The sequence below is a fragment of the Canis lupus genome, chromosome 18 (assembly GCF_003254725.2).
Source record: "Canis lupus dingo isolate Sandy chromosome 18, ASM325472v2, whole genome shotgun sequence".
Classification (NCBI taxonomy): domain Eukaryota; kingdom Metazoa; phylum Chordata; class Mammalia; order Carnivora; family Canidae; genus Canis; species Canis lupus.
The window spans coordinates 38,524,678-38,593,688 of NC_064260.1; the positions used below are offsets into that span (position 1 = coordinate 38,524,678).

The following is a 69,011-nucleotide window of genomic DNA, read 5'->3' on the forward strand; positions in this document are numbered from 1 at the left end:
TAAGATTTTGTCTATCTTGTTCCCCATCTAGAATGGTTCCTGGCCAATAGCATATGCTCAATAAACACTTGTGGAAAGAATGAATCAAAGGGTATCAGATAATACTCAATAATCCAGTCTAAACTAGGAACACAAATCATTTGCAAGAAATCAAAGAGAATGGGGCTTTCTTTCCCAGCTTCTTACCACCCGAAAATTCAATTTACACCTTGACCTAGGGCCCAGTTCCAATCAGAAGGACAATAGGAAAGACAGCTGCAGCTGAGAGCAAATGAGCTATGTATGGAAAATAATTAGACCAGAAATCTCAATCCAAGTTTATCACCAGCCTCTGTAGCTCCTCAAAGTAAACCTGGCATTAACAGATTTAGCATCTATTTACCTACAAGGAAAGGAAAACCATTATAAAAATTCACCTGCTTGGCTCAAAGGTGGGCCCTTGGCTTTCTTTGAAGCATTTAGCAATAACTCACTTCAATAATGTTTCCATCATGCTTAGGGAGAAAAACAAAATTAAAAAAAAATTATACCAACTTCTGTGGTATGGCAAAAATATTTATTAAAATTTCCCAAGTTTGAACTTTACTAGAAAGAGGCCTTCTGATTCAATCTTTCATCTTGGATAAATGGAATAACAAGTGCTATGTACAGAATATAAAGCAGTGATAATTTTTTAAAAAGTTCCTCCTAAAAATTAGTCCACCAAGTAGCATAGTGGAAAAAATACGATTCTCCAGGGCCTCGGAGAATACAAAGCGGCACCTTTGGTGATCCAAGAAACCAATTATGTTCTCCTGGTTCTTTTTGGTTCAAGATCAGAAGAGTTAAGCTCCCACCACCCATCTTAAGAGGTAGAAATATGCTTTCTACTAGTTCACTATTTACTCGTCTGTTTGGCCTCAACAGAGTCTCATACTTTAGCCCAACTTTTTTGCCTTTCATGATGGCCAGAAGATCTCGATGCCCCAGGCAGCAAGGCTTCATACCAGTCTCTACTTAAGATCCATGAACCGGATATCCATGATGAGAAGGAAGTTCTTAGGCAGTGGGCGGGGGGCTGGAGAGAGAACAGTAAACACCTGATGTTCCAGGTCCACACTGGTCACCACGATGAAGCCAGCCACACTGGTCTCAGAAAGGTTCTCCTCTGTGCCCTCAGCAGTGCTAACACTCAGAAGGTGGTGCACCATATCTCGTCCAGGTGTGACTGGTACTAGCTTGAGCTGATTGTCCTCCTGAGACATACCCAAAGGCAAACAGGAGTCTGGGATGGTGGGTGCCCCAACTTTGTAGATTTTCACATCTGAAAATTTGACATTGAAGGCATGGGGATAGAAACAGCCCCGGAATCCATAGAAATACTCACGGATACGCTCATCCCTACACTCCCGCCGGAAGTCTTTGGAGCGTTCAACCACACCCCCTGATTTAGGGAGCAGCACAGTTCGGACGAAGTGAGGCAGGTCCCGTTTTAGTTCATTGTACAGTCGTTCTTGATCCAGAACCACAACCACGTCTACCTCAAAGGCTGAGGCTGCATGCACCAGGGCCTGATACCCAGAACCCTTGACCCAGCCACAGGTGTTAATGACACAGCCACTCACAGAGGCCCTTCGGTTCACTTCACACCTTTGATTGAACACATCCGCTAAACGAGATGTAATCTGCAGAAGAGAGCATCAAGGTGAGGAAAGGAAACACAAAACGAAAGAACTCAATAGTTATGTAGAATAAGTGGCTATTAGGTACCAGAAAACAATGACATTCTTAATGGCTAAGGTTTTAACCCCATAACACAGATTTCGATTTTATGTTGCTTCTTCTGTTTCGTGTCCTAAGTAGAAATTTAGTACATTACTTAAGAACAGGGCCACAGGAATATTTAAGAACCTGAGATTGACATAATTGAAACTGTCTTCCAAAGTCATGTGACAGAAATCCCAGCTGAAAGGGAGCAAAGAAATGGCCATAGACAGTTTTAATTAGCACACTTTTGCACAGCTTCCTACCCTGACGGCAGTCCTTCCCTCCATCCCACCTTGACTCTGGCTCTGACCTTATTATAAAGCTTGATGTTGGTGCCAGGAGTGGTGGAGCCAAAATGATACACCAGAGGGGCCTGGATAGAGAATCCCTCTTCGACATCTGCTGGCCGCTCAATGTAGAGGGCCCCCATGGTACCAGGGATGGAAACAGACCCCTGGCCCACATCCAGCTCCACATAAGTGGGACGGCGGCCCAAACGCACTGCATAGTTGAGCAGCAGACGGCACACTGTGGACTTGCCCACATCAGTGGGGCCCACGACCATCACCCGGGGACCTCGCTCTTCTTCCTTCTCCGCCTGCCTCCTCATCTGCTCCAAGGCTGTGTGAGTGTTGAGATAAAGCAACATAGGAGTGTCCTTGGAGACATAAGCCACCTCGGTGCGGCCACTCAGCTGTAAAGAACAACCATGCCAAGTGAAAACAGCCACCTTGGCACCAGCATCAAAGGTGAATTTCTTGTTTCGGGTCAGCTCTGTGCCAAATATTTCTGCCATGCCAGCCAGCAGCTCCAACTGAACTGACTGAGATGCCTCCACCTCAAAGCGAAGTTCTGTTTCTCGCTCTAGTTCAAATTTAGTTGTTGGCTTCTTGTCGTCATTGGCTTCCTCTCCCATCTTTTCTGTGTAGTTGCTGTGCCTAGAACACAAATTAATTACCAGACTGAAACAGGAGTTAGGACACTACTCAAAATCCTCCCCTGGATATTTCTCCTTACCCTCATTCTTCCCCTTAGCTGTGATCACCCCGTCTCACTATACATTTGCCTGTCTACCCCCACTGGAATGTAAGGGTTAGGCAGTCTGGTTTGCTGCTGTTACTTCCAGTATCTAAGGCTCGACAACCCATAGGCACCTCATAAAAACACCGACTGAATAAATGACTCATACATTAGAAAAGTATATCTACACATTGACCTAAGACTTGATTATATCACTTCCATCGCTCCTTTCGTCACTCTATTGGGATACTCGACTTGAAAAGGAGACAAATACCCTCCCAGCTCTCTTAGTCCACAAGAAAGGGCGTCTGCAAACTGAATGCAAAGCAGAGAACCCTGGGTTCGGACTTAGGAAATAGCCTGGGGTGAGGCACCTAGCTGGCTGGCTCAGGGGTTGAGCATCTGCCTTCCGCTCAGGTCGTGATCCCGAAGTCCAGGGATCGAGGCCCACATCTGCTCCCTGCAGGGAGCCTGCTTCTCCCTCCGCCTGCGTCTCTGCCTCTCTCTGTGTGCCTCTCATGAATAAATAAATAAAATCTTAAAAAAAGAAAAGAAAATAGCCTAAGAACCCGCTCAGCATCTGCTACTACTGTCGTTAGACAAATCACCTGATCTCCCCAAGTGTTGTGGGGATCGGTGAAGGGGAAGAAGAATTACTTCGTCAACTAGAAAACGCCGAGGAACCGAGGAGTGGTGAACAACGATTTCCGACTGCGAACCGCAAGTGTAAGTCCAGCATCTGTCCCAGCACCCCGAGACGCCGAAACGTGCCCTGGTCCCAAAGCGCCGGCCGTTCTCTCACCTGCACAGCCGCAAACACAAACCGGCAAACCGAGGAGCCCCCGACAGCGCCTAAACCCAACGGCACGCCGCGCCCGCCCGGATCCACGCCGGAAACAAAGGCGGTTCTGCGCAGGCGCGACGCAGGAACAGTGGGAACAGTGGCCGCGCGATGCCTATCGGGATCGGTAGTTTTGCCGGAACTGCCTCCAGCGGCGGAGCTCGCGCAGCCGCGCGGCCTTCTGGGAGTTGTAGTTACAAGATTGTTTTGATCGTGACGCCATAGGTGGGCGGGGCGGCGGCGTCCTTGTTTGCGAAGACGGCGAGCCGCGGGTAGGATGCGGTGACGCCCCGCGCGAGGCGGGGACCCGCGGAGGAGCCAATGGTTGCCGGGGCGCGGCTGGAGGGGACTCTCGCCCCCGAGGTTCCAGCTCACCTGCAGCCCGGGAGAGACGGCGGGGGGAGGGGGAGGCGGGCCGGCTCGCTGTCTGGGTCCCGCGACCGTCGGCTTGCCTGGTCCACAAGCCAGGAGGTCGCGGAATTAGCGGAATCCCTCGGAACCCCTCGTGGGACCCGGGGACGTCTGGGCTAAGGGAGGTGGAGGAGGCCGGCCTGGGTGTCGTCCCCTCCCTGACAGCGCTTGGCACCGAGACGGCGTTGCAATTTATTTTTCTTAATATTTTATTTATTTATTCATGAGAGACACAGGGAGAGAGAGAGAGAGGCAGAGACGCAGGCAGAGGGAGAAGCAGGCTCCTGCACTGGGAGCCCGACGCGGGACTCGACCCCCGGTCCCCAGGATCACGCCCCGGGCTGAAGGCGGGCGCTCAACCGCGGAGCCACCCAGGCGTCCCTACAATTTGTTTTAATAAAACACTTAAACGTCCAAGAATTCCTTCCAGTCATTACCCAACAACGTCTCTCCTCCGGATCGGGGATTTCTTTGGGGGGCTCGGTTTCCCTCCCTGAATTCCCAACAGTTGTACAAGGCCGCCCACCTACCCCGCAGGCAGCAGTTGGGGCCGCATCCATCAGCCTCGCGAGCTTGGGCTTTGGAATCTGTGCTCTGCTCGGCCACTTTCTCGCTGTGTGGCTTTGGGCAAATCAGGCTAACTCTCTGAGACCCAGTTTCTTGTCTGTAAAACAGGGATAATAACAGTACCCAACCTCTTAAAGTCGTTTTAAAGATTGCATGGATGACTCATGTAAAGTCCTAAGCACAGTGTAACACAGTGTAACACAGCATCTGACGTTAGCTTTTGAGTTTTTATTATAGGTTGAGGAGGGGGAGCTCTTATAAAGCCATCCACATGCACAGCAGTTTCAATTTTTTATTTTTTTTTAATATTTTATTTGTTTATTCATGAGAGACACAGAGAGAAAGGCAGAGACACAGGCAGAGAGAGAAGCAGGCTCCATGCAGGGAGCCCGACGTGGGACTCGATCCCGGGTCTCCTGGATCACGCCCTGGGCTGCAAGCGGCACTAAACCGCTGAGCCATCTGGGCTGCCCAGTCTGAATTTTTTAAAGCCCTTTCCAGTATTTTCTTTCTCAGCCAACGTGTAAAGTCAGTGGTATGATCTCCCAATTTCAAAGGAGGACAGAGACAGGGGAAGGGATTTGCCCATGTTAGGACTCAAACTCAGGATTTGGGAGTCCGAGTCCAGTTATCATGATAGCAAACAGGTAGTGTTAGATGTCAGGTACTGTTCAATGAGCTTTGCAGGTGTAAATTCATGTAATCCTCTCAGGAACCCTATGAAACACATACTATAATTGTCACCCCCTCTTTATAGATGAGTACTTTCTTCAGTCCGGCTCTCATGGTTACTCGGGATCAAGAAGCCTGGGACAATTTTCTGGGTTGGCTCTTTCACACCCACTCTTACCTTCACACTCATTCTGTCAGCAGGCAGTGCCATCCTCACTTTCTACGGCTTAGTCCTTGATGGTTTACTTTAATTCATTCGTTCACCACACATGCGTTAGTTCTCCTGTGAACTCTCAGGTATCCCGTAACCATTCACCATCCTTCAAAAATTCAGTTCCAGGCTTCTGTTTGCAAATTCCCTCCCTGAATGAGCTCAGCCTCTCCTCTTTCCCAGCAGTCTATTTCCCAGATCTCTTTCTTCGCCTCCACACTCTCTCCCTTGAGGCAATTTCTCCCAATTATCTGAAGGTCATCTTTATTTGGCTTATTTGTGCAGCCATCTCAAGCTGAATTTAGGGAAAAGAAACCTCTCCCCGCCTTTAGACTATCTCCCATTTCACTTATTTTTAAATAAAGTAATGTCTACCTTCAATATGGGACTCTGACTCACAGCGCGGAGATCAGGAGTCCCATACTTCACCTAGTGAGCCAGTCAAGGCGTCCCTCCAACTCACTTCTTTATTTTTTTTAATTTTTATTTATTTATGATAGTCACATCACACAGAGAGAGAGAGAGAGGCAGAGACACAGGCAGAGGGAGAAGCAGGCTCCATGCACCGGGAGCCTGACATGGGATTTGATCCCGGGTCTTCAGGATCACGCCCTGGGCCAAAGGCAGGCGCCAAACTGCTGCGCCACCCAGGGATCCCCTCCAACTTACTTCTTAAACAGAGTGAGGGCACAGTATTTACAGCATCTAGGCTTGCCTGCACTCCTTTTCTCCCTTGTCATCTTACACCAAGCATTCCTGCCATCTCCACACCCCCCAAAGAAGACTGTCCTCATGTCTTTTTCATTCTCACCAACTAAACCCTTGATCATTTTCTTCCTGAGTTAAATTAATTGGCATCCCTTTTCTGCTTCCAAACTTTCCATCCTTGCCTTAAGGACTACTCACCTACATTTTTTCCCACTTCCCATTGTTTTCCTCAAGAATAGTTCCTCAAATCCCTCCTCTGCTTACCTTTCCTCTCTCATCCACTGCCCGTACAGAAACACTTCCTTCTTTACCCAAGTCTCCCTCTTAGTTCCAAACCTCTGATGATATCACTCAAGGCACCTGCACTGTGTTTCAGAATTTATCTTCAACCCCAGAATCTTCCTTGGTTAAATCTTCAGAATTCCTTATATTTTTTCATACCCAGCTAGCAATGCTTCCCATTACCCACCATTGACCTACGCTTCCCTTCCTTACATGCGAAAAGAAAAATGACCCACGAGCTGTCCTCCCTGAGTACCTATCTTTGTCACACTTCATTTTCTAGATGGTAGCTAGCCTCCGTTAGAAATTGGGGTTTGGGGGCAGCCCGGGTGACTCAGCTTGTGTCTCATGAATAAATATGAATAAATAAATAATCTTTTTTAAAAAATCCTTTAAAGAAATTGGGGGTTTTATCTTAGAGGATATGTTCTGTCAGGCAGCCCCGGTGGCGCAGTGGTTTGGCGTTGCCTGCAGCCCGGGGTGTGATCCTGGAGACCCGGAATCGAGTCCCACGTGGGGCTCCCTGCATAGAGCCTGCTTCTCCCTCTGCCTGTGTCTCTGCCTCTCTCTCTCTCTCTCTCTGTGTGTCTCTCATGAATAAATAAATAAAATCTTAAAAAAAAAAGGATATGTTCTGTCCACATACTTCAGAGATATACACAGGACAGCACTCCATGAGAAACAGAATCTGAGTCAAATGAAATATAATTGGAAGCTGATAGAAAAATAGCACCGAAACATAGAAGTTCTTCATAAGAAAGAGATTTGGTACACGTCTCTTGAGATATCAGAACTTAATAGTAAATCCTCTCTGGGTTTAAGGGTATTAAGTGGAGAACACCGTTTTGAAGTAGCTACGGTTTACTAAGTACTTATCACGTGCCAGGCACTTTTTAGGTGTTTACATGTTACCTCGCTTCACTCTCACATCTCCATGAGGTCAGTATCATGAGCTTCACTTAGCAGAAGAGGAAACGGAGCAGCACAAAAAGGATCAGTAAGTTCCCAGCGGTTCCTGGTGACTATACTGGCAGAGCTGCTATTCTAAGGTCTCTCTGACACCAGCGCCAGACACTTGGACCACGTCTGAAGATGCAGCTCCACTGCCGGTGTGTGATCATCTTCCGTCGGGAAGCTCTGCGCTAGGCACTGCAGTCCCGGGATGCAGACAGGAGTTGCCCAGAGGACCTTTCTCAAAGTTTACAGCCCGGTGGAGAAGCTTACGTAATGTGGGCGTCTCTGTTCACGAAGCACAAGGAACGTGGAGGTAGCTGAGAAGAGGTGCCTGCTCGAGAGAGGTCAGACTCCATCTAGGAGTCCTTCAGGGGCATCAAGCTGAGGCTCTGAGGCTTGGAAGCGCCCGGTTCAAGCTTGGGGGCACAGTTGGCCCCGTGTGACAATTAATATGTCTTCCTTTTCCCTGCGTCAGGGCTGGCGTCCGAGCTGAGATGGGGAACGTATCATCTTGGATGTGTGTGCACACGCCTGACTCTGCATCCATCTCTCACTGTCACCGCCTGGCCGCCTCCCTTCCTCCAGCCCTGCCGCCCCTACTCCATCCTTGCCCAGCCCCATCCTTTCCCCAGGTTCCTTCCGTCTCCTTGGCCACGCTGCCTTCTCCTCAGCAACCAGCCTCTCCTCTAGCATCCCGCCTCCCCGGCCGGCCGGCCCTCTGCTCCCACCCCCCTGCACCCTTCTCTAGACCCATCCCTGATGCCTGCCCCCTCCCTTCCTGCCGACCCGCCTCCTGTGTCTCCCAGCCCTGCTCTGACGTGGGAGGTGAGGGGGTGGGGGGACGGATGACTCACAGTGTTATGATGCAGTTCCACAACACACAGCTACATTCACCCACAGACCGGGGTACAGACGAGAGACAACCTCTGGCCCCCCAGCAGCTGGCCAGCTTGGCAGCCCCAGGCCCGAGCCCCTAACTCCCCTCCCCCGCCCCCATCCCCTTCCCCATTGAAGGAGCGGAAAGAGAAGAGAGAAGAGTGAGCAGAGAGATTGAGAGATTGAGAGAGAGAGAGAGATAGACGGAGATCTCTGGAGCAGACCTCAAGGTGAGGGGGCAGCCCTTCTCCAAATGAATTTTTTTCCCCTTTGCAAATTTCCTCCTCCTGCTGCGTGTTGCTTTCTCCCCATCGCAAAAGCATTATTCATCCACCCTTTGTCCTCCCTTCCCCCTCCCCGCTGCCTCGGCTCCTCTCTCTCAGCTCCTCCATCCCTCTCCGAGCTCTGACGGTTCCCGCACTTATTTCCCGGCAACTTTGGCTGCTGCATCAGGCCTCACTGGTTATTGTTTTGCTGCTGGTGCAGACCCCCGAAGCCCGCCCACCCGGGGAGCTGGCTGCGCTGCTAATTATTTGGACCATACCATGCCGAGAATGCCAGCCTGGGGAGGGGGGGGAGGTGAAGCCTCGGAGCAGATGAGAAAATCACTGTGAGCAGGTGTCGTGTCCCCCCACCCCCAGCCACAGGATTCGCACCTGGTTCCTGGAGCCTCCTCCTGGGCACCTCTGCTGTCAGCGCTGGTTGCTCAGCACCCCCCCTCCCTACCCGCCAGCGCTCTCTCGCCCCCACCTCCCACGGTCCAGCCCCATCTCACTTGGGGGAACATCCTCTCCCTGGTGCTCAGGTTGCCTTTGTTTTTTTCTTCATTTGCCCAACTTGAATCTGCCTGTGATCTGAGCCCGGGAAGCGATGACCCCCTGCTCCCCCTCCTGTGAGTGATTCTCTGGCCTTCTGGGCAGCCTCTCCTTGGCCTGATGGGGAAGCTGGGGAGAGAGGGAGGGAGGCGAGCTGCGGGCTGGAGAAGGACCTGGCGAGCTGGGACCCAGTGCAAGCCCCCTGGCCGGTGCAGTAGGTGGAGCGCAGCAGAGGGGAACTCACAGGCAAAGTTGAAGGCAGACCTGGGAAGTGGGCACTGAACACTGGATGCTGGTGAGAAAGGCCCATCTCCTGCGGCCGGAGCCCAATGTCACCCTGAACTCAGCTCAAGGTGTCTTTCTAGGGCCCAGCCAGGGGTAGAGGACCTCAAACTGAAGATGGGCTCTTCTGGGGTTCTGCAGAGAGACTACCTGGCGGGCCCAGGAAAGGCTGGAACAGCTGGGGCACAGGCGGCCACCGCAGAGGACAGGACGAGAGCCTGTGTGCCCTGGCCACTCGCAGCCACACCGCCTCTACTCTGCTTAGTGGTCTTGCATTGCCAGAGCACCCAACTGGCACCTCTGAAAAAATCACCCATCACAGGCCCGAAGGCACCATGGAGAAAAAGGCGGGACTTCACCCACTTATCAGAGCCAACAGATGACCCCTCCCTTCTTATCTGCTGCCTCTAGCACCCTCAGCCACTTCGGGGCTGGAGTCTGGGCAGATAATGACATCTTCCTCGGCCTTCCTAATGAGAACCTAGCAATTTTATCTAATGTCACCCACAGAGTCACTGCTGTTGGTCCCTACCCCAGGAGGAAGGTGGAAACATGCTCTGCCTTGTACCCCAAAGCATAGGTTTGGAAAACAGGAGTCCCCCCCCACTTCTGCTGCCCGTTGCTCCCACAGCACACCACTTAGCCCCAGAATGCGGCCTTCCCCGACGTGATCCCCATTTCCCATTGCTTCCAGCTGTTAGAGTTGCCTGAAAGAAAGGTATTTTCTCTCCTAGGGCTGTATGTCCAAGTCTTTAACTGAGGCTAAGGCAACAGTGAGCAAAGAGCAGTATATAGATCAAGGGGCTCAGAGGCTGAGAAAAGAGCCAGTTGCTGTTTCTGAGCTGGAATGAGTGGGCCAAAGTGCAGGGCTGGCGAGGGGCCACGTCTGAGGTCTCTGGTAGCAAAGGAGACATCTATGAAATTCTAGTTCCCAGGGTGCAGGACTTCAGCCCCCAGGAGAGGGCTGACTAGGGTGTGTGTGTACCTGCCTTCTGGGCTGGCCTCCCCCCCTCCCCTCCCAAATCTGTGAAGGACCAATTGCATTGCAAATAGAGGCGCAGAAGAGAAAACCTGCCAGGCTTCCCCAACTTGTAAAAGGCTCTGAACCCGAGCCTGCCAGCACATGTGGGATGCAGACCCTCACAAAAGGGCTGAAGCCCAGGAGAGGACACTCGCCGCCGATGACGTTGCTCCCATGGCAGCGTTGGTAGCAGCAGGCTGCTCTCGGTGGAGACTGGTAAAGGCTCCTCCCGCCCCAGGAGGGACAGACACTGCGTCCCCGCCTGTGGCACCGGAGGCCTGGACCGGCCACCAGCAGAGCCGGGATTCCAGGGGCCTGAGAGACAGTGGGATGGCACGCTGAGGGTCTCCAAAGATGCGGTCTTCTCCATTCCCCCTGAGGAGGGGCTCTTCGGGAGGTCAAGACTCTCCTGATGCACTCTTTCCTCTTTGCAGGTGACTTCCATTTCTATCTGGTTCACGTCTGGGGGGGCCCTGGCCGGGCAGCCCCCCCACATCTCTCCTGCCCTGAAACACGGCTCTAGCCAACCTGCTCCGCTGCTTCACCTGCGACCGTCTGTGTGGGGGCTGCACGGCGCCAGCCCCTCCGGCCCGCCAGGGCATCGTCCTCCAGCCGGTCATGCCCAGCTGCGATCCTGGCCCGGGCCCCGCCTGCCTCCCCGCCAAGACATTCCGCAGCTACCTGCCCCGTTGCCACCGCACCTACAGCTGCGTCCACTGCCGCGCACACCTGGCCAAACATGATGAGCTTATTTCCAAGGTACACCAGGTGGGGGACCACCACTCCTCTCTTCTCTGTCCCAACGGGGATCATCCAGACTCACCGAGGGGAGAGGCCACAAAGCCGTCCGCCCTCCTCCTCACCCCTGGGGCATGCTGGCAGTGGGGCCCTCGGGCCACCCCGCAGTCACCGTCTGTCCTATGTCTCCACAGTCTTTCCAAGGGAGCCATGGCCGAGCCTACCTGTTTAACTCCGTGTGAGTCTCCCTCTCTCTTTGTGTATGTGCGCGTGCGTCAGAGTGTGGACAAAGGGGGTGAGCCATCAGCAGGTGGCCTTGCACCTTCGGCTTTTGCCTCTCCTTTCGCAAAGGGGTTCAGAAACTCAGTCCGCAGCTTGTGTCGTGGAGAGTCTGGGCAGAACTGACTCCCCGGAGAGAGGAGGCCCAGCCACTAGTCCTGGGGGCCGGAGCTGCCGGCAGGGCTTCCAGGGGGCGGGGGAGCACTCCCAGATGGAAGTTCCTTGGGGCTCTTGGGGGGCCCGAACTGGCAGAGCAACTCCACCGGTGCTGGGTCCTTCGTGTTTCCCGAGACAGGGTCAACGTGGGCTGCGGACCGGCTGAGCAGCGTCTCCTGCTCACGGGGCTCCACTCGGTAGCTGACATTTTCTGCGAGAGCTGCAAGACCACCCTGGGCTGGAAGTATGTAAGTACCCGGAGACGGGGCGAGCCTCTACGTGGACAGGTGCTGTGTGGCCCTCCGAGCCCCAGTGACCACTGCAGGGTGTTGCGTGGTCCCGAGAGGCAAGAGGGAGCTGCTGGCTTGGACTGGGCGGCAGCCCCTGGGGGCGGGGGAGGGGGGACACCAGGTAGGAGGAGGTGGGGGGTGTCTGTTTTGTCCTACATTCACTGCTTCCCCTCCACCAGGAGCAGGCTTTTGAGACGAGCCAGAAGTACAAGGAGGGGAAATACATCATTGAAATGTCACACATGGTGAAGGACAACGGCTGGGACTGAGGGGCTCAGGCAGGCTGTGCCCTCCCTCCGCATGCCCACCCTCCCCACACCTGTCCCCTGGCCCTGCCAAGCAGTCCATACCAGCATGAGTACTGCCCCACCCCTGGGGGGAACCCAACTCCCACCACCCCTCCCCACCCCTTCCACCTCGTCACTCCTAGGCCCCTTGGGAACAGGGGCCCGGGGTACCCCAGGGGTGTTCAAGGCTCAGGGAGAGACAGATGGTCGCGGGTCCTTCTAACGCTGAGGTCCTGAGAATGGAGGTAATGGCAGGGTATAAGGCAGGCAGAGGACCGTGGAAGGATCCGTGTTGGCCCTAACCTCTCTTCTGGGTGAATGGAGGACAAGCCTTAGACACGGGGCTGGTAGGTCCCAGGCCACGGGAGTAGCAGATGAGAAGGGGCTGGTGTTGGAGTGAAATTTTGGCCTCAGACACCGTGAGACACCAGTCTCTGACGGTAAAGCTTCCCACCCCCGTTCGCAGGAGAAAGGATTCGGGGGTGGAAGGGAAAAAAAAAATCCCAGATCCCAAGCCCTGGGAAATAAAAGAATCACAGGGGTTTCCATTTCACTCCACTTGTTTGCTCATCTTGGCACTAAAGAGGCACTTTCGGAGTATCTACCCTTCGCCAGTGGGTGGGGTGGGCAAGCTGCTCCTGGGACACCCCCCACCCCGGTCGGCTGCTTCCAGAGCGAGCGGGCTTTCTGGGCATGCTGAGGCCCAGCCGCTGCTCCCGGGGCCACGGTCCCGTGGAGGGGAGGTGGGACAGCAGTACCACGGGGCCAGGCTTCCTTCGTGGCTGCCACCAGCGAAAGAAACTTTTGTATGATACATAAAGTGTTTGGGTCTATTTTTAATAAAAAGGGGAAAAGCAACTGGGAGGCACTCTGTCCTCTTGACTTTCCTTCCCGAGCACCTTCAGTATAGGGTCCTGTCACCACCCCCCTGGGGCCTGTCCCTTCGGGCCACTAGAGGGCAGCAACTGCTCCGTCCGTGCTGAGACCCCACTGGAGCTTTAGCCAGAGGATGGGTCTTCGGATGAGATTAGCTTAGTGAAGAGGGAACTTTTATTGGGCCGTGTCCCAGCGGGAGCATCCAGGTCAGCTCCTCTTCCAGAGCCCTGGACAATGAACCCGGTTGTGCCAGGATCCAGGATGGGGTACCTGGAAAGGGGCTCATCCCTGAACCAGTGTATTCTTGGGTCCCACTGCCTTTCAGCCTGATTTTTTAAATGTTCAGGTCAGCTTGTGGCCACACAGAAGGCTGAACAGAAAATCGATCAACCAAGGTGCTGCCCTGGGCAGCAGGGACCAAGTGGAACTAAGGGCTTAAAATCACAGCATCGGTGCCGTGTGACCCACGCGCAGTTCCTTGGCAGTGATGTGAAATTCCCACTGTTGTTTGCTGGGTCACAGACAACGGCAGGGTGGACTGTGCACATTATAGAAGTATTTTTTTGGAGGGGTGTACACTAGCTTGTTATTCTGATTCATTCACTGATACCGCAGATCTTTGTAGAGCACCTGTGACCGGCCAGGCCTTGTGTTCAGCACTAGGGATGCAATGATGAACAAGGCTGACTTCGGGGCACTTTCAGTCTGGTGGGAGGACAAAACAATAACCAGGCAAATCCAGGGCCAGGGGACAAGGGCTCTGGGCAGTGGTGGTGGTAGGAAGGGTAGGCTCGGGAGCTCCTAGGAAAGGCTTAGCCTAGATTTGAGGCATCAAGGAAGACTTCAGTAGATTTCATAGAAGTGATGACTGATGGGAGGTAGCGGAGGAGCCATCAGGTGGGCACAAGGGGACAAAGGGAGGGGGCCTGATTCAGGCAGAGAAAACTGCGAGCCAGAGTGGAAGTGCCAGTGGGGGGTGGGGAGAGAGAGAGAGAGAGAGAGAGAACACAGGAAAGACAGACCATTTGGGGATCTAGATTTCATCCCAAGGGTATTGGGAAAACACTGAAAAATTCTTGTTTTCTAATAAGAGGGGAGTGACATCATCAAATGGCTGTTTGTGCCCAAAGAGGCTCAAGCAGAAATATTAATACATGGAAGGGACATAAGCTAACTGTCAACATCTGAACGGAGAGGCTGTCTGGGCAGAAAGGCAGAAGGGAAGCTGAAGACCCAGAGATGCAAGAAGGCAAATGCAAGCCACGAAGGAATGATGTCCCACACCTCCGTGCCTCAGAGAAGTTTGTCCCATCGCTCAGGTTCTGCACGCCCACTGATGCCAGAGAGGCTGCTCTCAGGCTCCATCCAGCAAGGGACCTGAAATCCTAGCACCGAAGAGGAGGAAGGCTTCTCTTCTCAGACCCCAATGCTAACCCTGAAAAGCAGGCACAAATAAGCTACCTTCTTAAAGCTCCCCAAATCTGCTCTGCCCTCACAAATTCTGACTAAGCTACATACGTAGATACCGTGGGAAAGAGAAGAGGGGTAGAGAGTTCTTTGTAATCTCTCTGGAAGGAATCATTTAGTGGCCTTGGACCCAGGGATCCGACTTAATTTTTAAGGTCAGGCCATGGACAGTACTTATCCAAACCGTGGATGCTCAGACAGGTGGGCCCTGGAGAAGCATCACTATGAAATCCCCTGTATGTCCCAGCGGGGTCACACTGGGAACTACAGGTGAAGATGGGGTCTCCTTTCTGTGCCCTAAGAGCTGCAGGTGCAGGATGCTAGAGGGACAGATCCTTGCCCCTGGTGAGGGTTAGCTCTTTTCCTTCACCGTGCACCCACTCTTTCTTGTGGAGGTCTTATCAGTGACTCTCTCAACCTTCCCCATCTACCCTCCAACCCCAGGAACTCTTCTGAGACAAGCCACCACTTTTGTCCTTAAAGATTTGAGGCTTTGGAAGATACCCTCATACAACCAGCAGGTGGCATCCAAACCCTCCAACCCCTCTGCTCAGGTACCCTCTCCCTGGACCGAACCCACTCCACCCTCTCTCCAGATAGGTCCACAAAAAAATGGGAGAGCTGTCAGACTTAGGACAGGGTTCTATCTAGGCTCTGCAATTTAAGGGCTGTGTAACTGTGGCCGTGGTGCCTGTCTGGCTCTCAGTTTTTTCATCTGTCAAATGGGGGAGGTTACTTGCCAAGAAGTTATTCGGTCTCACCACCACTCTGAAGTGTCTAGCACGTGGTGGAAGTGCTTCCATACATGTGAGCTGTTAGTATGGCTACTAATAGGCTTCCCAGATGCTCACCAGGAGGACAGCTGATTGGTGCCCAGATGGGAGAGGAAGTCTTGATGCTGAGGAGGCAGCCGGCGCTGGGTAGTGCTACGCGGCCAATGCCCTTTTAACATTGCACTGCTAGTGGTAGGTGCAGACAGTAGCACAATGTGAAAAGAGCTCCGGCCCGCAGCAGAGGCATGCCGGCCCTGCCTCCTCGCCCCTTCTCCCAGGCCCCGGCCCACTCAGCTCTCTTGGCCTCCCTCTGCCCTTTCTCATCCTGAGACCCCTGTCTTCCCATCTCAGGGCTAACCCTCTATTTCTTGTCCCCTTCCTCACACTCTTCCCAACAGACTACCTTTTTCTTAAGGTTTTTTTTTTTTTTTTTTTTGGAGACAGGGTTCATGGAGGTAGCTAAAGGGATACATTGAGCTTGGCACTCAATCAGAAGGGACTGGTGATAACCACACAAGTTTAGGGGACACTCACATGAAACTGTGTTCCCCTGGATGTGATCTGGGTCAGCTTCTCTTTTGGAGGAGCTTGCTGACCTGGACCACAGCACCCTCTATTCTTCCCTACTTGAAAGCTCCCTCCTTAGTTCAGATAAAGAGGAGTGCTAGGCCTCCCGGGGACAACCTCAGATGTACCTCCAGGACCAGAGTGTAGAAGAGTAGTCACAGGTCCCGGGAAACCCAGTGATGCTTCCAGGTCTAGAGGTGGAAGCTGCAGGGGAAGCCTCACCCCTGCATCTCCCCTCTGAGGTCTCCAAATCCACCGTATGGATTCAACATCGAACGAAATTGTGAGGGCGAGTCCCCCCCTCTTGTAGTGAGCGTTAAGGGATGGGTTTTCATTGGCAGTGAAATCAGAATCTTAGCCGTTCCTGGTTTTATCCAGGGACTCTGCATAGGGTTTTCAAGCTCACTCATAAGTTCCCCCATTTTATCCTAGTCAAGGGGGCTTAAACACAGGATGAACAACCCTGAGACTCAAACCCCAAAGGCAGAAGACTGCCATGGAGGGGCACCTGGAGAGCCAAAGGTGCAGAGCTCCAGCATGGCCTGATCCTAGCTAAAGCGCCCCTCTCAGACGCCTAACTCCAGTTCTGGCCTGGTAAACTGTGCGAGCCCCAAAAGGGCAGAGGCTGCGTGTGTGGAGGGTGATTCCTCAGGCCCACCCGTCAATGAAGGCCATCAATGAAGGCCTCCAGAGATGGAGCTGCCTCTGGGAGATGCCCTCCTCCCCATTCCACAGCCGGGAGGCACACAGGGCAGGACTCCAGTTAGGAGCTCTTCCTCAGGGCTTCCCCTCCAGCTTCCTCCCACCCACCCCCACCCTCCCGGAAGCAGGAGAGGTCGCCCCCCACCCCGCCCCGCCCCGTCCCACAGTTTGCACAGTTGTAATGGCGGAAACCAAGGCCCCACTAGGGTCAGTCACCAGGTGTCGGGCGAAGCAGTCCCAGCTGGGAACTGGATCAGGCCAACAGGGAGCAGAGGAGTAAAGGCAGGGCGGCCCAGCCAGCTTCAGGGAGGCCGGTGGCAGACTATTCACCAGGGAGCGCCCAGATCTCTCCCCGGGCAGAGCAGGGAGAGGGGGCTAGGGCCAAGATCCCCTCGGCTCTCCCCCCCAACTCCTTCCAGAGCGGCCCCGCGATGCACCAGCCAGCAGGGCCCCTCCCCCACCTTGGGCCCAGGAGCCATCCCCCAGCTCCTTCCAGAGGCGGGTGCAGAGACCGAGGAGGAAATGGGGGAGGGGAGGCCCCGGCTCAAGTTCTCTCCACTCCCCCTCCTCATTGGCCACCATCTTCCGGCCCCTGCCCCCCGGAGCAGCAGGGGATGGGGCCCAGCCTGCGGAAGGGAGAGAAAGGGCAGGTGGAGGGTTAGCCGGAGCAGCAGGGGCAGGGGCCGGCCCCAACTGTCTCCTCCCACCCCCTCCCCGCAGCCATGGCGACGGGCGCAGGAGACCGGAGGGTCCTGGGCGCCAGGCTCGGGGAGCGGGCGGAGAGGGGCAGGGGGAGTGCAGGGTGGGGGCTCTCTCCCGCGACACCCAGCCGTGCCCCCGCACACACACCCCTCCGGGCTGGACCACACGCGCGCGCACACAAACTCCCAGCCCTACTTGCCACTCGGCTCAGCCCGCACTCCGCACTTCCCCGGGCAGCAAGCTGTGCGGCGCGAGCCCCAGGACCCCCGATCCCCGCCCCGCACCCCCGCGTCCCGCACCCTGCGAGCTCCAGGGCCGGCCTCGCACCCGCACGCAGCCACCCCGGCTCACCCCACAACTTCTCAGGATGCACAACTCCCCGGCCGGCTCGGCCCTCCCCGCACACACCCCCGCCCCCCCGCCCCCCGCACACGCGCCCGGGCGCCGACGGACCGCCCGGCCTCAGCCCTGCCCCGCCGCACCCCCCCCCCCCGCCCCACCACACCCCCCGCTGGAAAATGACAGGGAAGCCGCCCGGCGAGCGTGCCCCGAGCTTCCCCGCTGCGGCCGTGGGCAGGGGAGGGGAGGGCAGGGCAGGGGAAGGGAGGGGAGGGGAGGGCGGCCCCAGAAGGGATGCCCGCGCGTGGGGGACGCAGGGGGCGCGGGAAGGCGAGAGAAAGAGCCCGGACCACCCCTCCCCGCCCGAGGCACAGCACAACCGAAAATCGCCGGCGTTACCCTTCTGGGAGCTCCCGACACCCACACAGGCTCGTCGTTAGGTTCCTCTGCCCGCCACCTCCTTCTTCCCGGGCTCTTTCTCTGCCCTCCCCTCCCCGCGCCCCTCCCGGGCCTCGCCGCGCCCCGCCCGCGCCCCGCGCCCGCCCCGGCCCGGCCCCGCGCCCCGCGCCCGCCCCGCGCCCCGCGCCCGCCCGCCCGGCCCGCCGCCCTCGCCTCCGCCCGGCTCGCTCTCGCCCCCTCGCCCCCTTTCTCCTTCCACACTCCCTGCCGTCCATCTTGAATACTTGGGATTCTTGAATGGAGTGAGCAGGATCCGCTCCCCCGGGCTCCCATTGGCTGCGGGTTAACCCTTTTGAAACGAGATCCTCCCTCCCATTGGCCGCCGGGCTCCCCTCCTCCCCCCCAACCCCCATCCCCTCCGCCTCCCGACAGCCGGCGGGGTCAGGGCGCTCCCGGCGCCCCCTCCCCTGGCCCCTGGCCCCCTGCCCCCGCCGGGGCGCCCCCCTTCCCGGCCCTTTCCGTCCCGCCACCGCCCTCCCCGCAACACCCCCGCCCGGGGCTGCAGGTGGAGGCAGGTCCGCTTCCCGCCAAATGCGGCCCCAAGGCTGGGCTTGCAGAAGCCTTGCTCCCAGACGCCCCTTGTGCTGGACTTGGAGACCTTGTTAGATGTCGGGGTGCGATTTCCTGCCCCCCCGCAGCCCCCTCCTGCAGCAGAAGCGGCTCTCCGGCACGGAGTCCGCGCGGGAGGGAGGGCCGAGGGCTCGGAGCGACCCCGGCCGCCCCCCGGGCCGGGCAGGAAGAGGGCAGCTCCGGAAAGATCTGAGGCTCTTCAGAGAAGCTCATTCCCCGAGCGCCGCGGGGCAGGTCTGACCCTACCAGGAATGTGCAGCATCTGGAGCTCTGCGCGGTCACAAACAGCCCCTGGGACCAGCCCGGCCTGGCCCGCGTGCTGGGCCCACTGGGGGCTCTGAGTTGGGGGAGCCCAGAGAGGCGTGGGGGAGGGAGGCCGCGGGGGGCAGGGTAGGAGTCAGACCTGGCCGTCGGGAACCTTTGCTGTGTGTCCACATCTGCCCCTACCTAACACGCTTGCCGCTGTCTGCGCGCCAGGTCTCAGTTTCCCCATTTGCAACAGATCGCTCTAGCAGAGCATGGTCCTATACAAGTTTCTGTGTGAAGAGGAAAATGTTCTAAATCTGTGTCACCTGGTAGGGTATCCACTAGCCACGTGTGGCTATCGAGCCCTCGAAATGTGTGGCCAGTGTGACCGAGAAACTGGCTTTTTTACTTTATTGAATTGTAATTACTTTTACGTTTTTTTAAAAAGCCCCACACAACATGGGGCTGGAACTTACAACCAACCCCGAGACCAAGAGTGGCATGCTCTAGTGACTGATCAAGCCAGGCACCTCTGTAATTACTTTTATTTTATTTTTTAAATTTTTTTAAAGATTTATTTATTTATTCATGGAGACACACGCACACACAGAGAGAGAGGCAGAGACACAGGCATAGGGAGAAGCAGGCTCCATGCTGGGAACCTGACGTGGGACTCGATCCCAGGTCTCCAGGATCATGCCCTGGACCGAAGGCAACACTAAACCGCTGAGCCCCACTGCACCCCGGGCTGCCCTGTAATTACTTTTAAATAGCCACAGGTAGCCAGTTGGCTATCCTACTGGACCGCATGGGTCTAGAACCCTTGTGGTCCTGCTGGTGAATAACATCCTATGATTCATGTTGGGGGAAAAAATCCTTTCTCTTCACCTGCAGGTACAAAATCCACTAGATCCAAATCGCAAATCACCAAGGGCATGGATGCCCAGGAAATGAGGTTCAAATCCCTGACAGCTCTGTCGGGGATCCTTTTTTTTGAGTTAATCTCTGTTCTGACAGGGGAGCTGAGATACACACATGCACACACAATACCATGGGAGATGTGGGCTAGCTAGGGAATTGCAGGTTGGCCCAAACTTCTTGTTCTTTCAAGGATGTAAATGAGGATGGTGGGGGTGGGGGTGAGGGTGGGAGATGTCCCCTGCCCGAGGGCAAACTGCAGGTTAGCTTACTTTCAAGTTAACACACATCCGTGTATTTAGTACACATCTTTGGGCCTCTGCACACCACCCCCCTCCCCAACACACGCACACATACATCATTAAGTTCATTCAATAAAGGCCCCTTATCTGTGTTCCACAAGCATTCTTCCCAGGACAAAGTGGATACCAGTATCCCATCAGGGGGTGGACTCTCCTCGGTCCCTCTCGGCTCATTCTCCAGTCTCTGGATGCCCCTGCCCAGAAATGGACTGCATGGAGAAAGCTTCCTTTTTCGCTCACCACCTTCCAAACCCCTGCTTGGCTCATTGGTTCTCAGGAAAGAGTTGAAAAGGAGGGCAGCCAGGGTGGCTCAGTGGTTTGGCGCCACCTTTGGCCCGGGGCGTGATCCTGGAGACCTGGGATCCAGTCCCACGTCGGGCTTCCTGCATGGAGCTTGCTTTTCCCTCTGCCTGTGTCTCTGCCTCTCTTTCCGTGTCTCTCATGAATAAACACATCTTAAAAAAAAAGAGTTGAAAAGGAGACCAGGAACAGCGAGAAATGGTCCAACCTGTTATAAGAGCGGATTTTGTTTTCTTTTTCTTTTTTTTTTTTGAGAGAAAGAGCAAGAGCGAGAGCGAGAGAGAGAGAGAGAGAGAGAGAGAGCACAAGCAGGGGGGAAGGGCAGAGGGAGAAGCAGACTCCCCGCTGAGCAGGGAGCCTGAGGTAGGGGCTTGATCTCAGGATCCTCGGATCATGAGCCCATGACCTGAGCCTGAGGCAGATGCTTGACCGACCAAGCCACCCGGGGGCCCTAAGGGTGTTAAAAAAAGGATCCAGGGGCTCTTTGGCTCCTAGCCACCCCATCACGTCCCTCCCTCCACCTCTGGGAGGCCCAGGATGTGCCTGGGCTTTGTAGTGGCCTCCATTTTCCCACTATCTCCACAGCAAGTCGGGATCATTCTGGGAGTGCCCCCTTTGCTTTCCTCCTTGGAGCCCTACCCAGGGTGCACCACATGGAACTCCGTGATTGTGAGGCAGGGAGACCATCTGCCCCAATCCTCCACCTCTTGGAAGGCCTGAATCTGAAATGCTAGGAAAGAGTGGCGTCCCTGCTTCAACATCACTGGGGAGAACTTGGTTGCCACTTAGTGGCTCCTAATTCATGGAGATGACACAGGCCTTTCCATCTGAGCCTGTTCAGTTTTCCCTCCTTCTCTGCCTTCTTACATCCTGCTTCTTACATCCTGCTTCTTACATCCTTACATCCACTACTTATGTGTCTGAGCACTTCCTGTGTGGAAGGCTCTTGGAATCCTTGCTAGGAAGCATTCCTGGCCCCGAGATGCTCCCAGTTGAGGAGTACAGGGCAGATACACCAAGAGGAAGTCAGACAGATGCCCAAATAAATGTAAGTACTTTCTTCCTGAGGTGAGCCCATTTCCCTGAGGTCTTAATCCTATTCTTGCTTCATCAGTTGTCCCGTTTTTGCACCTCCAGTCCCTTTACATGACCCAGAGAGAGCTGGGGTCAGCAAACCCCGGCCCACGGGCCCAATCCTGCCCCCTGCCTGTTTGAGAATCAAGTTCATCGGATCACAGAGGTGCCCGCTTGGTTATGGACTGTCACCGGTGGCTTTCCCCCTACGGTGGCAGAGCTGAGTAGTTGTGACAGAGACCACATGGCCAGCAAAGCCTAGAATAACCAGCTCTGTATAACAGAAGTTTGCCAACACTGAGTTTGCAGGAAGTTTTGGTTCTTTGGTTTCTCAGCGGGCTGTCATGGAACCCAAGAGAGGCCACTGAGAGGGGCGTGGAGGGACATAGCCCAGACTTTCCTCCTCGGCCTACACAGGTCTGCCCATGATGGGCCAGGAAACTTCTCCCAGTTGGCTTTCTGCATCTCTGCTTCCTGTCCCACCTACTCACTCTTAAGCCCAAGCTGTCAGGCTTTGGTCCCTCTTTTCACTGACAGGGCTCCCACTAGGACCACCCATGATGTCCTCATTACCAGTCCCATTCTTTTCTCAATCTCCATCACACAACCTCTCTCAAGTATTTGCCTTTGTAGACTAGTCAGAAATGGGTCTCTCTCAGGTCGCCTCCTACTTCTCCAACTATCCCATCTCTAGTCCCTTCCCACGCTTCGTCCTCTTCCTTCCCCTGCTGCCTACATATATGCAGTCTGCAAAGATTTGTCCGGCCCTCTCCTCCCTCCACACTCTACTATCACTGGGCAAAATCATATACATGCCTGATTTCAAGAGTCAGAGAGCAAGTGAGCAAGGGGTGGGATTGGGGAGCCAAGGGAGAGGGAAAGAGACAATCATAAGCTGGTTCCACACCCAGCCCAGAGCCTGATGCTGGGCTGGATCTCAGGACCCTGAGATCATGACCTGAGCAAAATCAAGAGATGGATGCTTAATATTGGGGGTGCCCAAGCAGCAGGTTACTTCTATGTTGATGGCTTCCCAAAATATAACCTCTAAACTAAATGCCCAGATTTCTAACAGAACTCAGATGCATGTCCCACTGACCGGACAAATTGAATTTGTCCAGCATCAAACACATCTTCCCCGGGGATCCCTGGGTGGCTAGGCGGTTTGGCGCCTGCCTTTGGCCCAGGGTGCAATCCTGGAGTCCCGGGATCGAGTCCCGCGTTGGGCTCCCGGCATGGAGCCTGCTTCTCCCTCTGCCTGTGTCTCTGCCTCTCTCTCTCTCTCTATCATAAATAAATCTTAAAAAAAAAAAAAAAAACACGTCTTCCCCCACCTCTCCCCTCACTTAATCATTTTTGCTCTTCTTGCATCTGCCCCTTCATTGTTGCTATTCTCAAGAGATCTGCTCTTGACCCTTCTCTCTTTGGGGGCAATTGTATCCATTCTTATAGTTTCAACAATCGCTGATGCATGAATCACTGTCAAATCTCTATGCCCAGTTATGTTTCTAGCTGCCTCCCTATATTCCTAAACATTTGGGTGAGGCAAACATCTGATGCTTTTGCCTGCCCAGATTTCATCCTCCTTCTGGTAACTACACCTTAGCTTTCCTTTGTGGAGACACATATTCTTTACTTTCGGTCCCCATGATTCACCTGTGAGTTGACCTCATCTACCCCTCCGGGTGCAATCACAGAACCCAGGTGTCACTAGTTGTCTGTTGTGTAACCAATTAGCTCCAAACCTAATAGCCTAGGACAACACTCATTTATTTTCTTGCAGTTTCTGTGGATCAGGAATCTGGGCAGGGCTTAGTTGGGTCCTCTGATCATGGTGTCTCGTGAAGTCGCAGTCAAAGTGTCTCCCAGACTGGGTAATATGCTCTATGTTGGCAAATTCAACTCCAATTAAAAAAAAAAAAAAAAGTGTCTCCCAGAGCTGGGTTTTGTCTAAAGGCCCAGTGGGTGAAGGAATTGCTTCCAAGCTCACTTGCATAGTGGTTGGCAGGATTCTGTTCCTTAAGGGTCTCATTTCTTTGGTAGCTGTTGGCTGGAGCCTATCCTCAAGTTCCTAGCAATGTGGCTGTGTCCAATGTGGCAGCTTGCATCATCAAAGCCAGCAAGAGAGAATCTGTTAGCAAAAGAGAAATCATGATCTTTTGTCACCTAATCACAGAAGTAACAACTCCTCAGGGCAACTGGCTCAAAGAGCCTGCAACTCTCCATCTCGAGGTGATGAGTCAAGACTCACTTCGGATTGAGTGTAGTGATTACTTAAAATAAATAAATAAATTTATTTTTAAAAAACTTGAAAAATAAGTAGCAGCTCCTCAACATTGCCATATACTATTAGTTAGAAGTTATTCCAGGGATCCCTGGGTGGCGCAGCGGTTTGGCGCCTGCCTTTGGCCCAGGGCACGATCCTGGAGACCCGGGATCGAATCCCACATCAGGCTCCCGGTGCATGGAGCCTGCTTCTCCCTCTGCCTGTGTCTCTGCGCCTCTCTCTCTCTCTCTGTGACTATCATAAATAAATAAAAAAAATTAAAAAAAATAGAAGTTATTACAGTGGAGGGGACTATACAAAAGTACAAATATTAGGAAGTTCCATCACTAAAGGGCCAACTTAGACACTGTCAACCACCGCCGATTTAGCCAGTTAAATCACAATAATTGATTCAAGGATGGGTATCCAGTCAGAGTCCATCAGAATCAGGCCTGAGATGCGGGCTGGAGCCTTTGGGATAGTGGCATTGCTGGGGTTGTTATGCTAGTAGAAGGTAAGCTCGAAGCTGCCGGTGCTCATAGCTGCTGTAATGTTGAGAATCTACCTACAATTAAAACATAATAGAGAAAAAGAAGACAAGGGATGGGAAGAGACAGATGCTTCACAACATCATTTGAGAACCTGATACGGCCATGCTTGCAGCGAGATGTCTTAAGCTTTTAGTCATGTAAGCGAATATGTTCCCTCTTCTTTTTTTTTTTTTTTTAAGATTTTATTTATTGGGCAGCCTGGATGGCTCAGCGGTTTAGTGCCTGCATTCAGTCCAGGGCGTGATCCTGGAGACCCGAGATCGAGTCCCACGTTGGGCTCCCAGCATGGAGCCTGCTTCTCCCTCTACCTGTGTCTCTGCCTCTCTCTCTCTCTCTGTGTCTCTCATGAATAAATAAATAAAATCTTAAAAATATATTTTATTTATTTATTTATTTATTTATTTGAGAGAGAGAGAGAGAGAGAGAGAGAGCATGAAGAGGGAGAGAGGGAGAAAGGAGCCCAGTGCGGGACTTCAGGACTCCAGGATCATGACCTGAGCGGAAGGTAGACTCTTTTTTTTTTTTTTTTTAACTTTTATTTATTTATGATAGTCACAACAGAGAGAGAGAGAGAGAGGCAGAGACATAGGCAGGGGGAGAAGCAGGCTCCATGCACCGGGAGCCTGACATGGGATTCGATCCCGAGTCTCCAGGATCCTGCCCTGGGCCAAAGGCAGGCGCTAAACCGCTGCACCACCCAGGGATCCCACGGAAGGTAGACTCTTAACTGACTGATCCCTCCAGGCGCCCCAGCACATTCCCTCTTCTATTCATATAGGTTTTAATATTTTGTCAACTGCAACCCAAAGGTCCGCAGCTGATAAAATGTCTCAGAGATACCTGGGGGTGCCTGGGTGGATTAGCAAGTTGGGCTCCCTACTCTTAATTTCAGCTCAGGTTATAATCTCAGGGTCGTGGGATCAAGCCCCGAGTTGAGCTCCACACTCATTGGGGAGTCTGCTTGAGCTTCTCTCTTTCCCTCTGCTCCTCTGCACCCCACTCCTAAAATAAAAAAAAATACATATTTTTAAAAAGTGTCTCAGAGATACCTTGGATTCAGTTTGGCCAAACCCAGTTTGATTATCATACCCTCACCTTTCCCACACACCTGCCTCTCTCCCTACGTTCTATTTCACTGTTAAAATCACAGCACAGTTGCTCTGGCTGAAAACCTTGGAGTCCTCTTCCTTATCTGCTATGGAGATTGGAATAGTCTGTGCAACACGGCTCCTTTCTATGGAACCCCAGGAAAAACCGTCTGCTATGTTTACAAAGGCAGGGGTCACTCTGAGGTGACCCATGGAAACACCATCTCCACATAGGTAAACAGGTCACTCTAGGATCTTACAGAATTTCTAGATGTGAATCACATGACGTAGAGGATGAGAATAGTGTATCTGACTCTCCTATCAAAACACACCATAGGCTAAAATGAAATTCTGGCAAACTGCCTAGTAGCTTGTGGTTTGGAAGGCACCCTGGGCTGGATTTGTGAAAATATTCCTTCTGTACAAGAAATTGTGCCAGTTGTACATTAAATATACTTCAAAAATACAAATAAAAGCAAATAAATAAATAAATAAAATAAAAATAAAAGAAATTATGACTGACATAATTTCTTTTATATCTTCTTCCTCAGAGTTCCAGTCATAATTCTGATCTTTATCTCTCTTTCCCTCTACCACTTTCATCCAATTGCCCTAAATCCTGTGCATGCTGCCTCTCAGTTGGTCCTGTTTTCTTCATTCCCCTGCCACCGGCTGAATATCCCCCTTGGGCGTTTGTATCAGCCTCTGAAAACTTTCCTCTAAACCCCTCCACTCTATCAGAGTATGAATCCTCAATACAACCTCACATTGTTCATCTGCCCCATATTATGGTGGCTCCCTAGTGCTCCCTAATCTTTACTGGGTCATGGACCCATTTTTAAGGTGATGGAAGCTATGAGTAACTCCAGAAAGATCTGTAGTTTGTGTTTTGGTGTACATCTCAAGGGGATAATGAACCCTTCAGACTGCATTTACATATACAGATTTTTAAGATTTTATTTATTTGAGAGCGAGAAAGAGAGCAGAAGCAGGAAGAGAGGGAGAGGGAGAAGCAGTTTCCCTGCTGAGCGGGGAGCCGGAGGCATGGCTTAGTCCCAGGACCCCAGGATCACCACCTGAGCCAAAGGCAGATACTGAACCAGTTGAGCCACCCAGATGCCCCATTTACATATTTTTTAATTTAAAAAAATATTTTATTTATTTGAGAGAGAGAGAGAGAGAGTGTGTGCGCATGCACGTAATCAGGGGGAGGGGCAGAGGGAAAGGGAGAAAGGGAATCTCAAGCAGACTCCACGCTAAGCAGGAAGCCTTGGTAGGGCTTGGGGCCTGGCTGGATTCCAGGACCCAGAGATCACAACCTCAGCTGAAATTGGGAATACAGGCTTCACCGGCTGCACACGCCGCCCCAGGTGCCCCACAGACTCCATTCACATACTGCCCACCTGAAAACATGCCCTTTCATCTCCCTCCAAGTTAGACAGTCTTATAAAGGATGTAGTCCTGGGCGCCTGTGTGGCGCTGTTGATTAAACTTTTGACTCTTGGCTTCAGCTTGGGTCTTGATCTCAGAGTCATGATCTGGGGGCCCTGAGATCCAGCATTGCAGCCAGCTCAGCACAGAATCTGCTTAAGACTCTCTCTCCCTCTCCCTCTATCCCTCCCCTTCCTGGCCCTATGCTCCCTTCTGCTCGAGCACCCTCTCTCTCTCTCAAGTAAATAAATAAATCTTAAAAAAACAAAGCAAAACAAAACAAAAAAGATGCAGTCCAAAGTTGTTAGCACATTTCTGGCCTTCCAAACTTATCTCTACCTGCCTTTTTAGCTACATCTTCTGTCTTGTGCAGTTTTATATATATATATATTTTTTTAATTTATTTATTTATTTATTTAAGAGAGCACGAGTAGGGGGTAGAGGCAGAGGGAGAGGGAGAAGCAGACTCCCCACTGAGCAGGGAGCCCAATATGGGACTTGATCCCAGGACCCTGAGATCATGACCTGAGCCGAAAGCAGATGCTGAACAAACTGAGCCACCCCGGTGCCCCGGTTACCGTTATTTTATGTCTGATTCCCCACCAGACCAAAAGCCTCCCTGAGAGCAATGACTGTGCCCTTCATTTTTCCTTCTTATATCTCCCCAGATGGAAGGAAAGTTTCTCTGGAGCACTAATCAGAACACCTAGCTTAGTCTAGATAAATCATTGGCTCAGTGTGAGCTGTTTATTTTAGTTCTTTGTGCCAAGAACTCTTAACAAGAGCTCTATCCTCTTAAACAAATTTGCAAGTGGACAATACACTATTGTTGACCACAGACACAATGCCTTACAGCAGATCTCTAGAACTTACTTGTCTTGTTTAACTGACACTTTATGCCAGTTGATTAGTAATTCCTCGTTTATGCCAGTTGATTAGTAATTCCTCGTTTCCCCTCCCTCTGGCTCCTGGCAGCCACCACTCCACTCTTGGAGTCTGAGAGCTCGGCTATTTTAGCTCCCTCAGAGAAGTGGAATCACGCCGTACTTGTCTCTGTGTCTGGCTTGTTTCACTCAGCATAAGGCCCTCAAGCCACATCCGTGTTGTTGCATATTACAGAAATCCCTTCTTTTTTAAAGTTCAATAGTATTCCAAAAAATAAAATAATATAAAATAAATTTAAAAATAAATCTATAAATATATATCCCCCTACATTTTCTTTACCTATTCATCTGTCAATGACCATTAGGTTTTTCCTTCAACTTGGCTATTGTGAATAGTAGAATGGACTGCTGGGTCTTTTAATCATTTTCATCAGCATAAAGGTTTCAGGGTGACGGGCTGAGATAATGTGATACGATGTCAGGCTCCCAATCTATATTCTTTTTTTTTTTAAGATTTTATTTATTTATTCATCAGAGACACAGAAAGAGAGAGAGAGAGAGAGAGAGAGAGAGGCAGAGACACAGGCAGAGGGAGAAGCAGGCTCCCTGCGGGGAGCCCAACGTGGGACTCAATCCTGGGTCACCAAGATCTTGCCCTGGGCTGAAGGCGGCGCTATACCGCTGAGCCACCCAGGCTGCCCCTCCCAATTTATATTCTAGTAGGTTCTGAGTTCAAAACTTTTCAGTTTTAGTGGACCCCATGGGTATGGGAACTTCTTAGAACTTGTGACATAATTTTGGTTTGGAGACTATAGGTCCCTGATAGTGAACTTACCACATTTGCCATTATTGCTGCCAGGAATCCTTGCCTGGTAGCTGGGGCCTTTGGGGGTCCCCAGATAAACTTTTTTTTTAAAAAAACATTGTTATTTATGTATTCATGAGAGACACACAGAGAGAGTCAGAGACACAGGGAGAGGTAGAAGCAGGCTCCCTGCAGGGAGCCCAATGCCGGACTTGATCCCAGGACCATGGGATCACGACCTGAGCCAGAGGCAGATGCTCAACTGCTGAGCCACCCAGGTGCCCCTCCCCAGAGAAACTTAAAGGACTGGCCCAGTTGGTGAACTCGTAGGTGAGTTTATTGATTTCGTATTGTAGTCCTCACCCAATCCTGACCCTCAACACAGGGCAGGGCAGGAATGTCCCCTACGTCCTTGCAGAATAGGCATTCTGGAGGGATCTGAGGCAAAAAAAAACTTGCTCCTGCTTGGTCACATTTCAAAATCCTTCCCACATTTTATTTTATTTATTTATTTATTTTTATTGGAGTTCGATTTGCTCCTTCCCACATTTTAGTCCTTCGCCCACACCCCTTATATTCACTGGGACATTTCATAACATGTGGTGGAAAATGGAAAGAAGACCGAAGACCATATGAATCCATAATAGTGCATGTACCGAGGGTAAGGACTCTGTCATTTTTTTTTAAGATTTTATTTTTTTATTCATGAGAGGCACAGAGAGAGACAGACGCAGAGAGAAGCAGAGACACAGGCAGAGGGAGAAGCAGGTTCCATGCAGGGAGCCCGATGTGGGACTTGATCCAGGGTCTCCAGAATCACACCCCGGGCCGAAGGCAGGTTCTAAACCGCTGAGCCACCCAGGCTGCCCAGACTCTGTCATGTTTGACGCTGTATTTCCAGTGCCAATATAGTGCCTGGCATCTAGTAGGCACTCAGTTAATACTCAGTGAAGGAATGAGTGGGACATTGGGAGAAGTCAGTGGACCTTTGTTTCCAGTTGGTGAATGCCTTGTGATTCCCTCCAACCACAAGCACTGACGGATCAAGGTCCCACTAAATATGTGAACACCAACAGGGTGATTCACAAGTCTCCCACACGCCACATACGCAGCATTGATAAATCAGATAGACTCACTCTAAAAAAAAAAAAAAAAAAAAAAAGATAGACTCACTCTGTGCACGAGTTGCATGTGGCAGCGTCCACATGCTGCGGTTTGAATTGTAAGTTCAGATTTGACTTTACTTCACAACCCACACTGGCCACTCAAGTTCCAGCCATCATGTTTTATTCCAGCTTGCGGAAAGAAGGACTAGAGAAGGGTGTGCCCCTATTTTAGGGACTCCTCACAAAACTATCCCTGATACCTCTGCTTACGTCTCGCTGTTCGGAACTTAGTCACATGTCCACAACTACCTTCAGGGGAGGAAGTCTTTATTTCAAGAGTCAGACACTGAAGGATTCCTGGCTGACTCAGGTGGTTAAGTGTTTGCCTTTGGTTCAGGCCTTGATCCCAGGGTCCTGAGATGGAGCCCCACATGGGGCTCCTCCCACTCCTCCTGCTTGTGCTTTCTCTTTTTCTCTCTCTCTGGAGAATAAATACATAAAATCTTAAAAATAAAAACAAACAAAAGAAGAAGTGGAGAACATATATTAGGGGAAATTGTTAATATGGTTGGGGAGGTGGTTTGACATGGAACGTCTGGCCTTCAAAACCGGAGAAGCCTGTCTAAACTCACGCCCCCAACTCACTGCTGTTACCTGGAGAGTGACGGGCAGCAGGCCAATCCCACCTAGGGGTGGAAGAGTGAGCCGCGTGGGTAGAAAGCGTGGCTGCTGAAGTCAGGTGGCCATGGGATCAAATACATCTCTGGAACTTCCCTTTCCTCCGAGTAAGAAACAAGGAAAACAATACCCATTGAATGGGTTGTGGTATTTTACCAAGGAAATCCCTAGGACAAAGTTGTTACCCAAGAGTGGTGCTTTTTTATTACTATTGTGGTGAAACACATATGACATAACATTTACTCTTTTAATCCATGGTTAGTGCACAGGAGTGTTAATATATGCACACTCTTGTGCAACAGATCTCTAAAACCTTTCCTCTTGCGAGACTGAAACTCCACATCCACTGAACAAGAACCCCCTTCTGTCTCCTCCTGCCACCCCTGCCAACCACGACTCTTTGTTTAAGGGCATGACCACCCTGTGTAACTTATATGTAGAATCATGCATGCGGTATTTGTCCTTTTGTGACCTGCTTCTTTCATTTAGCATAATGTCGTGAAGTCCAAGTTCATATGGTAGCAGGATTTCCTTCTTTTTGAAGGCTGAATTATATTGTGTTGTATGTATACACCACATGTTCTTTATCCACACATTCTTTTAAATATTTTATTTATTTATTCATGAGAGACACACACAGAGAGACAGAGGCAGAGACACAGGCAGAGGGAAAAGCAGGCTCCATGCAAGGAGCCCGACGTGGGACTCAATCCAAGGAGCCCGACGTGGAACTCAATCCCGGGACTCCAGGATCACGTCCTGGGCAGAAGGCAGGTGCTAAACCGCTGAGCCACCCAGGTGTCCCTATCCACACATTCTTCATCCAATGGACATTTAGGTTACTTCCACCTCCTGGCAATTGTAAATGATGCTGGAAGAATAGTGTTTCCTACCTGAAACTAGTTAGTATCAGAAACTAGTTCTTTCTTTTAATTCCCTTGGGGAAGGACGCCTGGGTGGCTTGGTGGTTGAGCGTCTACCTTCAGCTCAGAACCTGATCCCAGGATCTGAGATCAAGTCCCACATTGGGCTTCTTACAGGGAAACTGCTTCTCCCTGTGCCTATGTCTCTGCCTCTCTTTCTGTGTCTCTCGTAAATAAACAAAATCTTTAAAAAAAATACGCTTGGGGGGAGCTTCGTGGTGCATTTGCTTTTTCCGCACTCTAATAATTGTTAGGTTAAACATCTCAGGTGTTTGGATATGAGAATTCTATAGATACTACATATCAATTAGGGGGAAAGGGGATAAAGCTCCCCCCACACCCACCCCGGACAATAACAGAGTACAGATTCTCTTTAGGTGGCCCATCTGACCAGATAAGGAAAGACAATCTATCTGCTGGGCTGTCACAGCGTTTAATCCTTCAGCTAAAATTCCAGACGCCAGATGTTTACGTCCATGAAGGGTGTGGAACCATCACCCCCAGTTCTGACAGATGCAGCCCATCCATGGAGTCCCAGATCCTGCCCCAGGGATCAAAGACAGAGGCGAGGGGCAGCAGTGAGGAAGAAAGACCACCCAAACACAAATGCGTGATTCCCCGGTTGAGAGATACTTGTCAGGGAAAACCCTGGCTGATAATAACCACAAGAAGCTGTGCTTTGCTATTCCTTCCTCTAGTGGTTTCCTGAGAAGCCTCGTTAAATAAGAATAACATCCATGTCATCATTATAAAGTAAAATCTTTGCCCAAGTATAGACATTGTATACTTTGTGGGTTTTTTTAAGACCTTTTTTTTTTTCCTCTTAAATTGAGTGAGCTCCTCTACACCAGCCCAACATGGGGTTTGAACTCAAGACTCCGAAGTCAAGAATCTCATGCTCTACAGACTGAGCCAGCCAGGCTTCCCTGGACATTATATACTTTGAATCAAAGGTGTCTGCTGCACATTTATAGGCATAGATGAGGCCAAAGAAGCACCGTATGAGGCAACTTCCTAAGGAGCTCCCTAGGAGTTGGAGTGAAAAGGCAAATACTCATGCACATGTTACAAATTATACAAGGCAACGTATGCTTGGCACTGTGTTTGGAGGAGGGGTGGTTCTATTAGCCGGGAAGAGCAGAGATCCTTGCTGGGGGTGGGGGTTTGCACTGGATACAGAAGAATGGCAGCATTTATTTTTTAATTTTAATTTTAATTTTTTTAAAATTTTTATTTATTTATGATAGGCACACAGTGAGAGAGAGAGAGGCAGAGACACAGGCAGAGGGAGAAGCAGGCTCCATGCACCGGGAGCCCGACGTGGGTTTCGATCCCGGGTCTCCAGGATCACGCCCTGAAATGGCAGCATTTAAATAAGTGGATAGGACTCAGAAATGCACTTGTTGTTGTGTTTTGTTTTAGCTGCTATGGACTGAGCACCAGCTCTGTAGGTGCCAGGCTCCATGCTTGAAGCTGAGGATAATGAGAAAAAGACATGTCTCTGCCTTGAAGGAGGCTTTCAAACTCATTTCAGCAGGGGAGTGGATGTTTCCGGGGAGGACCATGCTGCCCTAGCCCCAGAGACACCTCCAACACACTCAGTCCCCAGGAAGCAGAGCTAGATGACCAGGGGTGGGGGACCCAGGGCTGACAGCCTGGCTCCAACTCTGTGTCCTGAAACCAGCCCAGTCCGGCTGCTGCCACCACACGGACCTGGCCCACAGTGAAGGCATCGCTAGCGGCCCCTCTCATGCCAGCCGGCTCAGTTGCCGCTCATTTGCAGCACAGCCCCTACGCCTCAGCCCTGGAGGCTGGTATTTGGGCCTCCCCCTGTGGGACTCCTTCAGACTTTGGTTCTTTTAGCTGATATAGGAGAGAAGATAAGAAAGAAGTGCCACCAGGTCTTCCAAGAGAAAATGCTCAGCAATAAGGGGTTGACTGGGGGAGTCACCTGCATGGAGGTGAGAGAGGAGATGGCAGGAGAAGCCCTGGGATCCTGGGACATGCAAGTAGCAAACTCTGCTTTGAATACTATCTCTAGCCATCCTGGCCGGTGACCCTGAGCAAATTATTTCCTACGGGCTCCTTTCCTGCATTTGCAAACCTGGCCAAACCTGTAGATTTTCAGCAAAATAGTGAAAATGAAGCCCAGTGTGGAGCACACAGTAAAACCCACTTGGAAGAGGGTAGGGCATGGAAGGGCCTGGGGCGGTGTCCCAGGAGCTCTCCCAGAGTGCAGAGAGAAGAGGCAAAAGCCAGCAGCCAGGCCAGGGCATGTCCACAGTCGTGATTCTGGACAGGACCGACGCTACAAGGCCTGCCCTCGGCAGAGCCATTCTACGGTCACTCAAGGAGAAATGGAGTGCAATGGGGGAGGGGGGAGGCGGCTGTGGGGCCAGCCTGTCGGCCCCGAGATGATGGATGGGCCTATTCCACGCCTGGTAATTAGTGCTGACTGGCTCTGAAATTCTTACTGTGGGGGAATGTTCCCTGTGCCTCCGTGTCCCGGAGGCCCTGCTCCAGGATTGGGGCTGGACAGGACTGGGTGTAAAATTTGCCCCACCGCTCCGCCGCACCTTTCCACAGGCTGGTGTGCATGTGTTTCTGTACACAGGTGTGTATGTGAGTGCACGTGCACGTTGGTGACTCTTGTAGCAGTGTATGTGTGTACAAAAGTATGTGTGCATCCATCTGGCTATGAGTGTGCATGTGTGCTAAGCTGCTAGCCAAGAGCAGGGTTAAATATGCAAGGAACTTTCGGCTGCAGGAGACAAAGGAGAAATTGTTCGGGTTATCTCGAATTCAGATTCACCTGACCCCAGCCACCTCCACCATGCTGCCTCAATTGGACCCCGACAAGATCCACATTGCATACCTGAGGTGCTCAGGTGGGGAAGTGAACTCCGAGTCCGACCTAGCCTGGAAGATCAGCCCACTGGGTGTGTCTCCAAAAAAGGTTGGTGATTGGAGATTGGAAGGGTCTGAGGATGGCAGGGGTGCTGACCATTTAAAACAGACAGGCTCAGATTGAAGCGGTGCCTTCTGCCTCTGCCCTGATTATCAAAGTCCTCAAGGAACCACCAAGAGACAGAAAGAAGCAGAAAAACATTAAGTACAATGGAAATACCACTTTTGATGAGATGGTCAACATTGCCTGAGAGATGTGGCACCAATCTTTAGCCTGAGAACTCTCTGGAACCATGTCTCTGGACATCCTGGGGATTGCCCGATCTGTGGGTTGCAATGTTGATGGCCACCACCCTCATGACATCATAGATGACATCAATAGTGGTGCAGTGGTATGCCCAGCTAGTTAAGAACTGCAAAGGAAAATATTTCAATAAAGGATCATTTGAAGACAAAACAAAACAAAACGCAATGAGAAGAATTTGCCAAATGCTAGTCTTTTGTCTGGGTCACTTGAAGCTGACCGTATTTCAAGAAGTCCCTTGGCTGGTGCCTGTTAGTTATCCAGACGGTAGGCAGCCCTTGTCCTGAGGAATAGAACCCCCTGTCCTTAGGGTCAGTGCATCCATGCTTCTATACAGGCTGCCCCTCCCTGAGTAGCCATAGCAGGTCAGGAGAGAAGTTTGGATATACAAAACCCAACTTGTTGTTTTTTTTTTTTTTAAGATTTTATTTTATTCATGAGAGACACAGAGACATAGGCAGAGGGAGAAGCAGGCTTCTCGCAGAGAGCCTATTGCAGGACTTGACCCTGGGACCTGAGATCACTACCTGAGCCAAAGACAGACGCTCAACCCCTGAGCCACCCAGACATCCCCAAAACCTAACTTGTGTAAAGGTTTTTCTGAAATGAAGGGATTCATATTTCCTCAACATTTCTTCCTAAGATCCAAAATTAAGTACAGCTCTTGGGATGGATGTGTGTAGTTTGAACCAAGGCTTAGGACAAGGAATACCAGTAAGTTCTCAAAGATGAACTTGGGGGGCATCTGCCTGGCTGCATCCATAGAACATACAGCTCTTGATCTCAGGGTCATTAGTTCAATCCCCATGTTGGGCGTGGAGCCTACTTTAAAAAATAACATGATATAAAATCTTTAATAAAAATCAATTAAGTAATTAACATGAAATTACCTTGAGAGAAAGGGAATCTAGGTTACTAAGCACTGGAGTCTACTCTCCACTCCATCATTCATCAACTATGAGACCTTAAAGGAAAAGATACATTGCTTTCTTTCTTTCTTTTTAAAAATGTATTATTATTTTTTTTTAAATTTTTTTTATTTATTTATGATAGTCACAGAGAGAGAGAGGCAGAGACATAGGCAGAGGGAGAAGCAGGCTCCATGCACCGGGAGCCTGACGTGGGATTCGATCCCGGGTCTCCAGGATCACGCCCTGGGCCAAAGGCAGGTGCCAAACCTCTGCACCACCCAGGGATCCCTAAAAACTTATTATTATATACGTTAGTAATCTCTACATCCAATATGAGCCTCAAACTCACAACCCCGAGATCAAGACCTACATGATTTTCCAACTAACCCAGCTAGGTGCCCCTTTGAAGATGAATTGCTTTCTAAGACTTTATTTTTCATCTACCAAAAAAGGATATAATGGGTGTAGTGCTATTATATATTATGTAAATTTGAGTTAAGCAAATTTGAAAAACTGCAAATCTCCCTAAATTCTTTATTTTTAAAAGATTTTATTTTTTTAGTAATTTCTACACCCAACATGAGGCTCAAACTCACAACTCCAAGATCAAGAGTTGCATGTTCTACTGACTGAGCCAGCCAGGTGCCCCTATATCTTCCTAAATTTAAAGAAATCACCAAGGGTACATAATTTCAAAATTGGTGAGTTGACTGGGCCTGTGCACTGTTTATAACCATTGCCACACGACAGCATCCCTTGAGCTGGCAAAAGTAAATAATGGCTATTAGTGCTCATATTGTGTGAACTGAGCCATTGTTTATATGCATCATAACTTCTGAGAGTGGTTGCTAATGACTGATGCACTGTTGTTTTAATATTCAGCATTATCATTTAAAATATTTTCTGTATCTTGGAATGATATTTTCTCAGAGTTCATTAAGTGCTGGCATGAGTGCCAAAAAACACAGTCCAAAATCAATAACTTTGTAATGGAAGTTAGATATGATAAAACACTATGAAAAAGCCCAAAGAACTGTCGTGACATGGCAAGCTGTTACTTTAGGAGTGCCTATCTTGTGAAACATTAGAGATTTTAGTGTTTAGTAAATAAAAAATAGCACAAAGGCAAAAAATATTCTGCAATGGTTGAACATTCCTCTCCCCATCCTTTTATAGTGATTCTTCTGGAAAATATAATGTCAAATTACTTGAAGATTTTATTTATTTATTTGAGAGAGAGAGAGAGAGAGGGAGAGTGCACACTGGGGGAGCCCCAGGCAGGAGAGGGAGAAGCAGGCTCCCTGCTGAGCAGAGAGTGGAGCCCAATGTGGGGTTGGGTCTCATGACCCTGGGAATGTCAAATTACTTAAGTCTTGAATTATCTGACATCTTCTGTAGCATATCCTTTCTATAAGGTGTGACCTTGCCTCAATGAAATTATGTAATCCATGAAAAATTATTTTCTTTCTTTCTTTTTTTAAAGATTTTATTTATTTATTTATTTATTTATTTATTTATTCATGAGAGACATAGAGAGAGAAAAAGGCAGAGACACAGGCAGAGGGAGAAGCAGGCTCCATGCAGGGAGCCCAATGTGGGACTCTATCCCAGGTCTCCAGGATCCTGCCCTGGGCTGAAGGTGGTGATAAACTGCTGAGCCACTGGGGCTGCCCTATTTTCTTTTTTAAAAGATTTTATTTATTTATTCATCACACACACACACACACACACACACACACACACACACACACACACAGAAATAGGCAGAGAAAGAAGCAGGCTCCCTGCAGGGAGCCCAATGTGAGACTCAATCCCAGGATCCCAAGATCACATCGTGGGCTGAAGGCAGATGCTTAACTGCTGAGCCGCCCAGGTGTCCCGAAAAATTCTTTTCTTAAAAGGATTTTAAAAATTTATTTATTCATGAGAGATACACAGAGAGAGAGGCAGAGACACAGGCAGAGGGAGAAGCAGGCTCCATGTAGGGAGCCCGACATGGGACTCCATCCCAGATCTCCAGGATCCCACCCTGGGCTGAAGGCAGCGCTAAACTGCTGGGCCACCGGGGCTGCCCGAAAAATTCTTAATGTGGCACCTCACAACTTGGTAAAACCTCAGTGCTGTGGTTGGTGCTGTTGAGGTTATCAGTCTGGTCCTGAGGGTTCTCAGGGACTGGACTGGTTTCGACACAGCATGTGGCTCAGGTCAGAGTTCTGGAATCCAGGCAGAACCTGAAGGTATTGATCTTTGGGGAATAATGGCTGAATGAGTATAAACTGTACAATTTGCAATAGGAGTTTAAATCCCCATCTGGGCTGTTAAACATCTGGAACCTCACAGGAAATCAAGTGTCCAAAAGGCTGCGCAGGATGAAGTTTCAACAGTGACACCATGTGGTGACCAGGACTAACTGCAACGGAGCCCTGATGACACTTCAGGGTCTTTTAGAACTTCCATCATTCCATGTGCGGAGAACCGTGCAATTGGGGAAGGAAGGAGGTCATTACACAGAATTTTGTCTATCCCAGACTAGGACTGCAGGGCAAGGAGAGAGGGCAGGGGTCCTAGATGTGTGTATGTCTGTGTAAGACCTTTCTTTCTTTTTCTTTTTCTTTTTTTCTTTTTCTTTTTCTTTTTCTTTTTCTTTTTCTTTTTCCTTTTCTTTCTTTCTTTCTTTCTTTCTTTCTTTCTTTCTTTCTTTCTTTCTTTCTCTTTCTTTCTTTCTTTCTTTCTTCTTTCTTTCTTTCTTTCTTTCTTTCTTTTTCTTTCCTTTTTTTTTCACGATTTTTTACTTATTTATTCGTGAGGGACACAGAAAGAGGCAGAGACACAGGCAGAGGGAGAAATAGGCTCCCTGCAGGGAACCCAATGTGGGACTCAATCCGAAGACCCCAGGATCACGTCTGCCGTCAAAAGCAGACACTCAACCACTGAGCCCCCCAGGTGTCCCAACCTCTGTCTTTCTCAAGTGACACATGTACGTGGCAGAGCCAGAACTTACTAAATATACCACAGAGGGAGCAGCAGCAGCAGCAAGAGTAAAACTATATGTAGGTAACTTGAAACTTCACGTAATAAATCATTTCTGATATAGACAAAAATTGTCCTTGATTTTTTTTAAGATTTTATTTATTTATTCATGAGAGGAACACACACACACACACACACACAGAGAGAGAAAGAGAGAGGCAGAGACACAGGCAGAGGGAGAAGCAGGCTTTTGCAGGGAGCCCAATGTGGGACTCGATCCTTGGACTCTGGGATCATGACCTGGGCAGAAGGCAGGCACTTAACTGCTGAGCTACCCAGGGATCCCCTGTCCCTGATTCTTTAAGGAAAATCTCAGAACAGCAAGGTGCTTGGAAAGTCGCTAATAGTTTCTCTACACCTACAGAGGACCACTACTGTAGATTGGGAAATCGGCCACAGCTCTTCATGCTTCCTTATATCCATGCTCTTCACAGAGTGACTTTGCAGGTCTTTTGAGACATGAAGACTTTTTCCTTACACTTTGATTCTGAGCTGGTCTAGGATGAGGCAGGTGTGATGTTGTATTACTTCAGATTCAAGAGACCTTCGTGTCTCTACTGACACTCTTGGACTCCTACAACCTCTGTGAGTAAGTCCAGACTAGCCTGCTGGTGGATGAGAGACCACATGGAGCAGAGCTGGTCAGCTGAGCCATCTCAGCCAAGATCCAAGACATGTGAAACAGCCTCCATGAGCTTAGCAAAGCCAAGCCTCATCGGGACTTCCAGCTAACCCCCCAGCTGGCACGTAACCAAGGCCACCCTAAAACTCTCAGGCCCACACTGATTCAATGACTCATAAATGTGTATCATTTTAAACAAACAAACCAACCTTAAAAAGTGACAAGAAAAGCCTCAGAACAGAAAATATTTCAATTCTCTCAACTTCCAGATTTGGATTTTCTACTCTTTTCCTGCTACCAACTTCCAAATTTGGATTTCCTATTCTTTTCCTGCTACCAGGTGATGCCTTCATTCAATCATTCAACTGTTTCTTTTGTTTGTTTATTTGTGTGTGTGAATGTTTGGGGGTAAGGCACTTTAATAGGTTTGGTGGGGGCATATAGAGCAGAATATAAGAAAATACAGATCCAGGGGGCTCCTAAGTGGCTCAGTTGGTTGAGTGTCTGACTCTTGGTTTCAGCTCAGGTCATGATCTCTGTGGGCCCTGGGATTGAGCCCTACATCCAGCTCTGTGCTCAGCGGGGAGTCTACCTGAGGTTCTCTCCCTCTGCCCCCCATGCCACTGGCATGTGTGTGTGCACATGCTCTTTCTCTCTAAAATAAATAAATAAATCCTTAAAAAAAAAGAAAAGAAAAGAAAGGACGCCCGGGGGGCTCGGTGGTTGAGCGGCTGCCTTTGGCTCAGGGAGTGATCCCGGGGTCCTGGGATCGAGTTACACATCGGGTTCCTTGCAGGGAGTCTGCTTCTCCCTCTGCCTGTGTCTCTGCCTCTGTGTGTCTCTCATGAATACATAAATAAAATCTTAAAAAAACTTTTTTTTAATCTTAGAAAAAGAAAAAAATTGATTTAAAGTCTAGTTTAGAAAGAAAGGAAGTAAGCCTGGCCAAATAAGCTACCTACTGAATTTAATTCAGACAATGTGGGATCAATTAATAGTTGAGCGACCTTTGGATAGTTACTTAATCTTTCTGGGTTTTAGCTTCCTTATCTCACAAATGAGAGTAATACCTGGCTCTCAGCATGGTGGGGAGGGTCCAAAAAATTGGGAAAGTGCTGGGCCCCTGGGTCAGAATCCACTTTCCACCTCCTGACATTGCTTGTTCATATTTCAGGTGAGTATTGAGCATCGTCTTTAAGTCAGGATCTCCCCAGGGAAAAAGGAATCTTCCTGAATTTCGGAGGTGACTTGGCTTTCAGCAACCCCTCACATACAAGTCAACCCAGACAGGGAACTTGGCATCTCTCCAGTGGCCTGCAATGGACTTTTGCACATTGAAAGGGAAAGGTGCGCAGAGCTCCCCTGGCCATCAGGCCTGTTGTGAAGTGGTGAGCTCTCTGTGCCCAGACAGCTACAAGTCGTCTGAGCGACTCTTGTTTCATTCACAGCCTTGGCTGGGGAGACTGAGCTGTAAGGAAGGCCTCTGCCCTGAGACCGGCTGTCCTGAGGTTTGGCCCCAGGGACCGTCTGCACATAAGGAGCCAGGCCTGACACAGTCTGAGAGCAGGAAACAGGAATAGGAGGTGAACCCAGGGCAGGGGCTAAGCCAGGAACAACCCTCATGTCTTCTTTCTGCCCCTCTAAGAAGTCCGACTCAATCAACAGAGTGTGCAACTTTTGACCTTGGTGTTTTGAGTTTGAGCCCCATGTTCAGTGTAGAGATTACTAAAAAAAATTATAATAAAAAAACTTTTAAAAAATACTTAAAAAATAAAATCTATCTTCCTATTTGTCCCATTAAGCTGTAGATTTTGAAGGTAGGATGTAGGGTCATCTTCACACTTCTGCTGCTTAGCATAGTGCCTGACACATCCGAGGTACTCAGGGAACAAATAAATGAGATATTTAATAAAAGTGGGGATTTTAAGACAGAAGGGCAGAGAGATAGAAGAGGGCAGGCGCTGAACTTCAGTCAGACACATGCTTTCACATCCCAGTTCTGCATTTCCTAACTGCGTGACTTTGAGCCAGACTTCTCCTTTCTGAGTTTTCCGTGGGACGCTGCGGTGGGGATTCAAGGTCTGTGAGGCTCCCAGCACGCTGCCCATGGAAGTTCCCAACAAAGTCCTTGACTGCTGTTACTGTCAGAGTCGCAGACAAGGAACGCGGGGACCGTGATAAATGCAGGGCATGGGGCGCCTGGGGAGTTCAGTCGGTTAGGTGTTGGACTCCTGGTTTTGGCTCAGGTCATGATCTCAGGGTTGCGAGATCGAGCCCCCAGTCAGGCTCCATGCTGGACATGGAGCTTCCTTAGGATTCTCTCCCTCTCCTCCTGCTGCCCCTCCCCTCTCCCCGACCTCGCAGGTAGCCCCCCCCCCCCCCCCCCCCCCCCCCCGCCCCATGATGACCTCATCTGTAACTTTGTAGTGCCTTTCCACTCTAACTCTAGGTCCAGCCAGGTGACGTGCTCTGGCCAATGGGATGATGATATAAATGCAGGGCAGCCCGGGTGGCTCAGCGATTTAGAGCCGCCTTCAGCCCAGGGTGAGATCCTGGAGATGCAGGATCAAGTCCCACCTCGGGCTCCCTGCATGGAGCCTGCTTCTCCCCCTGCCTGTGTCTCTGTCTCTCTCTCTATGTCTCTCATGCATAAATAAATAAAATCTTAAAAATAAAATAAACTTGATGCAAGCCAAGGTGTGGAAAAGACTACTCCTTCCTGAGGCCTTTCCCAGAACTCTGCCATTACAGGGTAGTGGCTAGAAGGGTGCAGGAGAGACACAGAGGAGAGACACGGTGTCCCCCAGTTGAGGCCAATATAGATCAGTCGTCCCCCGACTATTACAGGTGCATGAGCAAACTCAGGGAAGATCAGCCAGGTGAAACCAGGTCAGCAAGACCACTCAGCCAATCCTGAGACTTCCACGAAATAACACAGGGTTGCTATGTTAAGCCACTGAGTTTGGAGTGACTTGTTCACAGCAATACTAGCTGACACAGGAGCCATGGTAGCCCTTGTTGTATAAAATTGAAAGGTAGATACAAGGGGTGCCTGGGTGGCTCAGATGGTTAAGTGCCTTCAGCTCAGATCATCATCCCAGGGTCCTGGGAGCAAGTCCTGTATTGGGCTCCCTGCTCAGCCAGGAGTCTTTCTCTCCCTCTGCTCCTCCTTCCTGCTCATTTTCTCTCTCTCTCTCTCTCATTTTCTCTCTCTCAAAAAAAAAAAAAAAAACAAACAAACACATAAAACACCAACAACAAAGGTAAATATGAGAAGAAGTCATGGTCTGTCAAGTTTTATTTGTAGAGGTTGGTTAACTTGAACCAGAGAAAGCTATAAAAAGTGCTTTGGGGAGCAACAGGGAAGGATGATAGAGGAAGGGCCTTCCCCAGACCCCAAGGGAGCCCTTCACATGGACAGCAGGGGACAGCCTGGGGCAGAGGTGGCTGGGGGCGAGTCCAGGCAGGCGGTAGCAGGGCTTGCGTGGTACGGCTTGCATTAGCCTGGTAGCCTAAGGGTCTCAGACCAGGGGGTCGTACACCCGCCCCATGAAGACAGGGAACCTGTGCTGCTGGTCCCAGAGCAGGAAGAGAAAGGGCTGCTGCACTTCAAAGATGACCAAGTTGCGGGCCACAGAAACCGCTGACGCTGCGGCCGCCTCCACCCCGGACTCCGTCAGCTCCAGCATGGTCTGGTGCTGCATCGCAGAAACCTGAAGATCTATGTCTTCGGTCAGCCCACACAGGTTGAGGTCATAAAGAAAGTCAAAGAATTCTAGAGCATAACCAGAGAAAAAAACAGTGAGTCGAAGGCCAGCAGGAGGGGCGCCTGACTAATGGCTCAGTCAGTAGAACACATGACTCTTGATCTCAGGGTTGTGAGCTAGAGCCCCACACTGGGTGGAGAGATTACAGGAAAGAAAGGAACAGAGGAAGGGGGGAGGGAGGGAGGGAGGAAGATCAGCTCGAAAGCCTTAGTTACTGGAGACATTTTTCCTAAATTTTCTGGGTTGGTCCCAAGTCCTACATTTCTCTTTGTCTTCCTCCCTTGCTTGTCACACCATCTATTGGGCCTTCTGGGACAGTTCACAGGATCCTCTATCAGTGGGCCCATCTTCATTCCAATCACCATCTTCTCTGAGGAGGTTGAGAGGCCTTGCCCAATCCCCCCAAAGAACCCTGAAAAATGACATCCTTGTTTCCAAGGACCTTAGAGGGGAGGTAATACATCATAAAGAGGTCACATGTTACCAAATGAGGTCATATACAAGGGTGTGATGTCATATACTAGGAAACAAGTTCACCTATTAGAAGGTCAAGTTCTGTAACAGAAAGTGAAGTGATCTTTCTGGACATGAGGTCAAAGATCAGGAAGTGAGGCCAATGGTTGGGTAATAGAGTCTCGGTTGCCTCCTCTACAGTCAGAAGCCTCCAGGCTCTATTATCCAGATCATTCTTGCATAGTCCCATGGGGTGGCTGAGTGTTATGAAAGGTCCCTACGGAAGAGGTGTCCACGACCCCCCTGGTCACCTGTCCCAGTATCTTTGTTGCAGTGACCCTGGTGGATAGTCGGGTTGGAGACTTGGGTTGATGTTTTGGCTCACTTCTAACTAGCTCAAGGGACCCTGGGTAAGTCAGGTAAACTATGACTTTCCATTTCCTCACTGAACCAATGGGATAATAGCATATGGCCCTCTAACTCACAGGACTGAGGAACAGACTGAGTCCAACTCTAGAGTACAACCCACATTTTAAGGACATCCCCAGGGGGTGCCTGGGGGGGTCAATTGGTTGAGCATCTGCCTTTGGCTCGGGTCATGATCTTCAGGGTCCTGGGATGGAGCCCTGCATCGGGCTCCCTGCTCAGCGGGGAGTCTGCTTCTTGTTCTCCCTCTGCCCATCCCCCATTCTCTGTCTCTTTCTCAAATAAATAAAATCTTAAAAGAAAAAAAATAACAAAAAAAAAAGAAAAAAGAAAAAAGAAAAGGCCCTCCCCCTTACTCCCCACCCAATGGCCTAGGAGCAATCCTGAGCAGCCAAGGCTTACTTAGTTTCTCCATGACTGTCAGCATGTCCTGGTTGCTCTTCACTTTGATGCGAGGCAGCGTCAGGAGAGTGGGCTGGAACTTGGTCATCTCCAGTTTCTTCATGATGGCCTTGAAGACAATGGGGCTGAGAGCCTGCTCCAGGTCTTCGAGATAGTGTTTCGTGCTCTGGGGCACCATGATCACCAAGCTCAGATTGTGAGAGAGCTGCAGCTGCCCTACCTGCAGAACAAGAGATGCACCTTACCCATCTTTCTACTCCAACTCTCCTGGATCCCACACCCTACATCCCAAGGCTCATCTTCAGGCTGCTGCCATACTGCGTGCAATTGCCACAAGCAGCAGCTGGACCTAGGCTCCCAAGCTTTGTGACAAAATGGCAATGCCAACTGGGTGAACAGTGCTGGTCTAACTCTGTGCTAGTGACATGCAGAGGAATGAGTATAGCTTTCTGGTCACACAGGCTGAGGACTACAACTTGACTCTATTGCTGACTAGCCATGTAATATAGACAAGTGATGTGATCTGAGCCCTGCTCCCTTCTCTTCCAGTGTGCAGTGCATAAAGAACGTAATGTGTATAATATACCACCAGAGTTATCAGATGTGTCCTTTTAAAGACTTTTAAAATATTTTAATTTGGGGGGCACCTGGGTGGCTCAGTCAGTTAAGCCTCTGCCTTTTGCTCAGGTCATGATCTAAGGGTCCTGTGATGGAGCCCTGAGTGGGGTTCTCTGCTCATTGGGGAGTCTGTCTCTCCCTCTGCTCCTCCCGCTGCTTGTGCATTCAGGCGCACACTCTCTCTCAAGTAATCTTGAGTAAACTCTCAAGTAATCTCCACACCCAATGTGGGGTTCAAACCCACAATACCAAGATCAAGAGTTGCATGCTCTACTGACCAATCCAGCCAGGTGCCCCGGTCCTTTGAAAGATTTTTGATGAAAAGAAAAAAAAAAAAGACTTTTGATGGCTCTTTACTGATTACAAGATTAAGTAAAAGTCTTAGCATGGCATCTGAGACTGTAGACAAACTGATCCTAGCCTCCCTTTCAGGCCTGCCACTAAAAGGACTTCCAATCGGCAGTCAGACAGTAGTATGACACAAGTACAGGACCCATGCATTTAATATAAAGGGGTTCTCCACCCAGAGTGAATTTGCCCCCAGTGGACATTTGACAGTGTCTAGAGACATTCTGGTTATCACAACTGGAGGAGAGGGGACTCACAGGGCTGCTGGTATCTAGTGGATAGAAGATAGGGATGATGCTAACCCCTACATCATGCCCAGGATAGTCCCCCTGACAAAGAGTTATCTAACCCCTAACTAACGGTAGAGAAACCATAGTGTAATAGGATGTAAAAGACTATCATTAAAATGGCACCACAGTTAGAATTGGGACAGGGATAAGAAGAAACTAGATTGCAAAATTCAACTGGGCAATAAAGAGATTAATGGAAATCAATCATTGTTGGAATATAAAATAATTACCCAAAAGAAAATGGTTGTAAACCAATATTAACTGAAGAACATGGACAAAGAAAGGGTCTCTGTTGGCATAGGCACTGAATAGGGCAGACTCAGTGGGCAGGGTGTACCCTTTAGGTCCTGTGTACAGACGCTGAATCTCTGACCAAAGTATCACCATGCTGTGGTCTTGACTTTTCTTTTCTTTTCTTTTTTTAAGATTTTATTCATTCATTAGAGAGAGAGACAGAGACAGCATGAGCAGGGGGGAGGGGCAGAGGGAGAAGCAGACCCCCACTAAGCTGGGAGCCCAACGTGGGGCTAGATCCCCAGACTCGGAGATCATGACCTGAGCCAAAGGCAGATGCTTAACCATCTGAGCCACTCAGGCGCCCCTGGTCTTGACTTTTCAAACCAGTACCCCTCCTATGCCGGAGTTGGTAAATCTAACCCCCTTAGCTGGGTAAGTGCTCTTAAGTCCCAGAAAGATTTAGAAATTAAATATGGATATGACAAAGTAAACCAACTCCACAGTATTAACATTAGGGTAAATTGAGGGTAATCTGTGCGTCCATTATTCAAAATAGTGCTTGCAATTTTTAAGAGAGTCAGACATACTAGTTTTAGGCTTTGAAGTCAAGAGGTGTAGGATAATTAAATGTGAGAAGGATATTGAGGTGTTGGTGGAAAGCTGATTTGCGCTTCAAATTTAATTTTTATTTCACAGGGGGCTTTCAGCGCTTGGAAGATACAGCCAAACAGGGTTGTAACTCAGCCTTGACGGGTAGCTGACATGCTTGAAAAGAAAATCAAGTATATCAAATTTACACATGCCATTCTGGTTCTGTCAGCCATGAGTGGTTAACTACGTTAGATAGGCAGAGATGGGTGGGTGGAAAGGTGCACAAATAGTCAAGAATGGTCAGAGGTAGCCTCTTCTGTGAAGCCTTCCTGGCCATCCAGAAGTGGGTTGTACCCTTTACCACCCTCCAATGAATTCACTCATCTATTCAGCAAACATATAACGAGCACTTATTATATGTGGCATTGTTCTAGGCCCTGGGGACAGGAAACAGGGCAGGTAAGGTTTCTGGTCCCAAGGAGAAAGACAATATTTCAGAGAGACAAATAATATTGTAATAAAATTAGCAAATGAACCACCTAATTTCAGATAGTGACAGGTACCCTGGATATAATAAACCAGCGCAATGTTTCAGGATGAGGAGGCAGTTCCTTTAAGAAGGGGGAAGTTCTTGCCATTAAGGTGAGCTTTGAACTGATAGCTAGACATGCAGAAGGAATAAGTTACGTGAAAATTTGAGTGAAAAAGAGGGATCCCTGGGTGGTGCAGCGGTTTGGCGCCTGCCTTTGGCCCAGGGCGCGATACTGGAGACCCGGGATCGAGTCCCACGTCAGGCTCCTGGTGCATGGAGCCTGCATGGAGCCTGCTTCTCCTTCTGCCTGTGTCTCTGCCTCTCTCTCTCTCTATGTGACTATCATAAATAAATAAAAATTAAAAAAAAAAAAAAGAAAATTTGAGTGAAAAAGGGTCAAAGCGGAGGGAAAAGTTAGGGAAAGTTCCCAAGGTGGAAACAAGCCTGGCACTAAGTCACCGGGTATTCTCTCATTGTATTCTATTTCATAAATCTGTGTCTTGCTGTCCTAACAAGGTAGAAATAGCTAGAAATAATTAGAATCTTCTGGGATCCATATATAATCTTCCCTCCTTCCCATCCATTGAAATTCTACTGTTCAATTTTTGCAAAGGTATGTAAGCCGTTTAACACATGCACACCTGTGCACCTACCCCACCTACGCACACGTTTATACCTACCCGGACATGTGTACACCTACATATGCATGCTTTACACAGGCACACATGTACACACAGGACTTACTAAGTCACCAGGAGGTTGTCTCACCACCAGGCTGACGGGAAAGAGATACCTATGAACAGACTCACGTTTTGCCATTCGATGCAGTAGAGACGAAGAAACTTTAGGATCCCGCTTCCCAGCCTAAAATAAACAATGCCTGCCTCGGCCAAGCTACAGAGGGGAAAAGCAGAAAAGACAGGGTAGAAATACAGATGGAAGGAGTGGAAACGATGAATTCATAAGGGTCCGCCCCACATTGATGGGGCCATAGCAGAAAAGACATCGGGACCCACCAGAGCCTCAGAAACAAGAATGGGAAGGACCAAGAACATACCTTGGCCTTCAAAGTTGAGTCAGTGAAATGGGCCACAGGGTATTTCTTGCTGTTCATCATGAACGCTTTTATCACAGAGGATTTGAGGTAAAAGGGCTCCAGAGAGGTTCTTTTTGGATCAAATGTTGTCTTCCACTTGGCTAGAGGGAAGAGGAAGGAGGGTTACTCTAACACAGGCAGGAGAGGATGAAGAGGAGTTAAAGCCCAGTTGGCGAGGGTGGGACGGGCACAATGGGATCCAGCTGTGGAACCTGGGGCTGCATGGGCTTCAAGGCCAGGAAGAGAGAAAGGACACGGGATGGAAAGACCTCTGGGTCCAGGGCTCCCTTACCACTCAGGTAGACAGCATTGAGGAGGACAAGGCGGGTGTCCGAGGGCAGACTTTCCAGCAGTTCTGTGATCTTGTGGTTGGTCTTCTCTGCCACCCAGGTGTTGATCAGCTCCACGTTGACATTGCTGTCATTTCCCAGGACTCTGGGGCTGCTGCCATACAGGCTCTGAGAGGCATTCACAAAGGTGTCCCTTATGGGCAGGTCTGGAGGATGGGGGGCAGGTGGAGAGAGGGAGGCATCAGTCCCCTGAACATCCTCTCCCTTCTAGGGAGGCTTCGGGAGGGAGCATGTTTCCTACTGCTTTGGGCTTGCTGGGGCAAGCATAGCAGGTTGGAGACAGGGCCCAGCCCACTCCTCTTACAGATATGGCAATTGAGGCCCCTAGGAGGACGCCTGCTAGGCCCTGGCTACCTCTCCTTGCCATGCACCTGTGGCTTGGCGAAATAACTAACTTCCATTTGCCAGGGTTTTCCCTTGGTTCTTCCCTTAATTCAGCAGGGAACCCACTCTGCTTCTCGGCTTCGGTGGAAGTTCATGGCAAAACTTCCTGGATTTTGTTCTCCAAAGGTCAAGTCCACTAAAGAAAACAGTGTTTGAAAGAGAAAATTTTTTCCTGGATTAAATAGATAATATTGAATGCAGTTATTTTCTACCAATCTAGCAAGACTGACGATTAAGTTGATGGATAGCAAATAAGTACACATGGTGTTTCTTGAACACCTTCAACAAAGATTTTTCTCATCTTTAAAAAAGAGGGTATTTCTTTCTTTTCTTTTTTTTTTTTTAAGAGAATGGGCTGATAGGTGAGTTTCCTTTCTTTGTTTCTTCTTCTTCTTCCCTGTATTTTCTGTTTTCTACAATGAATGAATATCGTTTTTATAGATTAAAAAAATGGGAAAAAATTTTTTCCCTTTAAAGGAAGGGGACTGGGATCCCTGGGTTGCTCAGTGGTTTGGCACCTGCCATTGGCCTAGGGCGTGATCTTGGGGTCCCAGGATCGAGTCCCGCATCGGGCTCCCTGCATGGAGCCTGCTTCTCCCTCTGCCTGTGTTTCTGCCTCTCTCTGTGTGTCTCTCATGAATAAATAAATAAATAAATAAATAAATAAATAAATCTTAAAAAAAAATAAAGGAAGGGGGCAGACTAGATCTGTCACTCTCAAGGCTTTTTAAGGACCTGAACTATCCTGAAACAGTCACATCTGAAGCCCACAATTAAAAGGGCTCTGGTTGGGGCACCTGGGTGGCTCAGTGGTTGAGCATCTGCCTTCAGCTCAGGTTGTGATCCCGGGGTCCGAGGATTGGGTCCTGCACTGGGTTCCCCGCAGGGAGTCTGCTTCTCCCTGTGCCTGTGTCTCTGTCTCTCTCTGTGTCTCTCATGAATAAATAAATAAAATCTTTAAAGAAATAAAATAAAATGGTTCTTGTTGAGGCTGGGTGAGGGCTCAGAGGCCAGCTGGCTCCATTTGCTTCCCAGAGGAGTGGGAACCCCATACCCCACTCAACCTCCCTGATCCCTCTCCACTCCCACCATGACTCCTGAAGCAGCTCAGCAGAAACCCAGGTCTCTGGGGAAGAAAATTTGAAAATTATGGTATCAAGTCATTTTGGAAGCTTATTCATCTTATTACATATTCAATAATGCAACATTTGTAAATGACCGCAAATTCATAGAACACAAAAGTACAAAAAACTAGATGTCTCAAGACTCCCCTGGCCCAGATGAACATTGTTTCTCTTGAGCTCTCTGGTACTGTCTATGAATAAATGCAGAAGGACATTCTTATTCTAACCAGAGCTAATGAATGGAAATGACTTGCCCAAGGTCTCACCAGGAGACCCATTGTCCAAGGTCTCACCAGGAGGCCCATTGCCCAAGGTCTCACCAGGAGGCCCATTGCCCAAGGTCTCACCAGGAGGCCCATTGCCCAAGGTCTCACCAGGAGGCCCATTGCCCAAGGTCTCACCAGGAGGCCCATTGCCAAAGGTCTCACTAGGAGACCCATTGCCCAAGGTCTCACCAGGAGATCCATCCAGCTCCTGAAGCCAAAGGACATTCCTGCTGAGGCCTTTACCTACTCTGCAGCCCATCCCTAACCTGTAGCTCTAACATTCCCTCTGTCCTCTTTGCCCAGGGTCGAGTCTGCCCCAGAACTCTCTCAGAATGCTGCTCGGCAGCTGCTGCTCTTTCTCGGGGCACTCACCTGGGCTGTGGAAGATCTGAGAGACTGATGTGAAGCCTTTGGATGTGAAGGCCTTCAGGGCCTGGTGGACACAGGCAAAGTCCTCGGGGTAGGAGAGGAGGTTCTCCAGGTTTCTCTTGGTGTTCTCCCCGGCCCCTGCAACAAAGGGCAGAAATAGGGAAAAACTGTAGGATCGAGATGGGGGGCCTGCCATTCAGGACTAGGATTGAGGGACCAGGCTGGAATTTGGGAAGTCGTTTCCTGCTATGGAGGGGATCACAAATCAACAGAGCAGGGATGACTGCTTCTGAAGACCATCCATAGGTCAGAATGAAAGGGGTGGGGCAATTAGGAATCATCACAGTTAGGCTTTTCCAGGGCTTTGAATCCTCTTCTCCACTTTCTACCTAATTTTAACCCCACACAGCACTGAAAGCCCAGTCCAATCACTGCCTATTGCACATGAATGATGATTTGGCTGGTTTGGGTGTATGAAGGTTTAACCTTCTAGGCAGGACACTAGCTCACTTTTAAAAGTAGAAATCAGAGGATCATAAAGAGGAGAGATGTTCAATACCCTTTTCGTTATTCATTATTAAATATTTATTGTGCACATATTCCCTGCAGTAAGAGATAAAATGTATGGAGCACTTACTGGGTTCCAGGCATCACATACTGGCTCCCATATTAGCTCACTGAATCTCCACAATAATCCTTTCACATCAGGGTCATTACTCTCCCTACTCACAGATGAGGAAACTGAAGTTTAAGGGATTAAGCAATCTGGTGCCTGGGTGACTTGGTCTGGGTCTGTTAAGTAAGCATCTGCCTTGGGCTCAGGTCATGATCATGGGGTCCTGGGATCGAGTCCCACGTCGGGCTCCCCTGCCCCACGGGGAGTCTGCTTCTCCCTCTCCCTCTGCCTCTGCCTGCCACTCCTTCTGCTTGTGCACTCTCCCTCCCTCTCTCTCTCTCTCAAGGAAATAAATAAAATCTTATATAAAAAAAGAGAGAGACAGATTAAGTGATCCACTTTACTCAAGACCACAGATTTAGGCAGAAAAGGGAGAGAAGACTCAAGCCATAGATTCTGGGCAATAGGGATCCCTGGGTGGCGCAGCGGTTTGGCGCCTGCCTTTGGCCCCTGCCTTTGGCCCAGGGCGTGATCCTGGAGACCCGGGATCGAATCCCACGTTGGGCTCCCGGTGCATGGAGCCTGCTTCTCCCTCTGCCTGTGTCTCTGCCTCTCTCTCTCTCTGTGTGACTATCATAGATAAATAAAAAAAAAAATAAAAAAAAAAAGATTCTGGGCAATAAAGAAATCTGCCAAAGCCAATCAACTGAAATGTGTCTCCCAGCGGACATCTGGCAGTTTTGGTTGTCCTAACTGGGGAGTGTACATAGCTGTATACCCCATGGGACTTAACAATATCTCTCGGGAAGGCAAGGGACTAACGTGTTTTGACCTCCCTCTAAGCCAGCCACCAAGCTCTCTGCTTTCTTTTTTAAAGTACAACTATCTCCATTTCTCATGTGAGGACTCAGGCTCAGAGGAGTTGAGTAACCTGCCAATGTCCCACAGCCAGTAAACAGGATTAGCATGATTCTACTCTATGTCTATCGCTCATGGTTTCATTTTCCTTGTTGCCTTACCCTGAGACATGGCTGGGGACTGAGAACCTGTTTTATATATTCCTGCTTAGTCCATGGGGTTTTATAAGCAATAGTGTGTGTTAAATCACTGTTAAATGAAGGAATAAAAAAAAAAAAAAATGAAGGAATAAATGAATGCTCACCCTCCCCCTAGACATAACCCAGTTTTATAGCCTTTCCCCAAGGCACGGCTTTGCAGCCAGATGGGTTGGGGACCCTTACAGGAGGGTCCAACATACAACTTGGAGAGGACTTAGGTTCTTACCAAGCAGGACCTGGGTCAGGAGGCTGGCAATGCTGAATGGAGAAAAGGCCATGTTGGTCTCCACCTTCTTCACTGCTGAGAAGGCATGGTAGAGCTTCAGAGAGAAGGCTATCAAGGCCTCACTCAACTCAGACTCTGCCCAGTGACTCTCCGCGTCAGAGCAGGAAGTGGCAGGCCCTGGGCAGAATGGCTCAGTAGTGGGCTGGGTGGGTTGAACAGTGGACCCGATGAAAGGCTGAGTAGTGGGTTCAAGAGTGGTATTGGCTGTTACGATGGTTGAGCTGATATTCAACAAGGTAGAAGAGTCCACGGTGTGTTGAGTGGATACATTCTTGGTGATCGCTCCCTCCGAGATGTGTCCTTCGCTTCCCCCTTGCCAGCTCTCTGCCATGGAGTTGGGGCTAGTAACATTCAGATCTGAGGAGGCTCTAACCTGTGGTTCAAGAACCTGAGTTTCACTTTTCCTACTATGAGGCACAGCTCCCCCCTCAAACACTCACAGCAGGAAGGGAAGGTGGGGATGTGGAAGATGTCCTGGACCGGAGAATGATTCCTAGGAAAGCCTGGTGGGCAAGAGGCCTGCCTTGGAGTTGCCACCACTACGTCCTCCAGAGGAGGGGCAGTGCAGGAGCTGGTGGTGGTGGAGACAGGATAGTCTCCACAGAGGTAAGGAGCTAGGACTCTGTTATCTCCGAGGAATTGATCCCACAAGGTAAGCTGTTTCCAAAACTTTGGAGCTGAGGGTCAATGGCCGTTTATCCATGTTCTTGCAATTTCTTTAAGTATCTGCCTGTCTTGGTTCACTTGCCAGGCCAGTACAGAGATATTCGAGCTTGTGACCTCTGTGTGAGAAGTGGCTTTTCCGATTGCGGGCTGCAAGCCATCAGCGTTCCAAAAGAAAGGAAGGAAGGGAGCAAGGAAGGAAGGAAGAAAGGAGAGAAAGAGGAAAGAAAGGAAGGGGGGGAGGGAGGAAAGAAGGGAGGGAGGAAGAAATAGTACAGACCAGTGGCTCTCAATCAGAGACCACTTTAATCCCTGGGGATTTTGGCAATGTCTGGAGACATTTTTGGTTATCATAGGGCAGGGAAAGGGATGGGGAAATAGGGTGGAGATGGTACTGGCATTCAATGGGTAGGAACCAGGATACTGCAAAATATCCTACAATGTCCCGGCTAGCCCCTCACAACGAATTAGCCAGCCCCAAATGTCTTGGCTTCTGGGTTGAGAAAGCACATATTATCCCATGTCAGGGATCCCTGGGTGGCGCAGCGGTTTAGCGCCTGCCTTTGGCCCAGGGCGCGATCCTGGAGACCCGGGATCGAATCCCACGTCACGCTCCTGGTGCATGGAGCCTGCTTCTCCCTCTGTCTGTGTCTCTGCCTCTCTCTCTCTGTGTGACTATCATTAAAAAAAAAAAAAAAATTATCCCATGTCAGTGATAAAAGAAACTGATGCTGAGATATTCAGGAACTGGCCCAGGGCCTCACTGAAGCTGGTGACTCGACTCGTGATTCTAGATCCCCTGCTCAACCCCGCAGAGCCCCTGACTGCCTAGGGCACCCCCGATGCCACCTCCACAGACTCTGTGAACAGACACGCCAAAGCAGGCGCCACCTTCGAGCCTCCCATGCGGCTGGCACCCGCGGCTGCGATGGGCCCCACCCGGACCCAGGGGTGTCTGCTGCCTCTCCTGGCGGTGGGGCAGGAGCAGCCCCGGCCGGTCCTGTGTCTCCAGCACCCCCCCCCCCCCCCCAGCTCAGCCACGAAAACTCCTTGTCTTTGCAGAACACAAAGTACTGCCCATCTCCGGCCCTCTCTAGCCTTCCACCCTACAGACCGGCACCCGCTCAAGGCCACCCCAACTGGCGGGCAGCGGGCGGGGAGGAGAACCCCGCTCGCCCGCGCCTCGCTCTCTCCGGACCCCGGGGCCAGGACCACACTTGCTGGTGCCAAGAGGAGCTCTCCTCGTTCGGCAGGCCCAGAACGGTTCATCTTCAGCTCCTCGCCCCCTCGAAGGGGCCACTCACCCCAGTCAGCAGCAGCAGCAGCAGCGACAGGGTCAGCGGGGTCAGCCTGGAGGCCATCTGGGCGGTGGCGTCGGCCCGGACCTGCGGAGACAGCCAGCGCTGCAGTGCGTGCCGACCCCGGCCCCCCCCCGCCGTCCCCCCAGCCCACCACCCCGGGCCCCCCCTCCCCCTCCTCCCGCCCACCACCCCGGGCGCCCCCGCCCCCTCCTCCCCGCCCGCCACCCCGGGGGCCCCTCCCCCTCCCCCCCCCGCCCACCACCCCGGGGGCCCCCTCCTCCCGCCCACCACCCCGGGGCCCCCTCCCCCTCCCCCCGCCCACCACCCCGGGCCCGCCCCCATTCCGTTCCAGGCCGCGGTCCCCCGGCGCGAATTCCCGCCCCCCCGCCCCCAGCCACCTTCCCTCAGGCTCCTCCCCCTGTTTTGTTTTCCCCAAACCGCTTCCCTTTCCCGGCACCCGCTGCCCTTCCTTCCCCCTCCCAGCCCAGTCCATCCATCTGTTCCCCCGGAGGGTCCTGCTCCAGCCTAACGAGGCCGCCGCGAGGCAGGGGGAGCAGGGGACGGCCAGGGGGCTGCGCACCGCAGCTCAGGCGACACCCCGGGGAGGGGGCACGGGCGGGGGGGCGCTGAAGTCTACAGTGCGAGCCAGCCAGTGGAGACGTCAGAGATAAAGAGGGGGCAGGAAACGGGGGAGGGAAAGAAGGAGCTGGAGACACCCCACTCCCCAAACCCCCGCCCCCACCCCCGTCACCAAACCTGCTCCAAACTCCTGGTCCCTGGGCAGCTCCAGCGCAGACTGAGTGCAGTCCCACAAGGTCAGGGAGGTGGGGTGCGGGGGGGGGGCCGGTCTTGGCTATTGGCTGGCCCAGGACACTGCCCAGTTACAAATTAAGGATGATTGATCGCTGGTGTGAGTTCCCGTAAACCGGGATGGGACGGACCACTCGGTGGGGCTCTGGGTGCGGGGCCAGAATTCTGCCCCAAGCCCCTTGGGGGCCAGGGGTGGGGAAGCTTGGTCCTGATAAAAGCCGCAGAGACCCAAACTGTGCTCCAGGGTTGACAAGCAACCAGCTTTTTGGGAATCACTCAGCTTATCTCATCCTCAAAGTGACTCTTTGGAAACAGGTCCCATTGTGCCCATTTGAGAGTTAAAATACCCGAGCCTTAGAGCAGTTAAAAGTCTGGCTGGTGATCACCCTCACTTGGAAAACAGCTGGACTCTGAACGAAATCCCCTGAAGTCCTACCGGCCACCTGCTCTCTTCTGTGCTGTGTGGGTGTTCTGCTTCTCCTGTTGGAGACCTGGAACCAGTGGTTTTTCCCTTGTAAAGCAGACAAGGAATTTGAGGCACCCAGCCCAGCAAGCATTACATAAAAAACTAACAGTTGGGGCAGATGCCTTGTGGGGTGTGGAGGGGGAATAGTCGCTGGAACCCAGCAGACGTGGCTTCCAGGTCTGCCTGGCTGGATGGTGACCCCAATTGTTTCCCCCTTTAGCACCTAACTCTCTTCTCAGGGTTGCCAGATAAAATACAGGAAGCCCAGTTAAATTTGAATTTCCGATAAACGACAACAAAAAAATTCTTTGGAAGGATGTCGCATGTAATACTGGAACACACTATAAAATTTTTTTGGTCATTTATCTGAAATTCAAAATTAACTGGGCATTCTGTATCTTCTCTGCTAAATCTGGCTACCCTGCCTCCTTTGCAAAATGAGGAGGTCTTTCATGACTTAATATAGCTCTGAAGTTCTATGCCTATCTCACTACTGGACCGGTCCTGTTTGGAACAGTCAGGAAAGTTGGCTGCTAGCTTCAGAACTATCTTAAGGGACTGACCAAGGACAGAGTGGGAGAAAATTTGTGCGTCTCCTTGGGGGTCATTGGAAAAGATCCATAGAGACTCTGCACCCGCTTTGCAAGGGCTTTGCAAGTGCTCCATTCCTCACGCCCACTTGGAAACCTTCTGAGTCTTGGGAAAGCTCCTTCCCCACAGGGGCATACACAATGCCACTTCCCCATCCCCAGGCCTAAGCTGGGGGCCTGGAAGGCACACTGAGCTTGAGGCTTCTGGGAAATGGGTCAGTCAAACAAAAAGAAGGTGGTGGAAGGCAATCTCATTCATCCTGGTTAATTCTCATGACGTCTATGAAATGGGCACTAATATAAATCTCCTCTTAAAAAAATAGAGAGACTTAAAGAAATTGTTATTTTTATTATTTTTATTTTTTGACTTAAAGAAATTAACTGATATACCCAACACCACATAACAAGTCAGTGACAAGCCAGGATGTGGATCAAGCTAAAATCCTGTATGAACCCCCATAAATGACTGGTAGACACCACAGGCTAACCGGAAGCAGCTACCAGAGAGAACATCCTGTGCCCAGCGGCAGGAGTATGGTGGTCTGTGGACCAGTCTAGGCTCATGGTGGACAAGGCCCAATAGAGAGGTTTGCCCAGCCTGTGGGTCTACCTCCTTCAGCCACCTTAGCTCTTTGGCCACTCTGGACGTTTAGAGGGTGTCTCTTTCTGCTTTGCGGAGACTCTCCTGTCTGGTGAAGCTGGTACTGCAGCTGAAGCTCTCCCCTGGCTGCGGACATTAGCATTTTTCCCCAACACGAATGGCCTGAGGTTGACTTAATTATGAGGTTTGCAGAATTTCTCACTAGTATGCATGTTCAGATAGTCAATCGATTTAGGATTATGAATTAAGCCCTTCCCTCAACCCTGGGGGCAGATCTAGGGTTTCTCTGCCACGAGAACCTTCTCTTCTAGTGGAGACCTCTTTCCCCATGTGAGATGTATCCATGGCTTCCGCCACTGTGGGTTTCCTGGACAAGATCCAAGTTCTCATTAAAGCTTTCTCTACTGAGAACATTCTATCAGGCTTTGAGCCTTTTTCATCAGGTTGGTCCTCAGGTAGCACAAGTACAAGTTCCTATGTGGGTGAACTCCTTCTCAAGATCTATACACCTGTAGTTTCTCCTCTGAAGGAAAGTGACCCAAAACTCGGAAATAGGGCAGAAGAATCAGGGTCGTTTTATTCTCAGAATGTAGAGAATTGTTCGAGGGACTATTTACTCCGCTCTCCCATAGACAGCTAGTACCACTCTAGATGCAGAGAAAAGTGAATTGATTACGTACAGAGAATGCGCTGGGCATTAGGGCTCCAGCCTCTCTTCACAACATTGGCTGAGAAATACTATTGGAGGGGAATAAGATTTGCTTTGACTTCTTATTTACTACGGATCAGGGCCCAGAGTCTGTAATGTCAGATGCTGACCCGCCAAAATGGATAAGATGCAAATGTTTTCTGTGTGGCACTGATGAAAGTAAAATAGAAACATTTGGAAGAGCAATAATGACAACCCCAAAGGTTGTGGTCTTCTTGCATTGTAAGGCAGTAGCCAGTTCTATTGCTAACTTAGCCGTATTCTTCCAGAATTCTCTTTTTCACTGAGCACGTGCACACACGCACACACACACAGTTTCTTGCATCTTTTTTTTTTTTTTTTTTTTAAGATTTATTTATTTGAGAGATGGAGAGAAGGAGTGGGGGGCGGGCAGAGGAAGAGGGAGAAGCAGACTTCCCGCTGAGCAAGGAGATCATGACCTGAGCTGAACACAGACACTCAACTGACTGAGCCACTCAGCCACCTGACTGGTGCCTGTTGCATCCTTCTTTGAACCACCTTTGTCATCCTGATGTTAGTTTCTTTAATATTCTTACTGTGTATTTGTCTGAGAATGATGTTTCTACCATTTTGAAATCTGTGTGGTGGCTTTCCCTTTTGTGGGGTTATTGATGCTTTATAAGTAAAGATGGACCATTGACTGACCCTTGTCTCATATTTCCTACAAATACAGTTCTCTCTGGGGGAAGGCACAGGGTGGCAGCCATGAGTGAAAGGGGGGGTCCCTACTGTAGGTGCACCCCTCCTCATATCTTCCCTTTCTCAGTTGGCCCCACATTGGCTCTTTCCTGCTTACCATTCCAACAACTCAGCCACCCTGGGAACCCACGAGCGAGTCTTCATTCACAGGACCCTTCTTCCAAAGACCCTCTTCTCATAACTAGCACTCCTGGGGGACACCTGGGGGGCTCAGTGGGTTAAGCATCCAATTTTTTTTTTTCAAAGATTTAATTTATTTATTCATGAGAGACACACACACAGAGAGAGAGAGGCAGAGACACAGGCAGAGGGAGAAGCAGGCCCCCATGCAGGGAACCTGACGTGGGACTCGATCCCAGGTCTCCAGGATCACACTCTGGGCTGAAGGCGGCGCTAAACCGCTGAGCCACCGGAGCTGCTCTAAGCATCCAACTCTTGATCTCAGCTCAGGTCATGATCTCAGGGTTGTGAGATTGAGCCCCAGGTAGGGTCCTACACTAATAGTGCAGCGTCTGCTTAAGATTCTCTTTCCCTTACCCCATGCCCCTCCCTACCACACTCTCTCTCCCTCAAATAAATAAATAATTCTTTAAAAAATAAATAAACAAGACAAAATGAAAAGTTCTTCCAGATACAACCACTGGTAACAGTTCCAAGTGTATTATTCCAGACTCTACTCTCTAAAACTTTTATATATATATTTTATAAAAATGTATAAAAAATATATTTTATAAAAATTTTATATATAAGATTATATATATATAATAAATAAATAAATAAATATATATATATATTTATCCCACATACATCATGATTACTTCTCCATAATTTCTTTTCTTACTCAGTTAAGTATCATGGACTTTGTTCCATGTCATTACAGGCAGCTTTACCTATTCTTCCTAACGGCTGCACTGTACTTCATGTATGGACGTATCACACAGTATTTTTGGGACAAATGGGTTGATTCCCAAACCCCCACTGACTGCATGCTAGTTCCAGAAAGCTCTCTTGCCTGCCCACTTTTACACTTGTTAGCAGCTTAACTAGTAGTCTCTCTGCCACATTTCTGTCTCTAACCTTTGACTCCAGCTCTCTGTTGCCACCTCTTGGGATAGAACACCAACGTTTGGATCATTTGCTCAGCTGTGAATTTGGTCCCCTTCCAGATCGTGATTTCTCATTTTGACCTGCTGCTTCTGTTTCCGTGCACTGCCCGATGCCTCCCCAGTCCCAGGGGAGCTGTCTAGCCTTACCCATCCCTCATTCACCTGTGTCTGACAGGGCACAGGGAGCCAACATCCTCGCCCTGCCTAAGTTGGACATGGAGCCCATATGGTCACTTACCCAATTAAAAACTATTCGGGGAGGGGGTGGTGCCTGGGTGGCTCAGTCAGTTGAGTATATGAATCTTGATCTCAGGGTTGTCAGTTCAAGTCCCACACTGGATATAAAACTTACTTAAAAATAAATGGAGGGGGGATCCCTGGGTGGCGCAGCGGTTTAGCGCCTGCCTTTGGCCCAGGGCGTGATCCTGGAGACCCGGGTTCGAATCCCACGTCGGGCTCCCGGTGCATGGAGCCTGCTTCTCCCTTTGCCTGTGTCTCTGCCTCTGTGTGTGTGTGTGTGTGTGTGTGTGTGTGTGTGTGACTATCATAAATAAATAAAAAATAAATAAATAAATAATCATAAAAATAATAAATGGAGGGATATTGGTAGGTAGGTAGAGAGATAGGTTAAAAACTGTTCTTGGCTTCAGCCTCAAAAATGCAGTTGCCCTTGGCCTACGAGATATCAAGCCATGTAAATATCTCATCATCCAGGGGTGCCTGGGTGGCTCAGTCAGCTAAGCTACTGATTCTTGATTTCGGCTCCGGTCATGATTTCCAGGCTGTGCAATCAAGCCTGGAGCCCCGAGTTGGGCTGTGCACTAAATGGGGAGCCTGCTTCTCTCTCTCTTTCTCTCTCTCTCTCTCTCCTTCTCCCTTTGCCTCTCCCCCTGCTTATGCTCTCTCTCTCTCTCTCTCTCTCTCAAATAATCTCTTAAAAAACCTCATCATCCAAATATGTATCTGTAACAAATGGTCATTTTTTTCAGATAGAAGAGTGGCTATACCTTTTCCCTAGCATCATGTGTGACGAGACCCAGCAGTGCAGGCAGGGGGAGGCGCATGTGCATGAGTTACACAAACTTGGATTTAAATCCCTCTGTTCTGGGCACACCGGGTGGCTCAGCGGTTTAGTGCTGCCTTCAGCCCAGGGCATGATCCTGGAGACCCGGGATCGAGTCCCATGTCGGGCTCCCTGCATGGAGCTTGCTTCTCCCTCTGCCTGTGTCTCTGCCTCTCTCTATATATCTCTCATGAATAGATAAATAAAATCTTCAAAAAAAAAAATCCCTCTGTTCTGCTTACTAACTATCCAAGGGGCCTTAACCTCTGGGAGGAGTCATAGTTCCAAATCTGACATGGGGGTTGTACTGTCTCTCCCACAGGGTCATTTTGAGGATGAAGTAAGATAGGTTTGAAAAGCATCTAAGAGGTGTTTGAAAATGACAGTTGTGGTGAGATGCTTACTAACAGCTTTTGAAGGGTGATGGCTGATTTCTTGGAATGTCCAGAAAAAGCACCATTTTTCCTTTCCATTAGAATGGTCAGGGCAGCCCCGGTGGCGCAGCGGTTTAGCGCCTCCTGCGGCCTGGGGTGTGATCCTGGAGACCCGGGATCGAGTCCTGCGTCGGGCTCCCTGCGTGGAACCTGCTTCTCCCTCTGCCTGCTTCTCCCTCTGCCTGTGTCTCTGCCTCTCTCTTTGGTCTCTCTGAATGAATAAAGAAAATAAATCTTAAAAAAAAAAAATGGTCATAAGCTGGCTGTTCATGGACACAATTGTACATAAAGGGCGGGTTTGTTTCTTGAACAGAGTGTGCCTGTAAGGCCCTAGACTTTTGTTTTCATCTTCTGATGTGATGCTTAAGAATCTGCCATGGCTGCCTCTGGTCTTTGTAACATTAAAAAAAAAAAACTTATAGTGAGAGATAATTCATAATGAAAATTACATAAAATAAATATACAATTTAACAAAAGATAGTAAAGTTTGTATCTATGTACCCACCACCCAGGTCAAGAAACAGAATGTGGCTGGTGGGCCAGAAGCATCCTGTTCTCCTCATCACAACTCTATTCCCTACATGAAGCTGTGACTCAAATGAGATGGTAACCAGCTCCTTACTTCTCTTTATTTTATTTCATATTTTTAAAGATTTTTTTTTGAGGGGATGCCTGGGTAGTTCAGCAGCTGAGTGTCTGCCTTCGACTTGGCATGATCCCAGTCTGGGGATGGAGTCCCACATTGGGATCCCTACAGGGAGCCTGCTTCTCCCTCTATGTCTCTGCCTCTCTCTCTCTCTCTGTGTGTCTCTCATGAATAAATAAAATCTTTTAAAAAAGAAATATATATATATATTTTAAGTAGGCTCTATGCCTAGTGTGGAGCCTAACACAGGGCTTGAACTCATGACCCTGAGATTAATAGTAAAAAAAAAAAAAAATAGATGCTTAACTGACTGAGCCACCCAGTTACCACTAAAGATTTTTCTTTAAAGATTTATTTATTTGAGAGAGAGAGAGCAAGAGCAGGGGAAGGAGCAGAGGGAGATAATATCCAAGTAGACTCCCCCTGAGTGTGAAGCCAGACACAAGGCTCAATCTTACCACCTATGAGAGACAAAACCAAAAGTCAGATGCTTAACTGACTAAGCCACTTGAGTGCCCCAAAGATTTTTAATTTTGTTTTTATTATTTATTTTTTTAAAAAATATTTTTGAAAGATTTTATTTATTTATTCATGAGAGACAGAGAGAAAGGTAGAGACACAGGCAGAGGGAGAAGCAGGCTCCACTCAGGGAACCTGATGTGGGACTCGATCCCGGGACTCCAGGATCATGCCCTGAGCCAAAGGCAGAGGCTCAACCACTGAGCCACTCAGATGTCCCCCAAAAGATTTTTTTTCAAATAGGCCCCACACTGAACACATGGCCTAAACTTATGACCCTGAGATCAAGAGAGTTCTATGCTCCACCAACAGAGCCAGACAGGCACCCCAAAGATTTTATGTTATTTTATTTTTAAAATATATTACCTGTAAGTAATCTCTATACCCAGTATGGGGCTTGAACTCATAACCTGGAGATCAAGAGTTCCACACTCCATTGCCTATGCCAGGCCAGGCACCCCTCATTTTTCTTTTCTTGATTACCAATGAGATTGAGCACTTTGTCAGACTTATTGTCCACTTGAGACTTTTTCTTTGATGAAATACTTTGGGGCATAAAGTAATGGGCTCTTCGGGACGCCTGGGTGGCTCAGTGGTTGAGCATCTGCCTTCGGCTCAGGTCGTGATCCCAGGGTCCTGGAATTGAGTTCCACATCAGGTTCCCTGCATGGAGCCAGCTTCTCCCTCTACCTGTGTCTCTATGTCTCTCATGAATAAATAAAATCTTAAAAAAAAAACCCAACCTGATTAGCTGTTCATCCAAGTTCTTTCTTCTCCTGGCTGTATAGGTAGACCACATTTCCCGGCTTCCCTTGCAGGCATAGGAGCCACGTGGTGGGGATCAAGCTCATGGAATGCAAGCGGAAGTGACACAAGACATTTCCAGGCCTGGCCTTGAAAAAGCCCCCACCATGAAAGTCTCTTTTCTCCCTCCTCTGCTGGCTGGATGCTCATGTTTAGGATGACTTTGTGGAGCAGAACCTCCCCTGATCAGGAACATTAATTTTGGACTTTACCTGAGCAAGAAAAAAGTTCCACAATTGTGATCCTTGGCTGCTCTTACAGTTCATCCATTCTAATATTTGCCCATTTTTTTAAATTAAGCCTTTTCTTTTGATTTAGGAGCTCTTTTTGGATGCAAGCCTTCTGTCAGTTATATACGCTGTAAATTCATTCTAGCCCATGCTACACCTTTTCATTCTATCAATACTATGTTTTAAAGAATGAAAATTCTTCATTGCAATATGATAAAGTTTATCACTCTTTTCCTTTATGATTAGTGCGATTTTGCATTTGTTCATAAAACTTTTCCATCTATGGTTAAGAATGTATTCTCTGGTTTTGTTATCTAAACTTTTTAAATATTTTTAAATTTATTTTTATTTTTTAAATATTTATTTATTTATTCATGAGAGACACAGAGAAAGAGAGAGAGAGAGGCAGAGACACAGGCAGAGGGAGAAGCAGGCTCCATGCAGGGACCCCGACGTGGGACTCAATCCCGGGTCTCCAGTATCATGCCCTGGGCTGCAGGCAGCGCTAAACCACTGAGCCACCCAGGCTGCCCGAACATACAACTCTTGATCTCTTGTGGGTTACTTGGAAATGAACTCAGTACAAGCTCTTCACCCAGTTAGAGGCCATTTGGGATTCCCATCTGTCGGTCCCTAACAATTCCATCTTTTCCATCCCTCTCCATCCTTCATCTAAGTGAGTGAAAGGAAAAAGATTACCCCGGACAGGAAGAGAGCAGGTGTGAAAAGCAGCACATCAATTGCACACCAGGGTCACCTGCTAATGTCTGCTGAGGCTGGGGGCTGATGAGGAGGACGCATGGAGGTGTCCTGGGCTTCAGTCAGAATTCTGGCCTGCCTTGTGAAAAGCTCAGATTCCCTTTCTGGCCCATGCAGTTTCCTTTCAGCCTACCACCTGCCACACAGCAGACACTCGATAGATAATTGTGGAATGACTGAATGACCAAGGTTCTTTGATATAGGCCATCAAGGACACAGATTAAACTGTCCCACCGTGCCTTCTAGCAGCTCTTTTCTCCTACACACCCATCCAGACAGTCACTTCTGGCAGCTGCTACCAGGAGGCTGGTGGTGCCTGTTACCTCCTCTAAAGAACTGATAAGACTAGAAGAGGACAGACACAGAGATATTACACGTGGGGAGGGGGAGAGCAAGCCCTCCCCCAAATTCCAGACAAACAGCTGCGCCAGGAGCCCATTAACAATTCAAGGTCAAGGCGGTTTCTTTATTTCCCCCACCCACCCCACCCCAATAGTTTCTCCAGTCCTGCTTTCCTTTAGCGACTGCTAGTCCTGGGTTATTCTCATTTTCCTACTAAAAACACCACTTCATTAAATAGATAAGACATTTTGCCTACATTTACCTGTAGAGGGCACGAAAATGATCGTTTGGTAAAAATTTTTAAATCTTACAAATGGGGGGTGGCGCCTGGCTGGCTCAGTTGATGGAACGTGTGACTCTTGATCTCAGGGTTGTGAGTTCGAGCCCCACACTGGGGGTAGAGATGACTTAAACGTAAAATCTTAAAAAGAATATCTTTTTTTTTTTAAGATTTTATTTATTTACTCATGAGAGACAGAGAGAAAGGCAGAGACATAGGCAGAGAAAAAGCAGGCTCCATGCAGGGAGCCCAATGTGGGACTCAATCCCAGGACTCGAGGATCACACCTGGAGCTAAAGGTAGACACCCAACCGCTGAGCCACCCAGGCATCCTAGAAAAATCTCTTTTAAAATAGAAAATAGGGGCAGCCCGGGTGGCTCAGCGGTTTAGCGCCACCTTCAGCCCAGGGTCTGATCCTGGAAACCCAGGATCGAGTCCCACGTCCGGCTCCCTGCATGGAGCCTGCTTCTCCCTCTGCCTGTGTCTCTGCCTCTCTCTCTCTCTTTCTCTCTGTGTGTGTGTGTCTCTCGTGAATAAATAAAATCTTAAAAAAATAAAAATAAAATAAAATAAAATAGAAAATATTACAGGGATGCCTGGGTGGCTCAGGGGTTGAGCATCTGCCTTCCACTCAAGGCGTGATCCCGGGGTACTGGGATCGAGTCCCGCATCGGGCTCCCCGCAGGAAGCCTGCTTCTCCCTCTGCCCGTGTCTCTGCCTCTCTCTGTGTCTCAAATGAATTAAAAACAAAACAAAACAAAACAAAACCAAAAACAGGGCTGGACTGATGCTTCCTATCCAAACCCACTGTATTCTATCATCGCTTAATATTATCCTTGGGTTCACCGGCTCGGTTTAGGATTCATTTGGGATTCAAACCCGGTCCAGTCTTTTCATTTAAAGATTTCTTTATTTATTTTGAGAGAGAGCACGAGCGAGCACCACCTTTTCATTCAGTCGGAAGCCGTCTAGGACCTTCCTTCTGGGCCACGCTTCGGGCCACGGAGCAGCTTAGACAAGTGGCAAAAGCTCCCAGGTCACAGAACTCTACCCTGACCACGTTTTTTCCAAAGCTACATTTTCATCTCCCACCACCATCCCCATTTGCTGCCGGGAGAGCTGACCCGGGAAGCAGGCCCACGGGCCGCCTCGGCCTCTCTCCTCAGCCTCTCCTCCTTGGAGGCTGAAATGGAAATGAGAGAACAAAACCCTGGGGGGAGAGGGAGGCCAGGTCGGGGAGGGGAGGAATGGGGGCTTCCCTCCACCCTGGGAGGTGGCCTCTGATCAGGACCTGGTTACCTGGGTGACAGGAGTCGTCCTCAGGCCTTGGCAGAGGCCCCCCCACCCCAGCCAGAATGCTAATTTACTCTTCTTCAAAGCTCATTTCTTTATTATTTTTCTTTAACAAGGTGCTGCCGCCCGCATTTAAAGAGACTTTGTCCTTTGTTGGCCTTTCTGAATGGTCTTTATTTTATTATTTTATTTTATTTATTTTATTTTATTTTATTTATTTTTTCTGAATGGTCTTTAAAGCCACGTTCTGATTGAAACAAAACCCCCATCTGCAGTAGTGTCCTCACGGGGCCTAGGGCCGGCCTGGGTAGGGCCCCCTGGGGAAGGCCCACAGCCACCCGGAGGGGCACCCTAGTCTCCCGAGCGTGCTGGAGGAACCCGGGTGCCCATCACCAGACGCCCTGAAGACCCCGAAGCTTGAGGAATTCCAGTCCTGGCTCCAGGGGGCTTTGAATTTCTAGACCCCAGTCTCCTCATCTCTGAAATGAAGAGCTTTTATTCTTGCCAGATTCCCACACACCTCTGTGCTTTCACGTTAGCTGTAAACTGAACGGTGTCCCCCCACCCCCTAAATTTCTATGTGGAAGCCCTTACCCCGAATGTCACTGTATCTACAGATGGTGTCTTTAGGAGGCAGTCAAAGTTAATGAGGTCGTAAGGGCAAGGCCTGAATCTAACGGGGTAGAAGCCTTCTAAGAGGAAGAGAGACTCCAGGAGAGGACACGAGAAGTCTGTGTACCAGCCGGGGAGAGGGCTCTCACCCCAACTCGACTCTGCCAGCACCCGGATCTCAGACTCCCAGCCTCTGAAACTGAGAGAACATACACCCCTATTGTTTAAGGCACCCAGTCTACGGTATTTTGTTACGGCGGCCAGAACTGACTCATGCAATATGTTTAAGACTCATTTTTTTAAAATTTATTTTTATTTATTTATGATAGGCATAGAGAGAGAGAGAGAGGCAGAGACACAGGCAGAGGGAGAAGCAGGCTCCATGCACCGGGAGCCCGACGTGGGATTCGATCCCTGGTCTCCAGGATCGCGCCCAGGGCCAAAGGCAGGCACCAAACCGCTGCGCCACCCAGGGATCCCCTAAGACTCATTTTTAAAAAAATATTTTATTTATTTATTCATGAGAGAAACAGAGGGAGAGAGAGGCAGAGATACAGACAGAGGGAGAAGTAGGCTCCATGCAGGGAGCCCGATGTGGGACTCAATCCTGATCCCGGGGCTCCAGGATCATGCCCTGGGCTGAAGGCGTGCTAAACCCGCTGAGCCACCCGGGCTGCCCAAGACTCATTTTGTTTACCTAAATACACTTATGTAAAAAGGAAACTTGACTTTCCCTTTGTAATTGGAAAATCGGTAGCACTCACCATAAATAGAATGAATCAGAGTCATTCTGGCACAGAGCCTTGAGCCCAGCCAGAGCCTTGAGCCCAGAATATTCAGGGGCCTAGAAAATGCTTTAATGTAAATTTCTTTTAAAATCAGAAGAAAAGGGTGCCAGTGGTGAGGGTCTGCCTTCTGCTCAAGGCATGATCTCCAGGTCCTGGGATCAAGTCCCACATCGGGCTTCTGACAGGGAGCCTGCTTCTCCCTCTGCCTCTGTCTCTGCATCTCTCTGTTGGTCTCTCATGAATAAATAAATAAAATCTTTAAAAGAATAAAATCAGAAGAAAAAAGAAATACAATAATGAATCCAGCCTGGATTATATTCTTATTTTTATCAATGCAGTTATAAAATATAATTTTTAATTCTTCTTTCCTTCCTTCCCTTAACAAAGGAAAGGGTGCACGGAGCAAAAGTGCCTGGGACCCATGAAAGTCAGAATGCAGCCCCGGAATGAATGTACGCATAAAAGAAACACAATGGAAACAGAACGATGCTACTAACTTCTAGCAAATACTGCCTGCTAAAATTTGTTTTCTTTTTTTTTTTAGAGAGAGGGAAAGGGTGAGCTGGGGTGGAGGGGAGGAGTAGAGGGAGAGAGAGAATCTTAAGCAGCAGGGAGCTGATGTGGGGCTTGATCTCACGACCCCAAGATCATGACCTCTGCTGAAATCAAGAGTTGTACACCTAACCAACTGAGCCACCCAGGCACCCCTGCCTGCTGAAATTTCTGTTATCTCCTTTTTGTGCTTCTTCAGTCCTTGTTAAGAAAGGAGATTAACACGGGGCTCCTGGGTGGCTCAGTCGGTTAAGCATCTGCCTTAGGCTCAGGTCATGATCTCTGAGTCCTAGGATCCAGCCCCGAATCAGGCTTTCTGCTCAGTGGCGAGTCTGCTTCTCCCTCTCCCTCTGTGATCTCTCTCACTCTCACTCTCTCTCAAATAAATAAATAAAACCTTGATTTAAAAGAAAAAAAGGAGATTCACATGTATTAGGTATTTAGCTAGTAGAGACATGCTAGCACCAAATTAATACTTTCTTCTTGAGAAATCAGGATCAAAAGAAATTGAAAAGGGAAAAGCTGGGGTGCCTGGATGGCTCAGTAGTTGAGCGCCTGCCTTGGGCCTAGAGCATGAGCCTGGAGTCCTAGGATTGAGTCCCACGGGGCTCCCTGCAGAGAGTCTGCTTCTCCCTCTGCCTGTGTCTCTGTCTCTCTCATGAATGAATAAATAAAATCTTGAACAAAAGAAAGAAGAAGAAAGAAAGAAAGAAAGAAAGAAAGAAAGAAAGAAAGAAAGAAAAAGGAAAAGCTTTCTCAGTCTGTAATTTTTTGTTATCTATACACCCAAAATTGCTTGACAACCCTTCTGTTGGCTCATCCTGTACTGGGGAGACACTGGATTTGATGATGATGATAGTGATGATGATGCTAATGTTGGTTATCATATTCCTGTGGTCTAGGTTTGGTATGACTGCTTACTGTATTTCAGGCCCTGGGCTAAAAATTTTCATATTCAAATCTCACATAATCCTCACAAGGACATTGGGAACATGGACTATTATCTCCATTTTATAGATAAACTAAAGCTTAGAGAGGTTAAGTAACTTGCCCAGAATCACTTAGAAAATGTCAGAGTTTTAAATCCAGGGCTGATTGGCTCTGAATCTCATGTTCTTAATCCCTAGGTTACAATTCCTATCTTTGTTTCCTTCTCTTCCATTAGTTTTCTACAAAAACAAAACAAAACAAAACAAAAAACAAAAACAATACATTGTAGGGTTCCCTGGGTGGCTCAGTTGGTTGGGCATCTGACTCTTAGTTTTGGCTCTGGTCATGTTCTTGGGGTTATGAGATCGAGCCCCAAATTGGGCCCCACACTCTCTCCCTCTCCTTCTGCCCCTCCCCCCACTTGCACATGTGTGGGTTTTCTCTCTTTCTAAAAAATAAAATAAAATCATAAAAAAGTCAGACGCTCAACCGCTGAGCCAGCCAGATGTCCCTATAACTGTTTAAAGGTAGTTTCTAGAAAAAGGCAAAATCATGACTCATAGAGGTATAAACTGGACACATATTAAAGATCTCATTCTATCCATTAATCAATGAAGGAACC

General features: G+C 49.6%; 3 protein-coding genes, 1 long non-coding RNA gene and 1 pseudogene across 7 annotated transcripts; 3 read left to right on the forward strand and 2 right to left on the reverse strand.

The window, feature by feature from the left end:
• Positions 1-534: 534 nt before the first annotated feature.
• CLP1 (cleavage factor polyribonucleotide kinase subunit 1) lies at positions 535-3,717 on the reverse strand. Of its 3 annotated transcripts, none has more exons than XM_025452252.3 (3): positions 3,569-3,717; positions 2,057-2,684; positions 535-1,664 (listed from the first exon to the last, which is right to left on the reverse strand). In XM_025452252.3, exons 2-3 carry the CDS (start codon positions 2,660-2,662, stop codon positions 993-995), a joined length of 1,278 nt encoding a protein of 425 aa, XP_025308037.1. In that variant the 5' UTR covers positions 2,663-2,684; positions 3,569-3,717; the 3' UTR covers positions 535-992. The 3 variants fall into 3 exon arrangements, with proteins under 3 accessions (XP_025308037.1, XP_025308038.1, XP_025308039.1); XM_025452253.3 differs by having other exon boundaries at positions 3,375-3,668; XM_025452254.3 differs by having other exon boundaries at positions 3,424-3,662.
• On the forward strand, positions 3,718-4,438 carry LOC125752973 (uncharacterized). The gene is made up of 2 exons (XR_007403674.1): positions 3,718-3,970; positions 4,249-4,438. It is a non-coding gene; the product is annotated as an uncharacterized LOC125752973 (long non-coding RNA).
• Positions 4,439-8,367: 3,929 nt separating this feature from the next.
• On the forward strand, positions 8,368-13,014 carry YPEL4 (yippee like 4). Of its 2 annotated transcripts, none has more exons than XM_035701836.2 (5): positions 8,368-8,518; positions 10,841-11,165; positions 11,339-11,382; positions 11,719-11,827; positions 12,049-13,014. In XM_035701836.2, exons 2-5 carry the CDS (start codon positions 11,025-11,027, stop codon positions 12,136-12,138), a joined length of 384 nt encoding a protein of 127 aa, XP_035557729.1. In that variant the 5' UTR covers positions 8,368-8,518; positions 10,841-11,024; the 3' UTR covers positions 12,139-13,014. The 2 variants fall into 2 exon arrangements, with proteins under 2 accessions (XP_035557729.1, XP_025308036.1); XM_025452251.3 differs by lacking the exon at positions 8,368-8,518 and adding an exon at positions 9,035-9,180.
• A 20,969-nt stretch (positions 13,015-33,983) lies between these two features.
• On the forward strand, positions 33,984-34,500 carry LOC112663701 (60S ribosomal protein L12-like; annotated as a pseudogene).
• Positions 34,501-42,237: 7,737 nt separating this feature from the next.
• SERPING1 (serpin family G member 1) lies at positions 42,238-54,969 on the reverse strand. The gene is made up of 8 exons (XM_025452248.3): positions 54,891-54,969; positions 54,138-54,218; positions 52,111-52,543; positions 50,214-50,348; positions 48,010-48,213; positions 47,679-47,818; positions 44,006-44,225; positions 42,238-42,732 (listed from the first exon to the last, which is right to left on the reverse strand). The coding sequence occupies exons 2-8, from the start codon at positions 54,192-54,194 to the stop codon at positions 42,479-42,481; spliced, it is 1,443 nt and encodes a 480-aa protein (XP_025308033.1). The 5' UTR covers positions 54,195-54,218; positions 54,891-54,969; the 3' UTR covers positions 42,238-42,478.
• Between the last annotated feature and the right edge of the window lie 14,042 nt (positions 54,970-69,011).

Bases quoted from the DNA above. Each gene is read 5' to 3' on its own strand.
- CLP1 (XM_025452252.3), bottom strand. From the start codon at position 2,662: ATGGGAGAGGAAGCCAATGACGACAAGAAGCCAACAACTAAATTTGAA. The intron at 1,665-2,056 runs GTCAGAGCCAGA...TCTCTTCTGCAG, and splicing joins ACATCAAGCTTTATAATAAG to ATTACATCTCGTTTAGCGGA.
- YPEL4 (XM_035701836.2), top strand. From the start codon at position 11,025: ATGCCCAGCTGCGATCCTGGCCCGGGCCCCGCCTGCCTCCCCGCCAAG. The intron at 11,166-11,338 runs GTACACCAGGTG...ATGTCTCCACAG, and splicing joins ATGATGAGCTTATTTCCAAG to TCTTTCCAAGGGAGCCATGG. The intron at 11,828-12,048 runs GTAAGTACCCGG...CCCCTCCACCAG, and splicing joins CCACCCTGGGCTGGAAGTAT to GAGCAGGCTTTTGAGACGAG.
- SERPING1 (XM_025452248.3), bottom strand. From the start codon at position 54,194: ATGGCCTCCAGGCTGACCCCGCTGACCCTGTCGCTGCTGCTGCTGCTG. The intron at 52,544-54,137 runs GTGAGTGGCCCC...CTTGAACCACAG, and splicing joins TGCTGCTGCTGCTGACTGGG to GTTAGAGCCTCCTCAGATCT. The intron at 44,226-47,678 runs GTATGTTCTTGG...CTTGTTCTGCAG, and splicing joins ACTCAACTTTGAAGGCCAAG to GTAGGGCAGCTGCAGCTCTC.